The sequence below is a fragment of the Ictalurus punctatus genome, chromosome 25, assembly GCF_001660625.3.
Source record: "Ictalurus punctatus breed USDA103 chromosome 25, Coco_2.0, whole genome shotgun sequence".
Lineage (NCBI taxonomy): Eukaryota > Metazoa > Chordata > Actinopteri > Siluriformes > Ictaluridae > Ictalurus > Ictalurus punctatus.
The window spans coordinates 8,654,964-8,727,052 of NC_030440.2; the positions used below are offsets into that span (position 1 = coordinate 8,654,964).

Genomic DNA, 72,089 nt, shown 5'->3' on the forward strand with positions numbered 1-72,089 from the left:
TATATGGCACTTTATGCTGACTGCTAGAATAGGTTAGATAAATATACAAATATATATGTTAAAATATACAGGAGAGTCAAATCGATCTAGGTCTTTACGGGTTAAAGACACTCTGATTTAACCTGTTTCTCACTTAAATTCATCCAGCTTGCTTGCAGAATTTGTATGCTCAGGTTTCAGTCTTATAACTGCTTAATGCAACAATGCTACTAAAGTTCATAAACCAGTCAGATTGGCCTATGGGTTTTGACTAATGAAACTGCAGAAGCAAATTAACCAGGTATTACACATTCAGAGAGAATTCAAGATTGCATCCCCAAACGCATGCTGCACACTATGTATTATGCCTAAGTGATATTGACAGTAATTGGTGTACTGACTAACTATCTGGTATAGTAGTACGTGATTTGGTATACAGACCCAAGTATTTGAGCTTATTTTTGCTTACTCAGTGTTATAGAAGCTTTGTAAAATATATACAATATTTGTTGTAAAAACAGTCACAGTTACAGTAACTGAGTACCAGCTGAAAGAGGTTCTCTGTTTAGTTTATTAATTCCTTGAGTTATTTCTTGTTATTATTATTATTTATTTAAATGATGTATACTGCATAAAGGAGTTATTCTGGGTTTTACAACCCTGGACATTGAAGTGGCCAGCCTTGTATATAAATGCAAGAGAAAATGATTGAATGATTTTATGATTACTATTTTCATGGCTTCATTTCTGGCGGGTTATAATGATGTACGGGGACTAAATTCAGTCTATTGTCTCTCTCATTGCTGCTCTGCACAGCACTCTATATGTAATAGTCTACAGAGTAACTAATGTACACTGAGTAAGGGAACAATTTAGACAGTGCTTTAATGTACCACGGATGCATACAAAGCACTTTGGGAAGACTCGTGTCACCTTAACTCAAGTGTTACAACTGTTCAATTTATTTTCCAATTCTGCCTGACAAAATATCTCCAAGTTTACCATGTTGTACACAAGCTGGATAGGGTTAGTACTCTAGCCAAAACACAGAGTAATAAATATATGCACCCAGGTGAGCAAAAGTCTTGAATGTTTCAATGTCTGATAATATGACTGATTTCTTAATAAAAATTACAGAGAAATGCACAAACCTCCCATTAGTCACAAGCCAGCTAATCACTTTATCTATGTTAAACAACTTTACAACTGTGTAATTATACAAATTCTGCAATCAGAATAAACTGGTTGACATTGTTCAATAACGTCCCAACAAATTAAAAAACACTTCACCCATTTAGCAAGAAAAGTATTATTTCTGAATTCTACCTCCTATTACAGTATCATATTAACACTTTCACTCCAGTTTGGTTTGTTTACACTCTCACACTTTTACTCTTTCTCTCCCCTGATTTGCTGGCAACTCTTGCCTGTCAGAGCAGCATCTGACTTTTTACATGCCTAATTTTACATTGCGATCATATATGACAAATTTGAGCCGGTGTATGACCAATTCTGACCTAACCTCCGACACAATCTAAATGACAGACGAGCAGCAGAGGAACATCACATTTTCAAACGTTCAACTTAAGCTTGAGTGAGAAAAGCAAAACTGTGCATGAATGGGATGGATTTAAGTGAGGAAAACAAAAGAAGTCCATGTGAGAGCCAAAGTAATCTTGCTTAGTGATTAAACTGTTGTTGTTGTTCTTGATTTCTGGCAGTAAAATAATCTCCTGTCAACACACAAAAAAGTCCACTTTGAAATATGACATACAATGGCAGCATGAACAAAACATAATGAGTGGCATAGGTCATCTGTGGTTTTCTTGTATTTTTTTTCGGTGGATAGCTTTGACAGAAAAGCACGCCTAATACTGGTCATGTAGAGGAATGAATAAAGCATCAACTCTGGCTGTCCTCTGGGATTCTGAGAAACGAGAGAAGACAATGAATTCAGACTCCAGACTCTATCCCTAGCTTTTAAAGCTCCCAGTCAGATGATGAAAAAAAAATGTCAAGGGAGGTGGCAATAGATAGAGACAAAACAATGAAGGGCAAATGAAAAAGGGTGAATTCTATCGGCTCATGCTAATTAAAAGGGATATTTGACTGCATGGACAGTATTTAAGGTGTTCCATATTTTATATATACAGTATGGCACATTTGTGTTTTTCCCTACTTACTGTCTACTTGTTCTCTTTAAGGAAAGGGATTAAATAGTGGAACGCTGCTAGAGCAGAGATAACATGCCTGCGCTTCCACCAGATAGATATAGGAGGAGCATTAAACTGAGAATTCATGTCCTCACTTTAATATTACCTCCAACTGGAGGGGGTTGAAAGACACCACAGAGAAAGTGCCTGCTGAGAAAGCTCAGCTATGTAATGGTTTAAAGATCCAGAAGCAGACATTCAGTGAAGGGTGACAGGCAAACCAAGCACACGGGTAATGTTCCAGTCCTGCTATTTATGCATGACACACTCTGAGACCAGTGCAATGCAGAGAGACAGATAGCATGATATTATAGGATGATGAAGAGGGCAAGGCAGCTCATGTATGTATGAAACATTGAATTAGACTGAAATCTGTTACTGTGTTGCTCGCAGGCACATGTGCACATTTCCATGTAAAATGTATAAAATGTATACTTCAGCCTTCTTCATTTGCTGTAGCAGAAACATATCTCCATCAGCTTTCATTTAGTAAACCTTACAATTCAAAGCAGTGCTTTTAACTTTTTTCTTTTGCCGGAAATATTTAAAATCAGTCCTGTCTTCATGTGTGGCTCTAGTAGATGTCATCTACTTGTATAACATTTGGGTATCAGTATCATATTTGGGTATTTGGTTGGGCATGAGCCATATTTTTATGTTGTAACCCAGTTTCTATGTTTGTTTCTATATTATTTTATTCATTCATTCATCTTCAGTATTAGTTTTATCCTGTTCAGGGTTGTGGTGGATTTGGAGCCTAACCTGGGAATACTGGGTGTGAGGCAGGGACACTGAACGGGATGCCAATGCAGAGTTACATTAAAACATATATGTATATTAATTGGTACAAATTCTAACTAGATCCCTCTTGTGCACAAAAATGCTGAGTAAGTAGGAAATAAGTCATTAATTTCTGTGATTGGGGAAAAGTTAAGTAAATAGCTTTAATTCAGATGGGTACTTTGGTAGACTAGACATGAGCTCTACCAAATATAGTCCCATCCAGCTCAAATCAGAAATCAGAAATTTCTTAACTCGGTGGTAAATTCACCATAGATGCTATAGCTAATATTAAAAAGCTAAATTATTCAAATAAATTGACAGGAGTTTTCATACAACAGACTGCATAAGAAATAAGAATAAACAACTTAGAATATATGCTGGATATGCAAATAACATTATATAGTCCATCCATCCGTTCAATTTCTGTACTGTTTATCCTATACAGGGTCACAGGGGAGCCCAGAGCTTAGGGATCTCAGGGCACAAGGAAAGAACACCCTGTGTGGTGTGCCAATCCATTGCAGGGCACAATCACACACACGTTCACACACTACAGCCTACAACCCATGTCTTTGGACTGGGGGAGCAAACCAGAGTACCAGGAGGAAACCCTTAACCATAGTGAGAACGTGCAAAATTTGCACACACAGGGCAGAGGCAGGATTCGATCCCCTAACCTCATAGGTGCAAGGCAAATGTGCTGACTACTAAGACTCCCTCCCCCCATAATAGACATGAGGAATTAGGAAATATACACACTATGTCCTAGAGTCCTACAGTATCTGTCGCTACATTATTTTTGTCTTTGCATTATGATCACACAGTCAAACATATTGCTGAAAAAGTGTGCTGAGGAATTGTAATCAGGTAGAACTACTGTTCCATAAGAGATGCTCAGTTTATGTAGATGGGAAAAATCATATTCAGATAAAGCATTAAAGCTAACCATTTATTTACAGTGCTGTGAAAAGGTATTTGATTTCCTCTGTTTTTGTGTATATTGCATACTAAATAGTTTTAGATCTTCAAACGAAATACAACATAAAACAAAGGCAACCTGAGTAAACACACAATACAGTTTTTATTTATTTTTATTTTTTTTAATAGTAAAAAAAAAAAGTTTTCCAACACATATCATCAATATGAAAAACTAATTGCCACTTAAAATCTGGTTGTGCCACTTTTAACGGCAATAACTGCAACCAATTGCTTCCGATAACTTTCTTCTTTCACTCACTTCTAGGACTAGGATTTACGCCTATGCTTTGGATCATTTTCTTGCTGCATAATCCAGTTGCACTTGAGTTTCAATTTATGGATTGAAGACCGGACATTCTCCTTTAGGATTTTCTGGTAGAGAGCAGAATTCATGTTTCCCCCAATTATTGCAAGTTACCCAGGCCCTGAAGCCGCAAAGCATCCCCACACCATCACACCTCCACCACCATGCTTGACCGTAGGCATGATGTTCTTTTGTAGAATTTTGTGTTTGGTTTATGAAACGGGACTACTGTCTTCCAAACAGTTCCACTTCTTTTTGCCTCGCCACTCTTCCTTGGATGCCATTTTTGCCCAGTGTCTTTCTGATAGAGGAGTTATGACAGTGACCTTTATTGATGCAAGAGAGGCCTGTAGTTCCTTTGATGGTGTACTGGGTAAGGCCTTTTAACCTACTATGTGCTGTTGAAAAAATTCTATTTAAGTGTTGATTTGTTTGAACAGGATTTGCAGTAATCAGGCCTGGTTGCATCTAGTTCAGCTGAACTACATTTTGAATTCAGTTTCATAGATTTAGGGAATTAGTGACTGTGGGGGCAATACATTTTCACACAGGCCCAGTTGGTATTGGATAACTTTTTTGCTTCAAAAATAACATCATCATTTAAAAACTGTATTTTGTGTTTACACAGGTTGCCTTTGTTTTATGTTAGATTTTGTTTTAATTTCTGAAACTATTTAGTATGTGATATACACAAAAACAGAAGAAATCAGTATGGGTCAAATACCTTTTCACAGCACTGTATGTAAAACCCACTCTAAATCCCTCTGACATTGGTAACTACTGTCCGGTGTCACTTCTCTCTTTTCTTTCTAAAATCCTTGAATGCACTGTCTACAATCAACTGTCTCTCTACCTCTCACAGAACAACCTCCAAGATCCTAACCAGTCTGGCTTCAAAGCGGCACATTCCACAGAAACTGCCCTTTTGGCTGTCACTGAGAAGCTACATTCTGCCAGATCAGTCAAACTGTCATCAGTCCTCATCCTCCTTGACCTTTCAGCAGCGTTTGACACAGTCAACCATAAGACTCTCTTGTCCACACTCATGAGTCTTGGAAATCATGGTGCAGCATGGTAGTGGTTTGCTTCATACCGGGAAGGTCGCTCATACCAGGTGAAGTGGAGGGGATGCACATCTGCTCCCTGCAGGCTCACCTCTGGTGTCCCACAAGGCTCAGAGCTTGGTTTTCTTCTGTTCTCACTCTATACTCGATCTCTTGATGAGGTCATATCCTCACATGCCACTGCTATGTGGATGACACTCAACTCATCCTCTCCTTCAGATCCTCTTGTTTCTGCTCATATCTCAGCAAGTCTGGCAGACATCTCATCATGGATGGCAGCTCATCAGCTCATCATAGTTCAGCTGATTCATCACCATGTCAGGATCTTGTGATCTCCCTGGCAACTCTCTGATTCCACCCTCAATTACTGAATGCAACCTTGGGGTATCCATGGACAATTAACTGTCCTTTTCCTCTCACACTGCTAATCTGACATGCTCATGCCGATTTCATCTTTATAACATCAGAAGGATTTGTCCATTTCTATCCGTACAGGCCACTCAGGTGCTGGTTCAGTCTCTTGTCATTTCGAGACTGGACTACTGCAACTCACTCCTGGCAGGTCTGCCTCTAAGTAACATCGACCTCTGCAACTCATCTAGCTGCTCGAATTGTTTTCAGCCTTCCTAAGTTCTCCCACACCACCCCATTGCTACGCTCCCTCCATTGGCTTCCTGATGCTGCCTGTTTTAAAACTCTGATACTTGCCTACAAAGTCAAAAATGGACCAGCACCCACTTACCTCAAATCACTTTTCACACCCCACACTGCCCCTCCAAACCTCTAGCACTGCTAAACTAGTGCCACCATCTCTCAGGGTACAAGGAAGGCATGCATCAAGACTCTTCTCTGTTCTGACACCTAGGCTGTGGAATGAACGTCCCCAGATGTCCGAACAGCTGAGTCAGTGGTGGTCTTCAAACGACGCCTAAAGAACTACCTCTTCCTGAAGTACTTAAATGGGCACTTTTCACTTAAAAAAGTTCTGTTTTCTTACTATATTACCCCCCAACAGAATTTTAACACTGATGGTATTCTTAGTCCGTGACAAAGTGAACCAGCTTCGGGATGTATTTATTGATAGAGACTTCAAAGCAGTACTGTAAGTTGCTCTGGATAAGAGCTTCTACCAAATGCCATAAATGTACATGTAAATGTAAATGACTTAGGGTTAGCAAACACAAGTTTCAGACTATTGGGAAAATTCATGCTCAAATGACAACTGGTTGAGAAAGAGTGTTGATATCTGCAAAGAAAACTATTTGAAGATCTGCAGGACATTTAATGGCACTGCAATGCCCCAGTGTGTAGTCTCAAACTTTGCAGAATTAGTAGAAATTCTTCCATTTTAAATATAGTCATAAGTATAGAGATCTTGCACTAGGCAAAGAAATCCATCCCCCATTCCCCAGAGGCACAGTGAGATAGAAGACAAGGCCCTGGATTAAAGTCATTAGAGGTGCAATGGATGATTGTAATGGGGTGCTGTGAATGTGCTTTTTGTGTGTGCAGACATGCAGAGCATTTAGCTGTTAGCTTATAATACCGCCAGTACAACAGGGAAACACTGCGCAATCACTCATGTGTGAGATAGTGCTTGGATGAAAATCAGATTTGAGAGTCTTACATACACACCACAGTGGAGCTGTTGAAATCCGGTCTACATAACCAGGGCATGAGAATGTACTGGGGGGAGAGAGAGAGAGAGAGAGAGAAAGAGAGAGAGATATCTCCTATCGCTGTATCAGTTGATCAATGTCATCTCCATCCTCAAGCCAGCAGAGCATGGCTTATTTTTAGCCTCTGAGACTCCAACTGACTCACTCTCTTAACACGTACACTCACGGACACACTGCTCTCGCCTAACAAGGAGATGAGAGCACAACCAAACAGAGTGGTGAGATTTTAATGAAAACAAGCACAAAGAGAGAAGAGAGGAAGAAAGCGGCACAAATATGAAACAGCCTATAAAATATAGAAAATCTATAGAAGGTATGTCGCAGGCACAAGGGCAGAATGGCTGCAGAAGGAGAAGGAGAGCTACTCATTCTGCCTGATTTATATGAGCTGCAGCATCAAGCCTGGGACCATGCCTTTGCACACTGTCACTCGCTCAGTCTCACACAAGCACAGGGACAGAAGGAGACAGCACTTTGATGTTGGCACAATAATCCCAATTCCTGGAAAGGCAGAAAAGAAGAAGAGAGTGACAGACCAAGGACAGCTTCTAGAGGCGTGATTGGGAGTGTGTGTGTGTGTGTGTGTGTGTGTGTGTGTGTGTGTGTGTGTTTTAATTTCCCCACTGTATCACGAAGGATGCATGGACACCCACTCTCTAATTAAATAGCTACAGCCACCGGCATACACAAATTTGCCTAAATGACTAGATGGACAGTGAGTGGGTTCCAAACAGGAATAATTATAAATAATTAGGAATATTGGATGAAATGTGTTTTATTTTTCCTTTTTATGCTCAAGCTTAATATTGTCACTGTGTTTACATAAAATAAAACAAAATAAGAGGCAAATGCTGAAAAAAAAATATTAAAAGCACAAACTCACTAATTAAAAAAAAGCCAAGAGGACTGGCACTATTTCCAAAAATTAAACTTTTATTGGCCAGATGGGCAGCGATGGGTCATAACATCAACAAGTAACAGTAAACAAGCTCACTGAACTCTTCATAGCTGCCAATCACTCAGCAGCTGTTGATCAACTTCCTGCTGTCAGTCACCTGAGTGTGTGTTGAGCAACTACACACACAATGGGGCGGCTCTATGGAGTTTCCTGTCAAATAGTATTTAAATGCAATGATGAAACACAAATCCATAGTCACATCTATAAACCTGTAACTGTTTTGTGATTATGTTGCAATTATGAAATTATAATTAATGAAATCATTTACAAAAAAAAGCAAAAAAGCTTGTTATGCTGTTAAAGCATGTGATCTTTTGAAACTTGTGTGGTTGTAAATGAATTGTTTTAAACCAAGCGCATAGCTCCAGAGAGCTGACAGGATCTGAAACAAAACATGCTTTGAATGTAAAATAATACATTGTAGGAAATGGGTCGTAAAATACATGTGAAAAAAAACCAAAAAAAAAAACCGATTCTTAAATGGTACAAGTTATAGATTTACAAAAATTTACTGTAGACTTTCAATTCATATATATATATATATATATATATATATATATATATATATATATATATATATATATATATATATATATATATATATATAACTAATTTGGCACTGCATTTAGTTTTAATTACTTTTGACAGGTAATTACCTCCATACTGCTTGGCCCTTCTGTGACTACAGCTTGTAATCAACACACACACACACACACACACACACACACACACACACACACACACACACTCTCTCTCTCTCTGTAGTTTTTTTATGGAGAGACAGCAGCAGTGATTCCCAAAATGTCTCCATCTCCATCTATTACTCCAGCAGTAATCTCTGAAAATTTGACTCAAGCCATTTGATAGAAAACACCAGATTTCACCAATCTGTATAATCAGTGGACTGCTGGAATGAGAAAATTTTGAGCAAGTCAGCCAAAAACATTTAAAATAACCCTACATCTAATTAATTTACGCTGGCACATAAAGCCTGAACAGGCAGAGAACACGGTTGTACACGTATCAGGATATCAGGACTGCTGCCTCGCTGGTGCTGTATCACTCCAATGTAGTAGACATGTTTTTTTTTTTTTTGTGGGTAAATCAATTTTGGAAATACCTTTTTATAAAAGATAAAAACATGCAAAAAAAAGCCTTTTGTTTGTAGTCAAATTATACATATACAACTCTTTCATACTCCTTGTACTTCCTCATAGACTACAGCAACAAAAAAAGGAGAAAAAAAAACTATGTACACACCATTTAATTTACAGTGCAGTAAAAAAAAAGAAAGAATACCATAGGTTGACTAAGGCAGATGGACATGGAACAAAAATAACAGTTTTATTTGCGAAAGAAGATGCCACATAATAATAATAATAATAATAATAATAATAATAATAATAATAATAATAATAAAAAATGAGGTACATATTCTAACAAAAAAGTTCCGCTACCAAATGATGATGAGGGTTGCCCCTTTTGCACCAGCTGCATAAGTTAAACTTTTGGTGAAAAAAAATGTAAATAATAATAAAAAAAAAAGAAATAATAACATGTAACATGACATCTAATTTTTAGTGAACTGTACAATGCTGTTCTCTCAGTTTTCTCCTTCGGGGCGAGGCGTGATGGCATCTAACAGCACCATGCTGTGATGTACAAACAGAAGCGTGTTGAAGCATAACCATATTCTATAAACAGGCTCACAACAGAACTACTCCAAAACAGAGCCAATAAAGCCAATGAATGGAAACCAATCAATCAAAAAAAAAAATGTACAAAAAGGCACGTAATATCCCAGTGCTTCTGTACTGTGAGATTCAAGTGTAACTGAGCGTTCGGTTAAATGTTCTTTCAGCATTCCTTCAGCGTTCATTTTGTTTGCACCAACGATCCTGCAAACTCGGGCAACAAACTGGCCTGATCCAGAGATGGAGTCCAGATTCCATCACCCTGCGCTCTTTGGCTTTGGCACAAAGCCTGGAAGGAGCCAGTAATGTTGCCATGGTGATCATGATCTTCTTTCCCCTCTGTCTCATTCTCTCATGGGGGAAATACTCTTCTTTCAGATTTTACACACTGTCCCGTGTCCCAAGTTAAAAAAAAGTGCCACTTTTTTTTTTTTATTTTCTATTTAAATTTTTTTCTGTAACACCTGGACGCTTTAGTCGTCGTTTCCGCCATACATGTCGGCTAGTTTGCGAAACCGTGGTCCCCATTCATTGAGGTAATCGTAGTCCTGCTCGCCTCCAGAGCTGGATGAGTGCAGTGAGCTGAGTGAGCCGGCAGTGGAGCCGCTGCCCTCGTAGTCGAACACCAGCAAAGAGTCGTATGGAGGTGCCGTGGGATCTGTATCGGCCGCCTTCAGACCCTGAAGAAGAAAGACCAGAGACATGCAGGAGTTTTCCATAATATTAGAAAACGATCCTCTTACATGACAACGTTCTAAAATATTCATAGTGGAGAGCCAACCGGAAATATCTCATGTGCGGCACGAACATATTGCAGAGCAGTCAAGTGAAAATGAGAAACAGAACATGGTAAAGGACTGAAAAGGAGAGGCAAGTAGGATGGAAGGAGCAGTAGAAAGAATGGAGAGATGAGAAATTGAGATCAGTGAAGAGAGTAGAGAAGAGAATCAGGGAAAAATGCAGAAGTCAGGAGTTATAGAAAAGCAGCCAGAATAATCTAATAGGTGTTCTCACACTAGGCCTTGCAACTGCCTGAAGAGTATGAAGTGTTTCCTCTCCCTCTGTACAAGTCGTACAGAAACATTACCGTGTCTGTGAGACTACTTCTACTTTTACTGTGCAACTATGCCTGGTGTTAAATTCCCCGTGAAGTGCCTTGAAACACACAGCGTTATTTGATGTGTTGATGTAATTTCCACTGAAACAGGAAATCAGCATGGGACATATTGAGTGGACCCTGTTCCTGGAGATCTACCTTCCTACAGGATTCATCTCTAACCAAAATCTAACGCACTTGTTTTCAATGATCAACAACTTCATCAGCTAAAGATTAGATGGTCAGGCAGGCACGATTATGGTATAAGTCTTCAGGAAGGTAGATCGCCAGGAACAGGGTTGGTGATCACTGCTATAGGAAGTACCCTATACACCCAGCTCACATAATCTACAGTGCAAATAGAATATCACTATGTATAGCTCCAATCACAATACTGATTTAATACTACAACAGCGAGTGTGTATTAATGAAAGAGTAGTAGAGGAATACACTCTACAAAAATACCATAGCACGAGCCAGCGGATATATTTCTACTAGCTTAAACAGAGGAGTTAGTGTTTAAGTGCAGATACTTAAGATCATATCTGATATTTAATTCATTTCCAGTTTCAAAGATTTTCTCACTGTTCCCTACTGGGCTCCCAGTACAGTTTACTGTTTGAAAGGATCCCTTTCTCGCACTTCCCCTCCGTGTGTGTGTGTGTGTGTAGAACATGCTCATCCACAGACCACTGAGGATGATACTGAATACCTAAGCCAGGCTAATGTCCTTCTAAACTAATAGGATTGAGGTTCAATTAGCCAATCAATCACCATTAGCTCTTATCACTGGTGCCATCCTGCAGTTTATATGGCGAGACAGAACACATCCGCATGCACACACACACACACCTCGTGGATGAAGTCTCCGATGTCTCCGGGGTGTGGGGCGGCAGAGCGAATTGGGTAGTTGGGCTCTGGGTGCAGCGGTCTTTCATCCAGCCGGCGGATTCCAACTGGCTTCACCAGGTCGTGCTCCAGAGTGTCTGGCTGCTGCAGTTGACTCAGATCATAATCCTGCATGCACACACACACACACACACACACACACAGATGGTGAGGAAAAGACAAGGAAGAGAAAGTGACTGCTTTCTCTGGTAGTGCCACACTCATTCACTTTTTATACCTAAACTGTGTGTTTCCTAAAATCAGCACTGTGTTTGTACCTGGTCCTCCTCGCCTCCGCCTTCCTCGTCGTATTTGAGGATGTTGTCTCGCACGTCGTCCTCTGGGTCGATCAGCAGCTGCTTCGCCTGTCTCTCCTTATCTCTCCTCTTCATCCACATCACGAACATCAGCACCAGGACTACACAGAGAGTGCGTGGATAGGCAGATACAGAGAGAGAATGCGATACAAAATGAGTCACATTCATAGCCTTTAGCATAAAGAGAGTCTCACTGGTGATAAAACTTCCATTCTGTTTCCTCATTCCCTAAAGCATAAACACTTTAGGTGTATAAGATTTTATATATACAACAGGGAATAACTCACCCAGCAGGATGATGATGCAGATGAGGATAGCAATGATGGCTCCAGTACCCAAACCGGCAGCCATGATGCGCTCCATGTCCACACAGTCTCCATGGTGATCACACTGGCACACCTTCACACGCAAGTGTGAGGTGTTGGCCATCGGAAGGTTTCCAGAGTCCGTGATGATGATGGGGAGCTCGTAGATCCCACTCTGGAGATAACCGATTTTCAGGCTCAACTGGACATAGTCGCCTAAGTCAGGAACAGCCGCAAGCACCACATGAGTTTAAATAATAATGAAATCAAATTTATTTGTACATTTTCTTTGCATTACTATGCCACATATCTATTATAACATGTATTAAAGCATAAGTAAAACAAAGGAATGAAATTTGCACTGCTTGTTTAATTTATTTTCATTTATTTGTTGGTACCTCGAATAGTGAAGGCTACAGCAGGGGGGAGAGCTTTTGCTTAAAAAGCCCAACAGTTATGGAACAGCCTTCCAATTTGTGTTCAGGACTCAGATACAGTCTCTGTGTTTAAGACCAGGCTGAAAATATATTTGTTTAGTCAAGCCTTTTGTGAATAGTTTTTTCTTAGGTAAAGGGGCAGATCTAGAGGGCTCACAGGCACAGAATGTTGTGGTGAACTGGGATGTCTGGATGCTGTCCCACCTGATATGATGCTGTCATAGCTAGTCTTGCTGGAGTCCCTGCTTGCACTCACTCAAAGTATATTGTCCTTAACCATTACGGGACAATAAAAATACCTAATAACCTCTCCCTCTCTCTTTCTGTCAAGCTACACATGATACTCCTGAGATGCCAGTGATCCTGACCACTTCATCTCTCCGGACCTGCTTGATCCATCCTGTTTCCCTACTTCTGGTAGGGAGTTCTCATCAGTTGGAAGTCACTCACTACTGCTGAGGATGGCCCCACATGGTGCAGCGTGAGATCATTGCGATTACTGAGGATGGTACCACTTAAAAACCATAAGATGTCTTTGGACCGCAATTCATATGAACAGTTATGCTATAATGGCTAGGACTACAATTGCTATAATAGCTTTAGGACTGCAATTACCACATACAGTTTTGCACTCAAGTCTCCATCAGTGAACAGTGGAGAAGTTCAACAAAACGACATGGCCTCGATAATTTTTGCTGACCTCGATATCGCCCATTGTGTTTACATACGTGTTTGTTTGTTTACATAAAAGAATGAATGTCACCGACATTTTAGCCCTTTGTGCTCTTTCTGTCCTCTCGTCTGCTATAGTGCTGTCAAATAAAAATTCAAACTATGAATATTCGTCGAATTTAAGATAAAAATGCACATTTAAGATTTCAGATGTGTAGCAAGCACTAGCACCGATTTTAATTTTAAAAAAATTTACCAAAAAAAGACACAATTATTTTAACAATGCGTTAACAATGGTTTTTGAAGAGTAAGAATTTAGAAAGAATAGTTTTAGTGTTTCAAATAATCCAGTCATGGTCAATAATGTCGGGGATTGAGCCGCTTAAGCTTCATGAGCTGAAACTGAACAGTGAATGAACAGCAATAAAGTGAAGTGGGTTAATTAACTCACCCAAACGCTTCCTATACGCACATGAGATTAATTAGACATTTACACAACATAAACCTAATATTACAATTCGCTTCTGAACAAAATGACATGACTGCACAAGTGATCTTGAACTTAAGTAAGGCAGGCACTTGGTAGAAGAGTAAGTCACGTTGTGAATACGCTCTTTCCATAACAATGCACTAAAACAGGGTCAATGAAGAACTAACGCATAAAGAATTCACAACACTGTATTACAGTAGCGTACTCACTGTAATATTAATATATCTGGAAATCAAATTTTCACAAGGACAGTTTTCACATGTTTTTGTTGATACATGTTTAAGTGAATATATAAAATGTGTGAATATTTGGGTTAATTTTTGCATTTTCTTATCAACTGAAATGCTGTTGACTAATATTCGATGCCATTTTAGTCTGAGAAAAATTGACATTGACGATGAATTATTGTCTAAATTTAAAGGATATTTGTCAGAAGACATAGACATTGAATATTATTAAGCATTAAAAGTTCATTGCTTTTTGAAAGGGTGCACTTACATTATTATCCTATTATATTATCATTGGATCACTGGTATGAAATGGTCTTAAAATGACTATAATATCGTTTATCGCAATTATATCTGGCACAATATATCATCCAACAGAAGTAGTTATCGTGACAGGTCTAGTGACAAGTAATTACAAAACACTTCAAGCGGCAAGTGGGAAAATGCTTGATGAGTAAAACCTGGTTTAAAATCTCTTAATGTTAACATCACATGTGTGCAACAATAAAGACCAAGAACATGAATCTTAGCTTGCACCATATTAGCTATTGTTTGCAGAATGCTGAAATGGAGGATCTGTCATGCAGTCCTTCTGGTATTTTACATAATGATAACAGCTCTGGGAAGAGTAGTACTATGGGTAAGATGTCTGTGACACCATTCAGGTGTGTGTCATACCATTGAGACGGGTGAGTGTCCAGTTGCGGCGGATGTCAGAGGGTCGGTTGGCAAGCTCAAAAGCAAATGGCCCGGCATTGGGGTTCAGGTCTCCGTCCACAGCTGTTATGTTGATGGCGTTGGGCTGGGGTCTCTCACACATCTCGGTTTCTTGGGGAAAGACATGTGGCGCGTTATCATTAATATCCATAAGGTAGATCTGCAGTGTGCCTGTTCCACTCGCAGGAGGAATACCTGGTGAAAGAGTGAAAGCGGAAGATCAGAAAACAACCTGTTCTTCACTATGGCGGCTGTTGATTTGTCAGACCGCAAGAGCAAAACTCTTGAACCACTAAGCGATTGTATGAAATATTTATGACATGCGTATGTATGATATTGTCAATCATAGACAGTAGACACTGCCCACGAGCTATTCAGCATCTGCTGCCTCTTCTTCTGAACATTTCCAGTCACTTGGGGAGAGCTTGAAAAGAGAAGAGCACTAAGTGTCAGCCCTCTTTAGATGATCAGGGTGAATGAACGGAGCCTTGGGAGAGGAAGCGCCGCCGCTGGAGTGTTACAATCCAACACCATGAGTGGCCTACTGTGAGTGAGGCACTCTGGGACCACAGGTTAACAGAGTGTTTACAGAGATGGGATCACTCCTTCACAGAGCTATGAGTGTGTTTAAATGTGTGTGAGAGAAAGGTTTTTTTTTTATTTTTTTTATATACACTGGGCCGACTCAAGTAGAATGTCAATAACAGTGGAAGAGTCAAGCAAACGTCTGCAGTCTTCACACAAACAGGAGTGTGTTTAAATGTGAGAAAAAGACGGATTACACATAAGCAATTTTGCCGTTTTATGAGTGAACGTGTGCGCGCTTATTTGTGTATCTATGTATATGGGTGTTTCTATGTGTAAGCCTGTGGATATTAGTCATAATTGTTCCCCACAGCTCCGATCAATGGAGTTATTCATCCACTGTGTAACCTGTAATGGACTGAAACTGAGTTGCAACCCACCCACATACACACACACACACACACACATTACTCACCATTATCAGAGGCCATAAAGGTGGCGTTGTAGAGGTTGTTTCTGACGTACGGGGATTCGCGGTCAAGAAGGGCAATGGTGGAGATTCGCCCGTTATTTGGGTCAATCTCCAGCCAGTTAGCTGGGTCAAATAGCTTTGAGTATCTACAGCACAGAAACACATCACACACTGTTTAAAATTCTGATGTGTTAAAATGTTAACTAAAAATGACTATTCAATTAAAATACAATCTATCAGTATATACAGTATATGTGTATATATGTACTAATATCTAATGGGTAAACAAATCATACATTTATTAGCTAGCCCACTTGTCTATAAAAGCTTCAGTGTGTTGCCTAGTCCCATGTTTTGGTTTCCTGGAAACCTAAGAGACATGTCTAAAATGTGTTAGCGAACAATGTGATAACGTATGGTCACACCACCGTAAAAAATCACAATACGTTTAAACATACATACCAAATAAAAAAATATATATATATTTTGTGAAAGCCAATTGGGAGTAGGAGTTTGTCTTCATTTTCTGTTTATTGAATGGCTATGCAGCCCCATACACAGCAAGCTGTGATGCACTGTGTGTTCTGACACCTTTCTGTCATAGCCAGCATTAACCTTCCCAGCAATTTGTGCTACAGTAGCTCTTCTGTGGGATCGGACCAGACGGACTAACCTTCACTCCCCCACACGCATCAATGAGCCTTGGGTGCCCATGACTCTGTCGCCGGTTGACTGGTTGTCCTTCCTTGGACCACTTTGGGTAGGTACTAACCAGTGCATACGGGGAACACCCCACACTAACCAGTGGTTAGTGGTGAGGGGCAACGGTAACTTAATGGTTAAGACATTGGACTACTGATCGTGAATTCAAATGCCAGCGCTGTCACCAAAGGACCCTTGAGCAAGGCCTTTAACCCTCAACTGCTCAGATGTATAAATGAGATAAATGTAAGTCGCTCTGGATAAGTTCATCTGCCAAATACCATAAAATTTATAAAATGTAAATGTAACCATCACAATTTGGCCCTTGTCAAAGTTGCTCAGATCTTTACGCTTGCCCATTTTTCCTGCTTCCAACACGTCAACTTCGAGAACAGAATGTTCACTTGCTGCCTAATATATATTACCCCTTCACTGATGCCAAAAAAAAACACAATAACTCCACAAACTTTCTTTAACCCAGTGACTTATCTTGGTCTGAAAAATGTATTGCTGTCAATGCATTCAAACTTTGGCCTAACGTGCATGTGTACAGCTGATGAGTATAAAACTAGTAAGAGTCTGAAACTGGTAAGTATTGTGGTAAAACATTACTCAAAGCTTCAGTAGCACCTTCAAAGCTTCATACCTCAAAGCATCTGAGGCTGAGACTGCCTATAAGTGAGCGAGCATGTGGGCACATTTTTATGTGTAAAATAGTGCGTCTATCTCCGCCTGACACTCTTCTGTATGTGTATATGTGTCTATCATGCTGCAGTTATTTATGTAATTTTGTTGTAGCAAGTGAGTATGTGCGTGTGTGTGTGTGTGTGTGTGTGTGTGTGTGTGTGTGTATACCTGATACTCTGCTGCATATGTCTGTCAGGGTCGTGAGCTATAAATGTGGTGAGCATTGACCCTGCAGGAAGTCCCTCGTCCAGTTTGATCTGTTTGGGGTTGGGCTCAAAGTTGGGACTCTCGTTCACGTCGATGATGCGTATGGAAATGGTGGCTGTCGATTGGCGGCTGCGATGGATCCCTCCCGCCAGTGCCACTTCATTCTCGGCTACCACGGTTAACAAATAGGAACGAGTCATCTCATAGTCTATGGGCTGAGAAAACACACACAGACACACACACAACACAAAAACAAACCTAGTTATAGTGTTGGTATTAAATAGACTGAATGTCCTTTAAGATAAGAGGATATTAGTGTCAGAGAGAACTAATAATTAATGAATGGCTCCTACTGTGATTAAAACACTTATAATTGTTTATCGCTGATGAAGAGGGGGTCATGGCTATTGACCGGCTTTGTTTCTATGGGAACTGTTTTCGCTCTGTGACTGATTTGACTGTGCATGTGTGAAATCACTTTAGACAATGGCAAACAAATTGTGTATAACTAACCTTAACCACAGTGACAAGGCCCTCATTGGTGGTGGGGTCAGTGGGGATGGAGAAGCGTCCAGTCGGGTCTCCGGATGTGATGCGATACACCGCATTCCAGGCTGGTGTGCCTGGCTTGTCTTTGTCTGTTACTGTCAGATTAGACACAATCACATTCACACGGTTCTCCGGCACCTCTCCGTAGAACTAAGGTAAGAATAAACAATAGGGAATGAGAGAGAGAGAGATAGAGAGATAGATAAAGAGAGAGAGAGAACGAGCGAGAGATGCTCATAATTAATAGGGTGGTGAATTAAGATGGAAGTAAGTCAGTGTTCTCACACTGTGCAAACAACAGTGTTTTATGTTAAATGGTATAGATTTGCTTCACAGTAACATCACCGTCGTTAACATGATAATTTGGGTCTACTTTACCTCTCCACAGTGTACGCTTATATCTCCTACATGTTGTATTATTAAGATTCTGAGGGCAAATGTCTCTTACTGTGGACTGAATACCATTGCCAGAACTCTTTCTACTAACTGCAAACTGCCAGTATTAACTTCCAAATCTGTCAGCATTTCCCTATAGATTAGTATTGCTGACATCTGCCTTGCACCTCTGGGGTTGGGCGTTCAAATCCTGCTTCCGCCCGGTGTGTGCAGAGTTTGCATGTTCTCTCTTTGCTTCAGGGGTTTCCTCCGGGTACTCCGGTTTCCTCCCCCAGTCCAAAGACATGCGTTATAGGCTGATTGCCATTTCCAAATAGTGTCCACAGTGAGTGAATGTGTGTGCAATTTTGCCCTGCAATGGGTTGGCACCCTGTCCAGGGTGTCCCCCCGCCTTGTGCCCTGAGTTTCCTGGGATAGGCTCCAGGCTTCCCTGTGACCCTGTGTAGGATAAGCAGTGTGGAAAATGGACGGATGGATACTGTGATTCAGCAGTATCTATGACATTTGGAAGTTGTGGGAAAGGTACAATCCCTCGGGTTTTCATGGGAATATGTGCATTCTGGCAAAATTTGTTTAACAGGGTCAATAATGTCCTGGGTTTTGACCTTGGGTACACACCAGAGCCTGTGATGCTGAAATTATCTTTGATGTAACTTCCACTTATAATAATATCCCATCACTGATTTTGTAATTTCAACTCCAGAGAGTACAAAAAAAAAAGAAAGAAAAGTTTAAATGTTATGTACAATTGTCAAAATTCAACTGATTTCCAACTGGGACAAAGACAAAGACATTTTTGTGTGTTTCTGAATGAAGAGAAAACTCATTTCTGGCTTTCTCACTTTGTTTATAAGTAGGTATGCATTTACAATGAACTCACTGTCTCTCTGGTGAACTCTGGTGCGTTGTCATTGACGTCAAGCAGGCGTATGACAGCAGTAGCAGTGTTGGACAGGCCATATGTCGGATTTCCTTCCATATCAGTGGCCTGGATGATCAGAGTGTACTGGGACACTTTCTACTCACCACACACACACACACACACACACACACACACACACACACACACACACACAAAGACACATAGCGGGAAAATGTGTATAAAGATTAATGGTAGTGAAGGATGGCATCACAAGAAGCCTTCCCACACACAAAAACACACAGACGCCCACCTCTCTGTCGAGGCCTGCGGCTACAGTGATGATTTTGCCCGTCTTGTTATTGATGGTGAACATGTTGGTGGAGGGAGTCTCAGGACTCTGAGAGAGGATCTTGTATCTCAGCATGCCGTTGGCTGTGTTGGGGTCATCCTTATCTTGTGCTGTGACCGTCATCACAAATGTTCCTACATGAAATAGAGAGGAACAGTGATCTGTTTGGATTTCGTACAACAATGGCCATCTGTCAGACAAATAACTAGCAGGTGCAACAAACTCGCTCACCATATATGTGAGGATTAGAATGTCAGCTGTGCACTAAAGTGGGTGTGTGTGTGTCTAAGTACCTGGCTTGGCGCCCTCGTCCACCGTGCCATTCCAGATCTGATGGGAAAACTCTGGTCTGTTGTCGTTCATGTCGATGACATTGATGACAATATCAATGGGATTCTCCATCTGATTGCCGTTAATGTCCACAGCATGAGCACGCAGCTGGAGCAAGACACAAACACACTGTTAATTCACACAACTCAAAAATGGCTAGCGTCGTAGTAAGCAGAGTAATACAACACAATATAATGACTCAAGCGGTGAGAACAGGAAGCCCCGGCGCAAATCACAACCAGCACATCATGTAGACCGCAGTTCATATACAATCAGCGGTGGTGTGAGCCAAAAGAACCACTCTGTGCTTATATTATGAAACAGTAGCACACACTGCCATATAATGTAATATAATTTAATATAATATAATACAATATAATATAATGTAATGTAATATAATATAATATAATATAATATATAGTAACTGAATGAAAATAAACTGATAAATAAAATGCCTTGATGACAGTTATGCTATAATAATATGAAAGTACAAACTCTCTTTATTATCCAAGGTTTTTGTCACATAAGAGGAATTACACATTAAACACATTAAATAAAAACTTGCAGATGAATTAAAGATGTTTCATTAAACATTAAAGCTAACTGGCTTCATTTAATTTCCAAAAACAGTGCAAGAACCAGGCTATTTATTTAACTGAAGATGTGGCAAGCCTGGCTTCCTGTCCATTTTCATTAGGTGCACCACTTAGCCAATTACAAATGTTTCTGCCCCCATGTTTGCTTTGATTCGCTGCTGGAGCCAGTGAGCAAAACACAATAATGTATGCATTAATGCATGCAATCATGGCATAATGCATTTCTTTTAGCTTTATAATTTACTTGTCAGGATAGATACTGGACAACCTCATATAAAAATGTTGAGACACCATGAAAGCCAAGAGATACCTGTTATTGTTGTTGTATCTCATTTACCCCGCCCTATAATAATCTACATAACATATAGTCCCTGCTGAAAAAAACCCAATATAAACCATCGCAGAAATTCTAATGGTTTCCATTACAGACACCATTACAAACCATCAGCTAAGCACTAAAACCATTACCATTACCATTATTGGTCCTTAATGGTATCCGCTAGACATAACATGCCACCAGTAGAAGGCAACAAATTACCAGTAGAGGCACACAGGGACCATTACATTCTCCATTAAAACCAATACAATTCCCATTATAACCATTAAAACCATTACAAATTTTATGAGGGTTTCTATGGTTTTTTGTTCAGCAGGGGTAAAATATTAATTCTATGGGGGAGAGTGTACTGTATATGCACTGTCCTCATTATGCATGTTTGTGTGTGTGTGTGTGTGTGTGTGTGTGTGTGTGTGTGTGTGTGTGAGTGTGTGTTTGGATAAGCTCTTCTTTCTAAGCTAAAAAAAATCTGCCTACTCCCCTTTTTTCTCTAAGAGTGGATTAAACAGAGGTCAAAAGTTGCATTCTCAGATTGCCATGGTAACCAAGATAAGCAGTTTAATGGGAGTATTAGTGTCTCCTGAGTGGAATGCAGGATTGCGGGATGAGAACACACACATAACACACATACACGGAGCTGCCTCTAAAATACATAAATGCTCCTCACAGAAATGTACACAAACACACCCCTAATCTTAATCACAGTAACCAAAAACAAATATTTTGCCACAAGCTGCAGACCAGACAAATGTCCCACGGAAATGTCTCCATTATCCCCACAGATGTCCCCACAAGGTCAAGACTGTCACATACTCCTGTATCATAATTTGTTCCTCACAAAGACACAAAATCATGCATATGATTCGTTTGCACCTATGCCCCAACACTCCCTCCCACACACACATACACACACACACACTTACATGGAAGTTGGAAATCTGTTCTCGGTCCAGGGGCTTAGTGACGGACAGCTGTCCTGTGATGGGGTCGATGATAAAGAGGCCGGTAGGAGTCTGATCAGCTCCTGGTCCTGTCACACTATAGCGCAGTGTGTTAATCTTATCTCTGTCTGAACGGATCTGAAAAACACACACATTTTAGTCTGCTTATATCTCTTACTAATTTTTATGGTAGCTTTATAAGATATATAATCATTACATTGTAATGTGTGTTTGTGTGTGTGTGAGTGTATGTGTGTGTTTTCTGAAAATTAATAGATGTTTTTGTTGAAACATAACATCTGGAGGAAATCACATTATTTTCCATAAAACCATAATATAAAATACAAAAAAAAGTCTTGCTATATGTCTCGCAATACAGTAAAACTAATTTGTGAACCTGTAATGTGTGAATTAAAAATTGAGCCTGCAGAAGACTTATCTGGAACCTCTGTGACCATTCTGAATTCGGTCAATACAAACACTGTAGTGTGGTAGAGTAGAAGATTTATTGATACAAGGGTGTAATTATTATTATTTTTTTTACATTCCATACTGCAAATAGGTGTCACAGAAGTCTACCATTTATGTCACACTTTTAAGGCTTTCATTAGACTCACCCTTGTATATGATGATGGTAATAGGACAATGCCCAATGCTGTATATCAGTATTACAAAGACTAATACTGTGATAATGATCAGCAAAATAATACATTATAAGGCCAAATGTATGTGGACACCCATCACACCCATATCAGACACACTGTAAAAATTGTCATCTTAACAAGTGAAAATGTCTTGAATACAGTCAAATGTATCTAGTATTTCTTATTATAAGATTACAATAACACAAATAATAGATCATTAAACCAAGGTCTGGACATTATTATTCATTTCAAGCTTATAGTACTTTCAAACAGATAATTTTATTTCTTTCTAGAAATGAATGCTTAAAATGAGCAAAATGATCTGACAATAGAACAAGATTATTTCAAGCTTGAAATGAGTACAAATGACTTGAAATGGGTTTAATAATCATATATTTGGTTTATTGTAATCTTATAATAGGAAATACTAGATAGATTCGACTATATACAAGGTATTCAATTTGTTAAGATGTCATTTTTTTTTCAGTGCACCCATATCACCTATATCACATCCATATATGCTTGTTAAACATATCATTACAGAACCGTGGCCATGTAAAACCATGCTTTCCACTAGATTTTTTAGCATGGCTATGTGGATTTTGCTCAATCAGCCACAAGAGCATTAGTGAGGTCAGGCACTGGTTTTGGGAGAGGAGGCCTGGGGTGCAGACAGTGTTCCAGTTAATACAATAGGTGCTCCATGCAGGACACTTGAGTTATGGGCAAACCATGTATAACCATGCCTCTCAGTTCCAGTGGATAGAAATCATAATGCTATAGCATACAAAGACATTCAATACAAATGTGAGCTTCCAAATTGTGAGTGGAAACATTTCGGAGAGTGTCCTCATACTTTTGGCCATATAGTGTATAGTGCCTTTATGTACTATTTTGCATCACTATTATTAAGTAAACCATAGATCATAGACGATAATAAATACTAAAACCAATTCATAAAGACTTTGCACTATTTCTGCAGGGATTTTTATGCAGGCTTCTATGTTTCTGTGTGTGTGTGTGCGCGTGTGCCCTAACTTTGACAAGCTCCTCTGGGAACTGTCCTCGGGAGTTTTCAGGGACATTGATGGGAGGAATGACCCAGTCTCTCTTCACGCGGCTCACACTCCCGTTGCCCCCGACAACAACGCTGCGCCATGGAAACACGATCTCAGGCACCTGTGAACATGAACAACTCAGTTAGATCCTCATACACACCCCTGGGTACTGCACTTTCTGTGCTCTGCTCTCTCTCTCCCTCACTTTGCCTCCACACACACACACACACACACACACACACACACACACACCAAGGGCATTTATCTCTACTGTCTGTGGACCTAAGTATTTACAGCATTAAATCTACTCTCTTTAATGTGGTCATAAATTTCACACTACTGGCATAAAACTACTGGTATGTGCATGTGTCTACATGCTGCATGTGTATGTGAGTATATGTGTGTACGTGAGAATGCGTGTGTATATGAGTATGCATGTGTGTATAAGTGTGTAAGCATTTGTATAGGTGAAGCTTTTGTAGTAGAAAAGTATTCACAGAGATCACACTCTTAAAACAGATTAACTTTATATAGTGCATTCATTCTGTAGAGCTTACAGTACAGGTTTTCCATTATCTGTGTGTGTGTGTGTGTGTGTGTGAGAGAGAGAGAGAGCAAGCATGTGATTCTAGGCCAGACACACTAGCGTAGATGTTTGACTAGAATGGTACAATTGCAGTCAGGTTTCCGAGGGCAGCGGAATAAAAAAAAGCCCTCTAGGCACTAAGCGGTTATTAAGGTAGGAACACAGGCACTTTTACTTTGGCACTAAATCTGTGTGCATGGGAATGTATTTATTGTCAAGTATACCTATCATTACAGGCCCAAATGTTCTCATGATGATAGGAATATATGTGTGTTTGTGTGAGTATGTGTGCGTGTTCCTGTGCATTTTATTTCTATTCAGTATCGATTCTAAGTCCCTCTTGACACCATCTCTCTCTCACTCTGGTTAAATATTGATGGTAATGGCAGTGCAGTACTGTGGGCAGAAGAGTGCTGACAGAAAGGCAGACTCTCTGTCTGTCTCTCTCTCTCTCTCTCTCTCTCTCTCTCTCTCTCTCTCTCTCTCTCTGTCTCCAGTCTCTGGCTGGTGTAGATATGACTCGGGTGATGAGCGAGGCCATTACAATTACAAAGAGTGGAACAACATTAATATCAACAGCAACTACATGAAGATCAACAACAGGCTCATACAGCTCTTTCTCTCTCTCTGAACACATGCATTCTATTTTTGTTTGCTCTCTCTCACCTATTATCTCTCCTGTATCTTTTTCCCCTCTTTCAATCCATCTTTCCCAACACCCACTTGCTCTTTCTTACTGTTATCTGTTTCTACCCACCTTCTCTCCTGTCCCAGCTCATTTTCTGACCATCTCTGCCAAACACCCGCCATTAGGCTTGCTCTCTCTCTCTCTCTCTCTCTCTCTCTCTCTCTCTCTCTCTCTCTCCATCTCCTTTCTCTATCACTGCCACCTCTATCCTTTCCCCATCTCTCTTCTTCTGCCTGTGTATGTGCGCAGCAGCATTCTTCTCACTCTCTAAGCACATGATGGCCCTGAGAGAGTATGTAATGCTGTTGATGTCTAGCTGAGGGAGCAGATTTCCTCTACCATATCCCCCTCCACTGCCTCAACCACAAGACTTAATTAGAGCACTATTCTCAAGGTGCTAGGGCACCGGTAATGCTTTACTATAGAATGAGTATTGATGAAGATACATTGTGGATGTTGTAAATGAAACACAACACTACATGATGTGAATACGTTATTAGCTATTTGAATTTTCCTGATGAATGAAACTTTATGATATGTTTACATATTACATTGGGGGGAAAAAGATTCTTAGCCTAACATATTTTAAGGTAACTATTATACTTGGGGAAAAAATACATATATTGAATCAATTGTAGATATGTATTTAACAAGAAATATTTTAATAGCAATACAAGGATTTCACATATCATGAGAATTTACTTTGTTTCCATCACCACACCTACATTATTATACAGCTGAAATACTCTTTTTCTATTTCTTATGTCATATCTTCAATGGGACTTTCCATCTTTTAAAAGTTAAAGTTAAACAATAGCAGAGGTCTTATACATTTACCGAGAAAACAGCCTATTTTTGCTGTTTCTTATGTCAGGTGTGTGACACATCTCAGCTTGCAGAATCTGCAAAATGTTAATAATTTTTTTTAAAAAGAAGGATAATTAAAATAGCATTTTTTTTTGTCTAGTACTGCCCTGACTAAGCTATTTCACACAACAGATGTTTACATAAAGTCCACAAGACACAATAATAACTGAATTTACGAAAGTTTACATCTGTTATGTGAAATAGCGTATTTAGGGCAGTACTAAATAACAAACAAAATGCAGTTTTTATTATCTCTCTCTTTTTTTAAATTATTAACATTTTCAATATTCTGCAAGGTGTATGAAAATGTTGTCTTCAATTGTAATATGTTTACCACTAGATAGGAAATTTTAGCTTGAACTAGACGTTTCCCTTTTTTAAGGACAAGGGGTTTGGATTTAGAATTCCTAAACAAAAGATTTCTGAGATTGTAGTGAACCATTATCTATTAATCAATTTATTATAAAACATTTACACAATGGTAAGCGTGGCTGGTGGGTTTTAAATGATTAAAAATATGGAGCTTCAAGGCTTTCTTATGACTGAGATGGTATGGAAATGGCAATTTAAGCTTAGACTTACCTGTTTAGGTGTGTCTGGTAGTGCAAAGATGACTTGAGTTAGCCACACCTCCTGTGTCACCTTATCTTTTGCATGGATCTCTAGGCTCCATCCCTTCCTGTCTGATACCCGCAGAGTTCGTTTGGCGTACACCGTGCCGTCTTCTCCTATCCGAAAGTCCTCCGGGTAACCACTCTCAAAGCGCAGACTGGAACCTCTGCCACAGTCCATGAAGCTCACTGAGGACAGAGAAATGGGGATGGGGGGATATGAGCCAGCATATGTTTTCCTCATGACAACAAGCATCTTAAAAAAAAGATACACAAGCATACAACAAAATGACATCCTCACTAGACCATGAGGGAATTCTGGTTTCATTTGAGAGGAGAGGACACAGATCAAGGAAGTGGAGAGCATGCATACTGAGACAGGAAGGGTGAAGGAGAGAGGGATTGAGAGACAAAGAAGAAGAAAGGAAAGAATATCTGGTACCCTAACACTCTCCTGCAGTATTTATGCTGAGGCTTACACCTGCAGGCATCCAGGTGTGCTCAACAAGGGAAGAAGAGACAAAGAAACAGAGGTGGCACGAGACAGAGAAAGAAAGAGATGCAAAGAAAGGAGGAGTGGGGTGTAGGATGGAGCATAGCCTACAAGACCAGAGGGAATCATATTAGAAATACACAAAGAACAAATAAATGGCTGCGCGTTCGCTCATTATGCTGCTATTAAAGGCGAAACAATTACACAGTTAGTGGTGGAAGAGATGGAGTGGGAGTGTGCATCATTTGTTGAATGCGTGTATTGATGAATTAGTGTGCCATGCTGCCGTTGGATGTGGAGTGTGATTATTGACCAGTAGCTATTTACATTGATCAGTCTCATCATTCTCTCTACAGAGCACACACCACCACCAGACTGCTGCTTTTTCAAAAGAACGCCGCGGGATGCAGGGCAGAAATTATGCCTTCCCTTTTTCTTTCTCTTCACACACAAGCATACACATACATTTACACAAATGCTATACTTCACTGTATAAAACATAGCATGTTCAAATATCATGCTTTGTAGCAGTATAATTTGTACTATTTGAGGTGATCTGCATGGGGCTACCAATTTCCCCTTTGTATGCAGTTTCCTTAGAATTACCTCAGATTCTCAGGTACCTCTCTGTTTTCACAGTTAATGTGACCTAGAATGTGCTAAGCCAAAAATAAGCTAGAGGAAAAACAGATTTGACAGAAAAAAAAAGTTTACTTTTGGAACACATGTCCCAGCGTCTATTTATATACTAATGCCACAACTAACAAAACCAGCAAATTTTCTGTTCTGTGTCAAATAAGCTGTTTAATTTAGCTGTTGATAATAGTTGTGGGTTAGCAAGAGCTCAACAGTCTATGTAGCTGTTGATAATAGTTGTGGGTTAGCATTAGCTCAACAGTCTATTTAGCTGTTGATAATAGTTGTGGGTTAGCATTAGCTCAAATGTCTATTTAGCTGTTGATAATAGTTGTGGGTTAGCATTAGCTCAACAGTCAATTAACTGTTGATACTAGTTGTAGGTTAGCATTAGCCCAACAGTCTATTTAGCTGTTGATACTAGTTGTGTTTTAGCATTAGCTCAACAGTCTAGTTAGCTGTTGATAATAGTTGGTTACCCTTAGCTTGTTCCCAGAAGCAATGAACTAGCTCAGGTAGAGAGAATGTTTTTTTGCTTCTCTGCAACATTTAATGAAAATATATTACAGTGTAAACATGATCTTTATGTGTATACTGTTCTTCGTTGTTTTCTTTCAGCCTGAGTGTGTCCATTACATTTCCTTCTCTTCTTTATTGTCCTCTGCTCTTCTTTCCTATTAGGACTAAACACGAGCCCTCAGGAAAGGTCCAAGATGTTGCTATAGACCCTTTTCACATGACGTCATGCAACTTCCGTTCTGACTGAAAGCAGTGTATGGTTACTTCCACCATCATAGTGGAACGCTATGGAGTTTACTCAGTCCCTTCTACATCTGCCAGAAATACATCTAGATGATGTACAGTGACTTGCAGACAAATTTTTCACTTACGAAACGTTCTAAACTTGATAAATGATAGAAATTCTTCATTGAGCAGTACCTGTTTGATTAAGAAGGTAAGCATTTTTTTATTGTCCAGCCCAGCTAATGTTAGTGGAGGAGTTAGGATAACGGTAGATGTTAGCTTTCTCTTCTGCAAATAGAAAGTCTTTAAGTCCTTATTCTTGATTAATTTGCTGTAATACAGACCATGACTCTTGTTGTAATCATGTAATTATAAATTAATATAACAAGTAAACGCTTGTTTGTAAACTTGTGGCAACAATGGCTGAGAGCGATGCATATTTTTCTTGTTGCTGCTAGCTAGCCTTTCCCATTCAAGGCAGTTACATGTTAAAGAATGTTGAAGTTATCATTAACGTTATCATAAGAATATAATAACCCGTATATACATAAACATTATTATTCTAAACTTTATCTTTCGTTTTGTTAGTTCCTGCATTTTCCTGACGTATCCAGCGTGCGTAAGGTAAAACGGAAGTATACACTGCTTTTCAGAAAGGCGGAAGGTTTCTGACATCATTGTGAAAAGGGACTATTGTCTGGGTTTTGGTTTTTATGCGCATGTGCTAATTACTCTGCTAATTAAGAACACATGTTGGAAAAATTCCACTTACCACTCATATTAATCAACGGTTATTATATGAAGACCTTTAAGGATAATAAACTAGGCTCCGAAAATCAGTTATCGTAATGTGCCACTCCAAGCAATGAGTGCTCATTAGTGATTATTAGATAAAGATTTGCTGCAGGCGATATGGGGGATTGTGTTTATTGGATTGTGAATATGTGTTCTCTCTCCATGCTACTGGACCAGAATGATTTCTGTAAACTATTATTTGCACTGGGCTGCCTCTGATGAACAAAAATGCTCCTGTCATTTCCATCACCTCGGGGTCTGTTTTTACACACCGGAGATTCATAAAGAAAATGGGCTCCATGATATCCATGGCCCCTGGTGGCTCCGTTACCCAGGAAGCATCTAAGAAGTGTGTGCATGTGTGTTGATCGAGTGGTGGGTTTAATGTAGCCATGTCTCCTCGTGCAGTTTTCATGGGAAAGGAGGTTTGTGTGTGTGTGTGTGTGTGTGTGTGTGTGTGTGTGAGCTGAGTTCTGCACCCACAGAGATAACCGTGAGTCGCCCTCTGGACTAACGTCTATCTTCCTGGACTCACTCTCTCTCACACACACACACACACACACACACACACACACACACACACACTGAGAGGGACACACTACTGTTTATCGGCATGCTGATCCCTCTGCCTGATGAGCAAATGGTCTGAATGAGGTGAAAATAAACAGACAGAATGGAACCGAACTTAATTACATGGTTTAACAGCTTAATAATGGCAGGATTTATATGCACCTGCAGCCAGAATGGGTGACAAGGTGGGACAGGGACAGAGAGAGGCACGTCTTTTCCACTAACAAGGTTTCTACACAGGTTTGATAAAACCAGCAAAACTTTTTACAAACCAGATAGCAAATCCGCTGGTTTAAGAACGAAACTATAGTCAAACATGGGTGTTTCCTAATGCAAAAAAATAAAAGATTTTAACACGTTTTGCCTTTAATTTAAATTTAGTGTGAAATCATTTAGCATGTATATCCTGTATAGCAGTAATCACCAAACCTGTTCCGGGAGATCTACCTTCCTGAAGACGGGAGGTGTGTCTCAATCAGTTCCCTCATTCAATAGTCGGGGCACTGATCAGGGAGTCGGCCATTTTAAGTGCTATCTCAATCGCTCAATCAGTGCACCCTTGCTCCCTAAAAACTCCCACAATGCCCCGCAAAAACCAGGGAACATCAATGCTCACTATGTTCCCTTACTGGAAATGACATGTCTTCTGAAACATCTCAGATCGAGAAAAAATGATGGGCGATCTCTCAGCCAACCTCCGACTACAAATGCAAGTAGCTTGTTATCGTTGTAGCTCTCAAATGATTACTTACGTTAGCGATTTTTAACTTCATTTGACATTTATACTATATATGGTTTGTTTGTGTCTAAAGACTTTTAAGTGTTTAATGATTTTTAAAAAAAATGCACTAGCTAGCCTACGATCCTGCTTGAAGTACTATGACAGAAATGCGTGTGATTAAGCATACACATTTATATGACATAAAAAACTGTAAATGTTTTTCTGCTAATTTAAGTATTAAATGGAATTTGAGTTGTCCCAATGTGTGGTGAGCCAGGCTCCTTACCAGTGCCCGAACTCATGTACACGCTATACTGATTCACCACCTAGGGAGCTGATTGAGTGGATGATGACGTAGAACGAGTTCACAAGGACAGAAGTTGGCATAAGAACACGTATTTAGAAATGGCCACCATTTATCTCCAACCATAACCGTGCTCATCTGACTATCTGATTGTTGCCTTAAGAAGTTCTTGATCAACTAAAACAGGTGTGTTAGATTTTGGTTGGACATGAAACCTGCAGGAAGGTAGATCTAGAGGAAGAGTGTATACCCTGAATAGCATGTATATCATATAACAACATAGCTCATTGCAGATTTCACGTCTTGTTTACGTCTTATTTCAGTGGTGGTCATTAAAATAGCATGCTCAAGTGATGTCATAACAGCTAACAAATTTAGGTTCGCTAACATTTTCTAAACATCGCACTGATCCCAAGGACAAAGAGTTCTTGACGCGCTTCTGAGAGAGGTCTGGTATCACAGCTATGCAAATCCTTTCTCTAGATAGAAGATGTACGCAGGAAGAATTTGAATGCATTGGTTTATAATATTTGTGTATTGCGTCATATAACTTAACCAGCTTAATATTAACCCCGTGATTTGCCTTTCAGTCAGCAGAGAATTTATAGAAACTATATCAACACCTTATGAACAGGTATGATTTAAGAACTGCTGTGGTCTTACTGAATGGTCTAATAATGTTGTAGGTTACCTGGGGAAGGTGACCTGCAAGCCCCTGAAGTCTACCATTCATGTTTTTGATGACTAAATCAAGAACCAGCTTTTGTGTGGTGGGAAAGTGCAGAAGGGTTCTAGATTAGGCACTAGATTAGGGTTCTAGATTAGGCACAAGCACAATATTGTTGGAAGTGGGTTAAAGGTGGGGAAAGGGGGAGCAAAAGCATGTGAATTTTTTTTTTTTTTTTGGAAAGCTACTTGTGATGCAGACTTTAAACAGAACTAAAATGTTAAGGACTTACCACTTCAGAGTAAACTGTTTACAACTAGGAGAATCACAACTAACAGGAGAATTGTGAACACAACTAAGCGACCTTTGCTTCAAACAATGCTCAAATGAGGACACACACACGCAATGCAGGAAGGGATGATTTGTTAAGTGATTTGATGAGTAGGTCTTCGCTGCTTGCTGATGAGAATAGCTGATGAAGAACACTAAGGCTGCTCATATTAGCATTAAGCAGTAATGCAGTGTAACAATCAGCTCTCGCTATCTTTATCTCTTCAAAGCTTAAAATGCTCCAGTATGCTGCCCTGGGCCACAGTATAAAGATATAAAGCTCTTACATCTGCCATATATTCAACATTATATTATATTTGTAAAGCAATTGGAACATAAGCTAGTATCACATTGCATATTTCAAATTATGTTGTTTTCTGTTCATGAGGCACAAATGCAAAATTGTCTATTTGCTGTTAAGCTGATTCAAGTTTAATAGCTCTAAACTAATAACCTGAACTCTACAACCTGGCAAGATGAAAATGGAAACAAATATGGGAACAGAAAACAGTAATGGCGTACTGTGATGCTGTGATCTAGTTTATTTCTATAGTATATGGTTTCTCATACCAACATAATCATAGTGCTGTAACACCACTGTGTCTCAGATCATTAGGCTAACATAGAATGAAAATATGTTATTACGGTGCATTATGTTTTATAGTGAAATATTTCCCCTTTGTACACTTGATTCACGTAATAACACTTACTTCATATAACCCAATCACGTTCTGTTCTGCTGTTTAACGATTTACTCTATAAAAACAGTAGTTATTTTTACCTTGCAAGCACTTGAGAAGGCATGGGCAGATGGGACACAGCAATGGAAAAACAGAACCGAATGGAAGTCTGTCCAGGGGAACATATTACTGCCCAAATTACTGTACAATAGTTATATAACTACAGTATAGTTACCCTAAAATAGGATGAGGACAGGCTAAAATACACTATATATAACAAAAGATTCTGGAAAATTCTTAACCATAACACCCACATGTGCTTGTTGAACATCCTATTCCAGGTTTGCTCCCCCTTTGCTGTTATTATAACCTCCACTCTTCTGGGAAGATTTTGGAGCATGGCTGTGGGGATTTGTGCTCATTCAGACACATGAGTATTAGTGAGTTTAGACACTGATGTTGGGTGAGGAGGCCTGGGGTGCAGTCGGTGTTCCAGTTCATCTACTCCAGCTTTGGCAAACCATGTCATCATGGAGCTCACTTTGTGCACAGGGGCATTGTCATGCTGGAACAGGTATGCGCTTCTTAGTTCCAGTGAAGGGAAATTGTAAGGTTACAGAATACAAAGACATCCAACTTTGTGTGATGGTCAGGTGTCCACAAACTTTTGGTCTTATAGTGTAGCTAATGGGAAATAGATTTAGCCATGGATTATCTCACTACTGCTTACACTTTACTATCATTAACTGTAGACTGTTACTATTATGTACTTAAACCTGATCTATAGTGTCGGTTAACTTATTCCCGCCTCACACCCAGTGTTCCAAGGATAGACTCTGGATCCATCACATCCCTTCTCGGAATAAATCAGTTATTGAAAATGAATGAGTCAATAATTAGTGCTGCATTCAAATCACATCATAAGTGACCTTATTCACTGGTCAGAATTATGTCATTTTCAACCTTGGCATGTTCGACAAACGAAATGGGGAAAGAAGGATATGTATGGCTAGACAGGTAAACTGTGATGAGTGATATTTTCTACCTCAAACAGCAAACTGTATAGTCAGTGTTTTAGATTTAACAAGTAAATATGTCTTTATTTCTGTGGCATGGTGGCTTAGTGGTTAGCACCGTTGTCTTGCACCTACAGAGTTGGGGGTTCGATACCTTCCTCCACCCCGTGTGAATGGAGTTTTTATGTTCTCCCTGTGCATTGGGGGTTTCCTTCCCCAGTCCAAAGACATGCGTTGTAGGCTGACTGGCATTCCAAATTGTCCGTAGTGTGCCCTGCGATGGGTTGGCACCCTGTCAAGGGTGTGAATTTTTTAAAGTTGTAACCTTCAGTTGAACATAGCATAAGTTCACTATTCCCGCTGCCATTTTTCAGAGTAGTAATACCTCAGAATCTTGGAAGCAGAGTCCATGTATTGACCCTTTTCATTTAGAAGAACCCCTCCAAGTAATTGTTTCAGTAAATGTTCATCACTTCAGTTTGGAATGACCCCAGAAATGGCTTCCGGGAGCCCTGCACAGGCTTCATCACTTTAATATGTACCTCTGTAGACTACGATGAGCTGGTTAGGGCCTCACTTTACACTGCACAGGGCTGACCAGAGCACTGCCTGTCTGTAATGGCTTTTTTTTTTTTTAGATGTAAAGGTCAGTTTGCTGTAATGGTCCCCATTCTTCAAGCTGTCCCTCAGAGTGTTTGCAATCTGAATCTGAACTTCACACAACACACACATACACATAAGCATTCCCTCTGGTGCACTCTTCAGTTCAATAGTGACGGGAAAGTGCACATTAAGGTATAAAAGCTAACATCAGAAAACAGCAGGTCATAAAGAGACTCATTATCTCTTTTGAAAAACAGAACAATGTGTAAAGCCCTTAACAAGCTGCTAGTCATTGATTAGTTGCCAAAGTGTTATAGTGTTTAGTATTGGCATCTGCTGATTCACATATTTCTCTGTTAATGGAAATTAGCACGGCCTTTGATCCAAAATGGCTGCTAACAACCGTACATATTTATCTACTCAGCTCATAGTGTATTTCAGTGCTCAGAAGCAATGCGCAGAGAGACATAACAAACAAGAAAGAGAGAAAGAGAGAGAGAGAAAATAGACATTCCCCAGGTATCACCTCTTTTCCTTGTCTTCCTCTCCCTCACTTCACCCCTCATTTGTGCAGATTTTAATTTAGATCCCAAGAACATGGTGCACATCACACCTGATTAAATTCAAATTGTTAAACGACTCCATTACACACACACACACACACACACACACACACACACACACACACACACACACACACACACACACAGAGGGAGAGGACCATTATTACACTCATCTTCTTGTGGTGAACTTTTCTGGCTGCGCTATAATTAGTTTTAGCCGAGAGGAGGAAGAAACAGTGCAGTTTTGATTCACTCCCGGAAATGTGCACGCTCTACAGGAGCTTTATTAAAACACTGGGTGGTCTGTTAATATAAACTTTGCCATAACATTCATTGGTTATGCTAAGACAGGGGTGTCACACTCCAGACCTGTAGTCCACAGCGCTGCAGAGCACCAAACACCAGTTAACTGCCAATGCCTTTATGGGCTGAATGTGGCATGTTAAAAAAGTGAAAAGACATTTAACTGTAGAGCTGTGCCCCTACAGAATCTGGGCTAGCATGATGGAAGTGTGCCTAAGTGTGTTTTGGAACAAGGCTGGGTAAACATATAAAAGGGCTTTTTTTTCCATATTAAAAGTGCAGCTGGTGTGTGTTGATTGTATATATTAGGGGAAGAAGTAAATGCCAGGACATAGTAAGGCTGAATGATGTGAACATATGACAGTCAGTACAGCAGTGGTCACCAACCCTGTTCCTGGAGATCTACCTTCCTGACCCATCTGACCATATAATTATTGCCTTAAGGAGTTCTTGATAAACCAAAAGAGATTTGAAAACATGAAACCTGCAGGAAGCAGATCTCAAGGAAGAGGGTTGGTGACCACTGCTGTACAGGATTTCACTGTGATTGTGATTTTTCTGGACAAAAACGTGATTTTGCTGTGGCTTTCTTTTTCTTTCAAAATTTGTGATACAAATTTTTTTGTGTTTTTTTTTTAGGGTTTTTTTCCCCCAGAAAACTGCTCGAATTGGCGAAATTGCAGTCGCACTAAAATGTTTTGCACGGTCTTTCTCAGTGATGTTCACTTGTAAATAAGACCTTTCAGCTGTACGTTTATTGAAGAGAGCTTTGGCTGTATGCGTGCTGTGATGATGACGCATGACACGTCTTGTCCCAAATCTATGAAAATCTGCTGCAATTTTGAAAAACTGCAAGCTCCTCTGAATATTGCAGAGTTTGCTTGATTTCGCATTCATTTCTTTGATTGCAAAATCGCAAAATCCTGGAGGGACTGATATGACTTCATCAAAATACACTTTTGTAAGAATATCATGGGGAGCTTACACAATGTCTTTTAAAACTGACTCAGTTGTCATTCATAGATGTTTAGATTTATTCACAAACATATATTGAAACATATATTGAAACATATATTGAAACATATATTATTCATTTGTAGGTAGAGAATACTTTTGGAAGGTTTAGATGAAACTAGTTTTCCAGAACAACTGGCATTCTATTAGAAGACCTGAACATATCTTTTGCACTCAAAAGCACCTCCGGGACATTTAGTTATTCTTTCAAAAAATCTTTCATTTGAACTCTTTTTACCAGTGGCCAAAAGAAAAAAAAGGAATTTCCACCTGTTTTGGGGGTACTCATGTTCATTTATTTATTTATTAATTTATTTGTGATATCAGACACCACAGTAGTGATTAATGACTCATGTGAAAATAGACACTCAGGGCTTTAAGAATGGCTCGCCTAGCCTACTAGTTTTACATATTATAATTTTACCGTGGCTGTTGTATACAGTGTTTTACTATCAAAAAAAGCTTTAGTGTTGTCTGTATTATCTCTGTACCAATGTTATTGTGAAGAGGTGTGAACTCTTTGGCCAGCAGGTGGCTCACACCCCTCCCGTTTCCCATCACCCTGCTTACCTGCAGCTAAACACAGGGTCACAATACTCTACACACAGAAACCTGATGTCCTGATTAGTGTCCTGACTAATCTTATAACAGACTTGCGGCGATAAAATAATTAATTTGTTTACCCTGATTGAAAATGTCTGATACATTGCTTTCCATTCCGCCACAGGAATGAAACGCCAGCGTACTGTGAGAAAGGGTTAAAAACAATGACACCCGTATGCGTCTGTGTGCACACCCAACTTTAACATTTGACCTTGTTTGTTTGAACTCTGTGAGGACTTAAGATATATCACCCCCTACACACACTCACACAACATAAGGCAAAGCCGTCACGCTGATTTTCTCTGTGAACCGGGCCGAATGCATTCCACCGCTGTGCTCAACTATCTCCATGCACACACACCATATGTGATTATTTACCCTCACGCACATAAACATATAGTTGCTCACTCGCTACTTGTCTCTCAGGAAACGCAGTGTTAAAAGCTGCAGTAACCGCAGATTGAATGGTGACGGGAGAAGGAGGGGATTACGAAAGCTGTCACTAAATCAAATCAGTGAGTGGTGCTGGTATGTGGCTGTATTCATGTATGCCACGTATTATGCATGCAGAGGTATGCAAATGCGCACGTGTCAAAAAAGTGATGGATTGGAAGCGCATTAAGGTTAATGTCATTGATCACTAGACTTGCACTCTGGGTGTACAAAGAAATACGGAGTCGCTTAAAGAAACGGTTTGTTAGTGCTCCATTTTTTTCCCCCTCACTCTGGCATAACTACATACAGTATGCCACATGAGTTGCTTTTTAGGGAAAAAGATCCTGAGGGTGAAACACGATCTGCTGTATGATAACAATGCAAATCACTGGAGAATCTTTCGAATATGATGGGATTTTTTTTTTTACAGGTCTGGAGGCACTTTTTAATGTAACAAACTGCAGCCTTAAAATGTGCAAAAACATGCTGCAGAACAAACAAGCTTTACTAAGAGGTGATGGTAAACACCATGTTGTGAATTAACACCAGTAAAATGGTGCAATTTGTGAACCACAGTAGCAAATTTCTGTGTCGCAAATGATCTTTCAAACAACAATCTCAGCAGTATCCTGACAGCCTGGGTTGTCATTATCTCCTTCCAAAATATCCCTGTGCATGTGTGAGTGTGTGTGCGAGTTTGTGCGTCTTCATTATGTTTAACATCTTAATCTCTATCCAGACGACTGATAATAAAAATATGACAAAGACAGGGATTATAATTTCAATCCTGGATTTTCAAGGAATAATACTGAGTGCTGTCTCAAGACGACTAGACAAACCTGGATCAACATTTTCTACACAAAAGTGTGTGTGTGTGTGTGTGTGTGTGTGTGTGTGTGTGTACAAAGGACAGTGAAGCAAAAAAAAAAAAAAAAAAAAAAAAAAAACTATTATCTGGCAGCTTCTCTCTCCCCAGAGACTCTCGGCAAGAATGATAACATGGTCATATATCATAAGTGTTTGATGGTGCACTCGACTATTGCAGATGAAAGAGGTGTCAAGACAGGTGTGTCCACACTGAGACGAGATAGAAGCTCCAAAACAAACAGATGCATTACGCCAAACGGGATATGGAAGGAGATCAGTGATACTCGAATATTGCGAGGATGCAGCAGGATCCATCAGAAGGAGAATGCAAATATCCTGCACAATTTTGACAGAAATGATGAATGCTATATTCCTAAGTGATACTGATACTGGACTGAGATTATTAATTGCAGCCGTGTGTACATTTTAATAAATGCTTACGGAGCACTCTGGAGAAATCTGATCGGTGAGCAATTTAAATGGAATGTATCAACTTTAATATTTCAAGCTGAAGGAATGTAGAAGCAAAAAAAAAAAAAGCTGTTAACTGTCTCAACTAAATATTCGCTCAGGGAATGAACAAGATACTTTTGAAAACACACACCTTAAAGTGCACTTACTACGGTTTGGGTCCGTGCTAAATTTGGTTTTAAAGGTCTCATGCAATAGATTTACATGCATCTAAGATCAAAAAACACTTTAATGTGCTCATAATTTAAATTGCCTAAACCTTTTTTCCTCCAGTGTCACAAACGACTCGTTCAATGATCCGTTCTAAAGGATTCATTCTAAACTCCTCCTTTCAGACAGCATACTCTGCTCTGATTGGTCAGATGTCCCAGTCTGTTGTGATTGGTCTTACAGCACATGTCAAAAAGGAAATGCCCACTACCTGGTTAGCAGAGGCTACCAGCTAACAGGCTAAGGGCTGTGCACTGGCTGTATACGCATACAACAATATCAATTTGAGCCCGGGTCCGGTAATGATACATCGGAAGATCAACCCGAACCACCATTGCAAGCACTGTGAAAACAGTACATTTCTCAGTGGTAAGTTTATATGTAGTTTGACAATAACATCGGTTAGCAGAGGCTAACAGCTTACAGACTAACAGCTGTGCACTGGCGAAGGTCGGAGTTGAACTACTGTGGTATTGTATTTCTAACCACTGACGCTTTTGCAGTGCAGAAAACAACGTTCTCTAGACATGAACCCAAGTCTTTCAGGACACAACCTCAACTGTAGTGCTTGAGGGCGGGTGAAAGCTGTTCCCGAGCAGCCAATGAAGAGGCGGGTTTTTTGTTACCGAGTCATGTAGGTATGTACAGGAAATAAGTTTGGAATTACTAACGACTCATTTCAGCTGTTCAGAATCGGTTCCTTCTTTTGGGAACTCCATTTGTCATGTGGTTTGATTTTTGAAACTTTGCATTTTTACATTCACAAACAGCTCTATTACACACTACATGAAAGGTAATATTTGAAAAACCATAATAGGTGCACTTTAACATTTATGTTCCTCACTCAGTACTGAACAACGCATCTGAACACAAAATAGCAGAATATCACACATACTCATTCAAACGTGCAGGTGATTATGCAAAAGAGATTTTTTTTCATATGAAAACATTGTGGTGTGCAAAGTGCTACACAATACAGAACAATTCTCTGGCCAAATCATCTTCCTCCTACTCCCGGTGTTGGTGCTACACACCAATTACATCACTTGCCCACCGCGACACCGCCCCCACTGTCGTTTTGCCTTTTTATAGTAATAAAGACCATTTAGTTCAGTTAGAGAACAGACGCTACAGTTAAAAACTGAACGCGTCTACTCGATTCAACGTGAGCCGAATGTGTCAGAGTCGCAGCACAGATCAGCAAAAGTCAGATTTCATTTATCACGTGACGAGAGTGAGGCGAGCTGACTGACAACACGATGGCAGAAGATTTGGTTTTAAAAGTTCTATGTTTAAAATAAGTGAGTTTGTCATTGTACTGTTTTGAAGTTGTTGTGTTTTTCATTAAGAATATTAAGGAACCCACCATTCAAGCAATTGCCACCACTGATCTGCTGCTAATTGCAAAGCGAAAGTGAAATGCGCAGGGCATATGCAGCATTTCGATAACTGTTGATCACCTGGCATTTTCATGCACATCAGTCTCAAGAAATTACTCAGAATGGTGCAATAAATTTAAAACAACCAGTGAGCGGCAGTTCTGCACATGAAAACAACTTGTTGTTGAGAGAGATCAACGGAGAATGGCCAGATCGGTTTGAGCTGACAGGAAGGCTACAGTAACTCAGATAACCACTCTGTACAACTGTGGTGAGCAGAAAAGCATCTCAGAATGTACAACAGCAGAAGACCTTGTTGGGTTCCTCTTCTGTCAGCCAAGAACAGAAATCTGAGGCTGCAGTGGGCACAGACTCACCAAAACCGGACAGTTTAAGACTGGAAATATGCAGCCTGGTCTGATGAATCTCAAATGCTGCTGAGATCTCAGATGGTAGGATCAGAATTTAGTGCCAACAGCACGAATGGAGGCTGGTGGAGGTGGTGTGATGATGTGGGGAATGTTTTCTTGGCACACTCTGGGCCCGTTAATACAAATCAATCATCGCTTGACTACCACAGCCTATTTGAGTATTGCTGCTGACCATGTGCATCCCTTTATGGCCACAATTTACCATATTCTAATGGCTACTTCCAGCGTGATAATGCACCATATCACAAAGCAAAATAATCAAACTGGCAAGACAATGAGTTTGACAATCAGTGTGCTTCAGTGCTTCAGTGGCGTTCCCAGTCACCAGATCTGAATCCAGTAGAACACTTTTGGAATGTGGTGGGACGGGAGATTCACAGCATGAAAGTGCAGCTGAAAAATCTGCTGGGACTACATGATGCAATCATGTCAACATGGACCAGAATTTCAAATGAATGTTTCCAACATCTTGTGGAATCCATGCCATGAAGAATTGAGGCTGTTTTGAGAGAAAAGGGAGGTATTAGTATATGTTCCTAATTAAGTGAACATGAGTGTCAGTGTATAGTGAGGACCAAAAAGGACCAAACACCCTCACAATCTCCTGTTCCTCACAGAAATACAGATTTTATTTGAAAAACAAAAAAAGACTAAATATTTCATTCTGTTTGTTGTGGTTAAGGTTACAGTTAGGGATAGGTGTAGCATTGCAATAATTATCTCTAATTATCTCTATCAAAGGTCCACACAAACAGAAAAACAAGCATGTGTGTTTGTGTGTATGTGATTAAATAAAAACTTCAGGAAGGAGTGCAGGTTCTCAGGTGTAACAGCAATTTAATGCAGTCAAGTGAAAGATGACACCTGCTAATAGACGAGGATGCATACAGTGTACAGTACAACTCGGAGAGCAACATCCTCACACCTCAGCGAAATGAGCAGAGCGTGTGGGCTTACACATTATTGAAGTTGTTGGACTATTGACTATTACCTCCTTCGACAGAAACTTAACACCAGGCATTAACATTAAACAGATAGAGGTATTGAGAGCTCGGGTGAACCTTCCTTTAGTTTAACTCGGTTAAAAATCTACACTTATGCCTGAGGTCTAGTCTGAAGTATTATGTTACCACTACAGTACCCATGGTGCATTTAGGGAGGCACGTTGATGTGTAATGAGATTGCAGAGCCTGACCCAGTTACTCCTGCCTACAGCGGCATGTGTGTGAATGTGTGTGTGTGTGCGTGTGTGTGTGTGTGTGTGAGTGTGAAAGAGAGAGAGAAAGGGTGTGTGGGTAGGCAAATCAGAGGAAAGTTGCATACAGTATTTGGCTGGAGCTTTGCAGAATGTACCAGTTGTAGAGAGAGAGTTTGAACCCTGCTGACAAAAACAATATAAACCATCCACTACAAATTCCATTACAAACCATCAGCTATCCATTAAAACCATTACCATTATTGGTCCTTAATGGTATCAAGTAGACATAACATGCCACCAATAGAAGGCAACAAATTACCAGTACAGACCCCCAGGGACAATTACAACCATTAAAACCATTTGAAATTCTATGAGGGTTTCTACTGTTTTTCAGGGATAGCTGGGGTGAAAGCAGAAGCACAGGCAAGAATAGGAGAACGTACAGTATGGGAAAAATTGAGAGAGAAAAGTAACAAGAGAGTGAGAGAGAGAGAGAGAGAGAGAGAGAGAGAGAGTTCAACATTTCCAATCTACAATGAACCGCGGCTTATATTCACATCACTGCACTCAAAGCGGCGACCAAACAAGATTGTGCCAAGTGCAGCCGAGCGCACAGGTTACACAGACACACAATGTGCCCCTCTGTTGCGCGTACACACAAAAGTATGTGCTGTGCAACCCGAGTGGATGTGTGCGTGAATCAGATCGGTGGAACAGCACTGTCTTTGTGCACGTCAACTACACAACAATACGCTCAGCTTCTTCCCCACACAATCCCAAAGCGCCGAAGTAGGCCAGGTTGCCTAGCTTCTACAACGGTCACCCCTGACAACCTACGAGTTGCTATGGATGCCTCGGGTGGGGGAGGGTGTGGTTGGAGAAGGAGAGGGAGGGGCCTGGCATTATCCACGGTTTTCCTGCAGAAGCTACTCCTGAACTCCCAGCACAGTTTTTTTTCAACTAAAGGTCATTTTGCATAAATTAGTTTAAGTCAAATTGTTTAAAAAAAATGGAGTCAATGCGTAGACTATTACACACGCAAGCTATTGTGCTTTCTGTGGTTTAAAGTACATGAGCGGAAGTATCAGAAGTAATGTACTGTAACTAGGGTAAATCATATAAAGTACAAATGTATGAAAATATCAGTTATATATTATTTATGACAGTATATAAAATAAAAAGTCTGTTTGTAATATTGCTTCATTTAAAAGTGTTATGATGTCACTCTGTAAATATCATCAGGAAGTTTTAGAGAGGCACATTTCAAGGTTTGGCACTGTGCTGCTTCTATTGTGACACAGACTTGGCAACCCTGGCTAGGCACACACACACACACACACACACACACACACACGCACACACACACGCACACACACACACACACACACACCCCCACACACACTGCACTTCCCCCAATCTCACAGTGCAAAAAGTCAGCTGTGTCAAATCGATCAGCAACGCCCAAGGACATCAATATGGGCCCAATAAATCTGGTTCCAAGGAAGCATGACCTCTGACCTCTCTGCTGACACAAGAAATATTCTTTCATCTTACTAATACAAACAAAAACAACACCAAGCCTTAATACCAAATCCATGAACCTAAATGTTAAGGTGAGCCTGGGTTATATGAGCTGAGGAACGCATTGCTTGTGTGAAAGAAAGCGCCGAGGGTGTTGGAAAGAGGTAGAGCGAGAGGGAAGGAGGGAGGAGGATGAGTTATGAGTGAAAAACAAAGAAGAAGGCAGCAGGTTTGCTTTGAGCCATGGAGGTGTGTGAAAGTATACACCAGCGAAGCGCTTCAAAGAGCAGACTCAAAAGACAGCATATCAGAGGGAAGGAACAAAGGACAGAGGAGTGAGAAGCACAAGTGAGGCCCAATAGGATGACGTCACCTCTGTGTATTCTAGTGCTGTGTGTGTGAGTGAGTGACTGCATACTCCGATCGTGCCACTGGCTGTATTTAGCTCTCTAACAGTGGCGGTCACATGACTCACTCCAATTATCACCTTCTGCACCCACTAACTTCTGCACAAGCTATTGCCTGCTCTCATTAAACACCAGAGAAAACATCTTCATTATAGCAGCTCTATAAAAAATTGTGTGTGTGTGTGCACTCAGATCTAGCACAGCAGGGCTCCATTGCACTAGGCTGAGGTCATCTTAGTTTTAAGTTATTCCAAATGTCTCCTGCACAGGAGGTATTTTAGCAAGTCAAACAGTGAGAGCCAAACTACTCCTGCTTACCTGGACCATTAGCTCTTTCTATTAAACCAAACACCAAAGTGATGTTTATGTTCCAAACATGACTCAAAACACAATTTTGAATCCAGAATCGACTTACATACAATAAATGACTCATCGTCAGTGAACTTAGTGGCTGCAACAAAGTTTGTAATGTTAAAAGGTGCTTCTATACCTAGAATAATCATATCTTTTTAATGACTTTAACTAACTTTGAGTCACAATTTTGCAATGCATTCGGCAGGTTTCAGCCTTTTTCCAGCATATTTCCATCCTGGAAATTAGTTCAGCCTCCAGTCCTAACAGTGCTCATGCTGCGTTTGACTTACCTCAGAAGTGGGAAGTCAGAGTTCAGAATGACGTCGTTTTGGACGACAGTGCGTTTGAGCTACAAAGTGGAAAAACACATGCACACCACCATGTTCGTCTTTTGTTTGAACAAGCTAGCCAACGAAATGTCGTGCATATTTTTCTCCTCAAAATGCTGAACTGTATAGTCAATATTATACATTTTAAAAAGCTATTATGTCTGTTTGTTGATTGATCCAAAGACTTGTATATACAACATAACTCATTTAAAGCTAAGAATGGCTACCTTTTCTTTTTAATTTACTGCTGATGCTGTAAATAAGCAGTCATGCTGATTCGACGTCACTTGCTGAACTCAAGATTTGAGGAGACTATCCCAAGTTCCCAAGCTGAGGGAGCGTTTTCTTTGGTTTTTCCTAGTCGGGAGTTGGAAATTACAAGTTAAAACCTTTTATTTTTTGATGCATGGTGGATTAGTAGTTGGCAGGTTTGCAGTTTTGCCTCACAGCCCCGGGGTTGGGATTCCCACCTCCACCCTGTGTGAACAGACTTCGCATTTTCTCCCGGTGCTTTGGGGGTTTTCCTCCAGGTACCCTGGTTTTCTCCCCCAGTCCAAAGACATGTGTTGTAGGCTGCCATTTCCAGAGTGTCTCTAGAGTGTAAATTTGTGTGATTGTGTCCTTTGATCGGTTGGCACCCTGTCCAGGGTGTGGACATCTGGGTATCCCCCGTGATAGGCTCCAGGCTCCCTGCAACATTGTATAGGATAAGCTGCCCAGAAAATGGATGAATGGAAACCTTTAGACGAACGCTGCATACGCTCAAACGTTTCTTGCTAAAGGGCAACTCTTTAGTGATACCTAGAAAACTCCAGCTAGCTACCGTACACTACAAACTACATAGCAATAAATACTCAACTGCTCCTTAACACTATAAGAAACAGTTCCATTGTCATGACTTAAAGGAAAAATGTCTCAAACTGACAAGAAATAGTGTATATTGTTTATACATTGTGTATATATACAACTTGGTAATCCTACTTTACAAACTGTTTCTTTTACAATCTACTGTATTTTACACACCAAAGCACTTTGACTCATCTTCTGCTACTACGGGTGGTCCTACATGGATACCCGAAAGATTTACGCCTAAGAAGTTTATGTCCTTTGCTTCAATGGATAATCTACTCTAGCTTTGTATCTTCTAGGACCTGTAGCTGTTATCATAAAGACTGTCCAGTGCTCATCCCAGGACTCTTATTCACAATGCTCTCAACATGAACTCTGTTTGCCTTTACTCTTCGACACGGTGATGATTTATAATCACACTACCCCGTGTCACTAATAAGAGGATGGCTCATATAAAGATTTCTTCCTCTTGTCTCAAGGGTTTTTCCTTTGCCAGTGCCGCCTCTGGCTTGCTCATTAGAGATCTAAATCTTCATCCGGATTTCGACAAAGCTGCTTTGTGACAATGCCTATTGTTATTTTAACAAATAAAATTTAACTGAATTAAAATGTAGTTACATTAAGTGCTCAGCAGCACTACGTCTGGAAATTTCCAATTTTTATTCATGAACACTGGCCAAATATTGCCAAGGTGCACATTCCAATGTTTCATATAGTGAATGTTCCCCCTCTTTTATATGCTCTTACTGCCTTCTGAATGCTTCATTGGCTTGTTCTGAAGCGAACATAAACCAGACTTAAGCCTCAGATTAAGTTTGGGGAAGGTAGGAGTGTTGTGTCTGCTGGGGGAGATACCAACAGCACTGTGCTCTTTAGGTCTGCTTCAGTGATACACACATCTCAAGAGTTCAACATAAACAGTAATACTCCGACAGCAAAGAGCTCCTGGAGAGCAACCTAAATCCCTCACACACACACACACACACACACACACACACAACTAAAAGTGTGCAGCCTTCACAAAAGGGCACTCAGAGATTTGGTAGAGCTTAAAATAAGCCACGAACATAGCAGACTGCACCAACACATTACACACACAATACCCACTCCTCGCTCCTCTCCTCCAGCCGTTACGCTCCTCTATCCTCTCTTTACCTTTTCTCTTCTCTTCACTCTCTCACTGAATTCCTGCCTTTGCTTGTGGACTCGGACTCAGAGTTCACCTCCCCTGCAGTAACCCTCTCTGGCAGTCTAGGACACTCTGCTTTATCTGTCTCCATAGCTACCCCCCCCCCTCCACACACACACACACACACACACACACACACACACACACACACACACACACACACCCCTCCCCCCACAATCCCATCAACTGCAATGATTGAAACCAGGCTCTGCTGTTGCAACCCACCCCCGCATTCTTATACACACACACACACACACACACACACACACACACACACACACACACACACACACACAAAGTCTGACCTCTGGGTGCCTGAGCTTTACTGACAGCCATTCGAGTGTGTGCGCTATGCATAAGAGTTTGCTTTCTGACCACGGGCTCTCTTTTCCAACAGTCACAGTGTTCAGTACCAGCGAGAGCAAACACAAAAATGCCTTCATTCAGCCAGAACAGAGAGATGCAGGGGGTGGGGGGAGGAGAGAGATAAACGGATATGAGATAGCCCCCTTTGTAGTTTTAGGCGTTGAATAGAAAACAACCAGGCACACAAAGCAGGCATATAAGTTTCCTGTAATTAAATGCTATTACTGCATTAATTATGGTTGAAATTACTTCATAATATTTGTTTATGGCTGCTCAACAGCTATTAAATGCTCCTTGACTTAATACTTACCACACCCATCTCTCTCTCTCTCTCTCTCTCTCTCTCTCGCTCTCTCTCTCTCCCTTTCTCTCAAGATTCAAGTAGCTTTATTGGATGGTAAAAGGCTTTACATTGCCAAGGCATCGGTAACATTAAATTGCAGACATACACTTTTACACACATTCGCACGCAATTAAAAAAATCTCTCTCTCTCTCTCTCTCTTTCTAAGATACATACAGTACATACAGCACAGTCCAGCGCACTAAGCAGTGATCCATCATACTCTGGAAACCAGGGCAATCACATACAAATGAATTTAAGGGCTGGCCTTATGAGGGTGTGTGTTATTTCAAAAATGCAAGCTGTGCAGAAATATTTACCCAAGGTGCTGTCTAAAAGTCCAACATTCACTGCGTTTTTCTCCGTCAAACACTCTCTTGTCCTCAATTCAAGACAGGGTTATTAGCAACACTGCATGTAGGGGCAGTGTCAGGATACTCGATTGATTATTACGTGCAAAGTCATTTTTTATACATACACTGCCCTGCCAGTCAGTTTATCCACTGTTCGTAATTAAATAAGAACAAAACAACAACAAATGTTCCATCAAATTGATAAATCTTTGTTTTTAAGAACCTCATTGTTCACGCTCAAGACTCTAAATGAGTGCTTCATTAGGCAAGTGTGCATGTTTGGTGGCCTTGTTAGTGTACAAATGCAAGCTACTATAAATCTAATTGTCTGAGACCAGACAGTGTTAGTATTGTGTGTTACACATGAATAGTTAGAGTGATCCAGATAGGATTTTTTTTTTCAAACAAAATTAAATGGCACAAGCATTTCTCAGTACACATTTGTTCACTCTTTCCTGACATTTAACCAAAAATGTTACCATACATGTTCAAAAGCTACATGAATACCGCATTTCTCCTTTAATCCCTTTCAAAGTATTCTCCTTGTTATGTGATACACTTGATGTGATTCCTGGAAACATTTCCTGTAGTCATCTTTTGCCATCATGTCTAGAGCCTCCTCTGTTTTTTTGCTGTATTTCTTCCACTGTGGCAAATCTTTTCCCCTTCAGTCTCATTTTTCATTTCGGGAACGAAAAGAAGTCGCAAGGAGTGAGATCTGGTGAATACGGTGGATGTGAAGCGATAACTGCATTGTATCTGGTTAAAAACTAATTGGTTGACAACTCTGTCTGCAGGTGCATTGTGGGTGCAAGATCCATTTTCTGGGTACACCACTTCTCCAGATGTTTGTTCCTGATGCTTTCCCATAGAGGCCTAAGCACTTCAATGTAAAATTGCTTAGGTGCACGCATCACATTTGAACAAACCTTTATATTAAAATAAATAAAGTATTTAATCACAGCTTATTAACATGTATTATATGTTTTGACTTATTCTATGAGTCAGAAATCTTGACTCTTTAACAGGTCCTGGGAGTTTAATCACTTAATGTGGAAAAGCAGGGAACATGAAGCAATTTAATACAAAATATTAAGGTCCAAAAATACAGTTTAAAGACAAACTTCATACATTCTTTCAGAAATCCACACTAAAAATAAGAGGAGAAATCAGTGTGACCTCTAACAGTAAGCTTGAAAGAACAGAATCCATGACAACAGGGCATCCTGTAATAATCTTTTAACACTCAAAAGAGGCTTATGAAAGGAGGGGGGAGAGAGAGAGAGAGAGAGAGAGAGAGAGAGAGAGAGAGAGAGACAGATAGACTGTTGTTTGTATGGTGCATTACTGGGTCAGTCTCCCCGTCTCCTCTGTAGAAATGCCAGAACCTCAGCAGCCCTGTGTCTAAAAGCATCCATAAGTGCCAGCTCTCACGGCTTTGTTCGAGTCTAATATAATTCAGTACTAAGTGCAAACACAGCTTCACCGTTTGATCTTGAGCAAAGCACTTATCTAAAAAAGAAAAACATATCCTGTAGCTAAAGCCAACTACATACTTTTCCAAATATATAACGCTGCTCCATCAGCTCAGGATGAGAACCAGCTGGAGCTCACAGATGAGCGATGTTAGGCAGGGCTCAGACCTGCTGCACCTTTACACACACACACACACACACATACACACTATACTTGTTGTGTTCAAAACTGAGCTTCCCCAAGGCACTGTCTGCTGTAGATCAACTCAAACAGCCTCAAACTCCGCCGAGTCCACACATCTCTTAGCCTGGGTCAGACCGGGCTATGTGCTATGACTGACACGGCCATGACACCTGAATAAGATGTGACGCCCACACAGACAGTTAAGGTGAGAATAAGGATTTCTAGCCAGATGATTATTTTGGGGCTATTCAACGTGCCTTAGCTTTGAGCTGATGGAGAAATGTGGAGGGGGAGAGGCTTTACACTGTCACTGTCAAGTTTTACATTCATTTCCAACAAATCTTCCAAGCAGCCATTACCTTTATTGGTATGGTATTGAATTTTATATTGAAATTTTTATATTGATAATATGTATTTAGATATAAAATAGTTAAGAATTGCATCTTGAACTGATATACAACTTAACGTCTTAGAATTACGCATATATACACAACTCAATTATGGCAATGCATAGATGTCATCAGTGTGCGCATTGACATACTAGACATGGTAGAATTCATTAATTTCCCATACCCCTGATCCTATAGGGTAGCCTGGAGCCTATCCAAGGGGACTCGGGGCACAAGGCAGGGGACACCATGGACAGGGTGCCAACCTATCACAAGGCACAATCACACACACTATGGTAAATCTGGAAATGCCAATCAGCCTACAACGCATGTTTTAGGACTGTGGTAGGAAACTGGATTTGGGGGAGGTTCCTGGGGGGGATGGGGCACAGGGCAGAGGCATTATTTGAACCCCCAACCCTGGAGGTGCAAGTGCTAACCACTAAGCCACCATGCCACCATACCCATTGGCATAGTAGAATATCAATATTAAATTACATTTTCCTATGGTTTGCTGCCATCACGGCTGAAATTATATTATGGCTTTGATTAGCTTTTATGTTGCTCAATAAGCTTAGATTTAGACTAATCTGCATTATCTCCAATCCCTGATTTCATCAGATTTTTTTAATTCGTTTATTATTATTTTTTTTTTGTTTGTTTTCTTGCACGTATTATATTGTATTATCCCATCCTGATGTGCCTGCCAATACCTCCTCATGTTGATGCTTTAAAAATATTGCAAAATTCTCTTGCATATTTCATCCATAATTATTTCATTGGCTCTTCCTCTCTCTCTCTCTCTCTCTCTCTCTCTCTCTCTCTCTGACACGCAGACTTCATTATGTTATATTGATCTAGCAAAATAAGGACCCTGGAAACATCGGTCACGACATCAATGTGTGTACATGTTTGCTTGTGTGTGTGTGTGTGTGTGTGTGAGAGAGAGAGAGAGAGAGAGAGAGAGAGAGAGAGAGAGAGAGAGAGAGATTTAGCAGTGTGAAGCTGAGCTCTGAACCAGTTCATGGAACATAAATGAAAACCAGAAACGAATGGTATTTTGCTACAAACAAAAGCACAACCCATAAGCATCTGTAAATGTTTAGAGATTTAGGAATTTGCTCGCTCTATTTACAAACTTTTAACATTGCATTGGGACTTCTTTTGATAACAACAACCTGTGGTAAATTGTATTGGGCTATTTCACTGCTAGATGGAGCATAAGCACTTAAATTCCACATTCCATGTGAATGCATGCACAGCTGCCAGGTCTAATAGCTTTCCATGCTTACTATTTTATTGTATGAGCTCAACATACATCCTGTGTAAAAATAAATAAATAAATAAATAAATAAATAAAGGCAAAACAAAGCAATGGAATTAAACAGTTTAATAAAATAGTTCGAACCAGTTTAGGAATGTTATGTTGGGTCTGGAACACATGATTGGAAATGTGAGAATACTGGTTCTGCTCAAATGAATTTATTTTTGTTGTTTCTGAGCCGTGGCATGAAGACGCCAGAGTAAAGGTTTTTGCTTACGACTTTTTTGTTTCAGCTTCTTTATCCCCGTTTAATGCAGGCGTCCTTTCTACAAAACGCTTAATTATTCATGACTGCTGCAATTCAATAATTCAGTAATTAAGGGGATGAGTGCATGAGCTTGTCTGCGTGCTCTGTTCAGATAGAGCCACCAGCGATCTGATGTATGAACAATGTGCATGCTTTTTGCAGCACACAGCAGCTCTACTCAGCCAATCATACACACACACATACACACACACACACACACACACACATGCACACACCCAGATAATGATTTATAAAATGATGTCATCAGCTATCCTACTACATTGGGATGCGATGCATAGTTTCTCAACGTATACTTGACATTTTGTTCTTAAATGTACACTAAGCAATGGACTTCCATGCCACTTACACATTTTACTACGATTTAATAGTTTCATTTTAAATTCACATGAGTGGATCTTACCTGCTGTGATAGAAAATAATTTAATCATTTAACCCAGTAAAGGTTTTTTATCATGCAAAGTATTAGTCTGACTGAATAAATGAACTACACCAAATAGAAATAAATCACAATCAGCTGTGCACTATAGCATGAAGTTCAAGGACAACTGCCCATTTATTCATCCGGTCCAAACCTGTTAATTAGGGGCTGGACTTCATATTATATTGGAGATCATATTATCATTTAAGAACACCACAAAAGCAAGTTCCCAAAATACCCCTTTTCTTTCTCTCTCTCTCTCTCTCTCTCTCTCTCTCTCTCTCTCTCTCTCTCTCTCTCTCTCTCTCTCTCACTCACACACACACACACACACACACACACACACACACACACACACACACACACACAGTCTATTCTTCCTTTCATTCCAGTTCAGTCAGCCCATAGAGGAGCACTGACCTGCATGCTGATGACCTCACTGCTGCACTCTGATTGGACAAACTTACTGCAAGAAAATCCCCATGTCCCAGGCCAAAAATGGCCTTCTGTTTCTTTATCTCTCTCTCTCTCTCTCTCTCTCGGTTTGTGTAAGTTTTGAAACACAAAAAACTTGAAGCTCGATGTTCTCTCATGTCCTTTCATCAGAAATGATCAAACACACACCTTTGGAGCAGCACTCTGTGTGTATGTTTGTGGGGTTCTGATCAGTAATGTAATCACCTCACAAACTCTGCATCTCCTTGTGATCACGTTCTCTCATCTAACAAGCAAAGTGAGTTCCTTCTGTGTTATCTTCCTCCGACGCAGAAAAAAACAAAAAAGATAACACAGAAAAGTTAGAAGCAAATCCGGCATTTGTATTCGGTGCTCAAAAGATGAACAGAGGAGAGAAAGATTATCAAAGCACATGACAAACATAAAGGTTAAAATACTGTCATAATTTTCAGGCTGCATCGCTTTGAAAGACAAGTTTAGAAATGAGAAATGTAAAAAAGAAATAATAACAAAGTGATGTAGAGGTGTGCAATATGGCAGCCCTATACTCGAAGACACAATTTTGATGATACAACTACGGCTGAGCGATATGACAAAAATATCACATCACGATACTTGAGGACATTTCTACAATATACGGTGAATATCACAATATATAATTTAGCTAACAAACTGTCCGCAAAACAGTAGCGAAATAAACAAAACAAAAAAACGTTAAAGGCCTGCAATCAATGGGATCCATTCAGTACCATTTGAATTTTAATTAAAAACATTTTTAAAATCCTCACAATACTAACGATATCCCAGAAAAGTGTAATCTTTCACAATATTACAATATCTATATTATATCGATATATCGCCCAGCTCTAGATACAACATATCTATCAGGATATTTGCGTGTTGCTAATAAAATTGAGTACTACATTTAAAAACACATAACTGTGATTTCAGTGATTTGTAATTACCACGCAAAAATGAATTTGTACACAACTTCGAATCAGCTACTACTTACTGTATTTAAAATGTTATTAAAACATTACTGAGCGAGCTGTGACAGTGGAAAAAATATAGACGAAAGGGGGAACATGAATAAGGATGAAACAGGTGATTCACAGGAAGTTCTTGTGTCTGCATCCTCTCTCATGGGGTAGTAGTGCTGCTTCATGAGATCGTTTTATCAGTGTGGATCACTGAAGGAAGTCAGTGAGACATCTCTAACTGTATACTCCTCAGTTGAATAAAGGAGAGAAAGGGGGAGTGGTGAAAGTATTCTTTCCTGAGTCATTTGCTTTAAAAAGGAGGTGATGAATGAGTGTTACTGAAACAAAACATCCTCCTCATGTTAGACAAGAGACTCCCACTAATCCGCATACAGGGGTCAAACCCCCTGAGGCACACACACACTGGCCAAGAAAGAGAGAGAGATAAATGAAAAGGATGAGGTTTTCACGCTTGCATTAGAAAAAGATACTGTGAGTAAAGGTATTAACTGAGCAGAGGAGTCCAGAGACAAGGGATGAGATTGCAGTACAGGACAGGCTTTAGTCACTGTGTGCGTGTGTGTGTGCGTGTGCGTGTGTGTGTGTGTGTGTGTGTGTGTGTGTGTGTGTGTAAGAATGTCATGCTACTCCATCTTTCAACTTGAAAGAACACATGAAGCAAATCTGTGAGTCAATCCGGCTATCAGCTGGCTCTTCTTTGTAAGTGTATAACTTACCAAGGGCAGTTTTACTAGACACTCACACTCACATGTAAAATGAATACTGGAAACTCCCCCCAGGCTGTGAAATGTAAACTCCCTGTGTGAAATCTAAAGCCATGGTTGTCACTTCTGTTTTAATTGCTCTAGGTCCGTGTAGGTGTGTGTGTGTGTGTGTGTGAGAGAGAGAGAGAGAGAGAGAGAGAGAGAGAGAGAGCTGTGCGTTCCCACAGATCAAAAGTAAAGACAAGCTAACAGCTTGCAAATGTGTTTTTGTATTTCAAAAAGGTACAGCACAAGTGTTACAAATTGTTCAAGAAATAAATAATAAATACATATATGTGTTGAATGGTTAAAGAAATCCAGTTTTCACGGAGGTTTATCTATTTCACCAAAGAAAATGCCTCTCTAATGAAGGTCTGGAGTATTAATTTTCAGTTAGTAACACACTGCTCACTGTGAGTAAATGTGACCTTTAACAGTCATGTAGATGAAATATTTTCAGAGAGGATTGTGAATTAAACAATGGAGGAGCTGAGGAGAGTTATGTTTATTTTTTACCTCAGGATTATCTTAGCTATCGAGCCCCCCCCATTCAAATCAAACAAACAAACAAACAAACAAACAAACAAAAAACATTAAATTGATCTGTAAATGCCCTACCACACATCTTAGAGTAAGAAAGGCAAACTTATCTTACCCTAAAAGATGTCATAAGTTTTGTGATGCATTGTGAATTAAAAGAGTTGAGGAAAGATATGTTTTAAATACTTATGCTTTACCTCAGGATTATCCTAGGTAGCAAGTTTCCTCCATTCAGAACAAACAACAAAAAAAACACATTAAATTGATACTAAAAATGCCCTAATACTCATCTTAAATGAAAAATGAAATACAAAGGAAAATGAAATATGCAAACATTCCAGATTAATTCAAATTAAACACTTATTAGAAGATTACGATTTTTATCTGTTTTTTTGTTGTGTTATCTCAGGGCATGTTTTTACTTGTAAGTTACTCGCTAGTTATCTTTACTTTTTAACTTCTTTTAAGGGCAGTTAACATGATCTTAACATCTTAATTGATGTCAAGCACAAACAAAAAATTGTAAAGGAGAAGGAAAGGGATGATAGATATTTTACAATAGGGATGGTTTTGTCATTTTGTTAGCCTCTGAATAGCATCCTCTTTCAAATCAAGCCCCGAACAAAAGGCATCAAGGGTAATTCCAAGTGCAACATATACACATTCACATTTCCTCCCTGCTGAAGTCAGCTCCTGTGGTTCTTTGAACTGTGATTAAATGACCATATGAGTACGGGTGAGTAGGCATCGTGCTATTGATGGCCTCCTCGGATGGGTCTGGCTAATCAATGCTATTGATCAGTGGATGTTTCAGCCGTGTGTGCAAACCAAGCAATTTGATATTAAACTGCAAATATCTCGCGCTCACAACAAACATACTCCTACCAAAGGAAAACCATCACTCTTACTTCATACACAAACGTATACACACACACACACACACACACACACACACACACACACACACACACACACACACACACACAGGTACTCTAGCCTATAAACACCCCACTGATTAAGCACAGCCCTCCCCCTTCTCTGCCTTCACATAAACACACAAACACAGGCATACAAACTGCGCATCCTCCCCCACCCGACACAAAAACACACGCTATTTTCTCATCAGCCGACTGTACAGAGGCAGACAGAAAGATAGAGAGAATCCTGCTGCAATCCGCCACAGTTGCCTCAGCCATCTGTAACATCAAGCAGCAAATGCTGGAAGAACTGAATCCACAGATTACAAAGGGCTTCCACACTCACCTTTTAGCAGGGCCTGTCCCTCGGTAATGATGTCATTGACGACAACGCTGTACTCTTGCTGGGTGAAGGCTGGCTGGCATGGCATATCCCCCGCAGCCTGCAAAACCACCTGCCAAAACAACCAAACAACTTCGCTTAGTAATCATTAACTACATACTTAATGAACACTAGCCAGAACTATATGGTGAGAGCCTACCAGACAGAATGATCATTAGCAGTAGTGCTGAACTATGCATTGATATCAAAATATATTTACCCAGGTACCAAACCGTGTTGCAAAGAGAAGTCCAAGGAAGCAATATCCTAATTTTAACAGAAAGTTATTCATATAATTATAAAATTTTATTTTTATTAATAGTGTTTGTAGTCCTGACATTTAGCTTGATTTTTACATCTTGTATGCTACCCAGGTTTAGTCTTCGCTATATACGGTCACTACATACTCCACTACGGGCCTTAACAAACACCATTTCATTTTCAGACACAGAAAAAAAGGAACTCACTTAAGTGCCTGCTTACATTGTTAAATATTTACATGTAATATAACATATAAAATTAATGTGTTTTAATTTAAAAATGGCATATATTTAATAATATATATGTGACATGCTTTCATTCAGAGCTCTTTGTCTTACGTCAAACAACAAACATCATTTGGCCATAAATTTGGGAATTGCATATGTCGGTATATTAGAAATATAACATATGGTTTAAAACATACTGATGTGGATTATAATTTTCAAAATATATAAGTATTATGAAATGATTATGATTAATATTGGAGCATTTTGACAGCCCCAGTGTAACAGTCTGACGATTTCCACTGATCGATGGTCAGTCTCGCAGTATAAAACAAAATGCTTTTGAATTGACCTATATCACAGCAAAGCGCAACTCGGTTCTGCTCATGATGACTTCCTGGCATACTGGGTACATTTAATTGTGTAGTGCCACTGGGCATCGATCAATTGATTTAGCAGCTCCAGGTGAAAAAACATTAATAACCTTCTTCTCTTCTGTCTGCTAAATTATTCAGAGTATCTCATGAGTGTCGTATTCCCCGGGGGCTTGCCATGCGCACTCTTCTCTTTTCCTCTCTCTTCCTCCCCCACCTCTACTGCTCTTTCCTTACCCCCCAATGGCTCTGAAGCATCTGTTGTTTTGGAGTGGGGTGTAATTAGACTGATGAGGTCACGAGGGCGAGACGTTGCCAAGCGGGGCTGACTGTCCAACACATGGTCCAGCTTTACAAGCCAGGTCTAGAGGCACACGCGCACACACTCAAAGCTTTGCAAGTCCTCTTTTAAGTCCTATATGCACTGCACATAACTGGTATGTGTCGTTTTTTTTTTTATCTGCTACGATATAGTGCATCATCAAGTTTTGTTTTTTTTAATTAAAGTATAGTCACTACTGCTGATAAGCAGCTTGAATTAGGCTGCCTAGGTAGACAGCATTTTGGGCAGCCTTTGTGTGTGATAAATGCCCGCTGAGCCTCTTTGTCAGTTTAATTGCAGCTTGATTAGCCAGGTTGTAGTAAATGTGTAATCTTTCTTTTAAATACAACATTGTGGCATTGTTATATACTGTGATAAAACGTTTGGCAATTACTATATGAAAATTTCATATCGGCACACGCCTAGTGCTTGACAAAGCAACACTCAAACGAAGGACTAACAGCCGAAGCTTCTCTTCACTTTACACAGCAAAAAAAACTACTAAAGCCACACGGCAAGATCTAGTTCAGATGCTGAACGACATATCCTCTGTACCCCCGGTGTGGGTAAACGTCTATTCTGGCTCTTGGAGGTGAATTTAAAGATCAAAGACAGGCAGTATTTGGTTCCTGATGTCCACTGTGAACTGCCCTCTTTGTTTTGGAGTGAGATCAGAGGAGGAGAAGAGACGGCTGCCTTGTTTGTTAATGAGACGGCTGATTCACCAAACATGTTAATTACTTGTTACCTCAAAGTGGGCTTGAGTGACCTGTTACTTGCTTTCACACACAATGCCTGATAAGACACTTTGCACCGATTTCCATAGAAACGGCCTGGTGGTCAGATTGTGTGTGAGATGTTTGTTCTTCAACGTATACTTATTGCCAGTGGATTGAAATCTGAGTTTAAACATGAATGTCAGCATCTGCACAACACTATGCATATCAAATATCCGTACAGATGGATAGGAATGGCAGAGATGCTGCTGACACTAAGATTCATAGAAAGAGGAAGAAGGAAAGGAGTGACATAGGAGAGCAGAGTGAGACATCGGCGCATACTCCTTTAATCACATCTCCCCTTAATCAAGACCTTCCAGAGTCATAACCTGGAGCCAGGCTGCATGGTGCGTAACACACCCCCACCCTAGGTCCCTATCAGCAGGATTTAAACACATGGAGCTGTTAAACATAATCATTTACTGTACATAGAAGAAGACACATAGTATAATACATCAACAAAACTAATAACAAACAAAACCACTGACAAGATGACTCACAACTAAGAACACTGTGACGGTGTTTCTGAGTGGGATCTTTCAACAGTCAACATCTCCAGCTTTCTAAAGCGGTTGTTCTTGGAACATTTTCCGAAGGGAAACCCTGGAAGAAGCTTTAAGGGATCCCCAAAGGAGCAAAGAGAAGAAAGCTTTAGGGTGCTATTCGTATTATTTCGTCAAGTGTGGCTCTTTTCGATACATTAAAGGATAAATGTACCTTTCTAATCATGTAAATGTATATATTTTCTTAAAATAATGACGTAGAAATGTTGCTTTAGAATAGTGCTCGTGCTGTGTGCATTTCATGTTCCATCTCTGTACAGGATGCTTGGACCCTGATCACAAAAGTAGACTACTCTATCATATTATGCATTTAACCACTGTTTCTCCTGAATATCCTGACACTAAATAACTAAATAACAAATGCAATACCCAACCGAGAAATCTCATTTGCAGGACTGAGTTGCTCTCAGCATGGAGCCCATTCAGGGAACGGCATTAACGCCCTGCGGCGACTTCAACGAGCTCTTCATTACATGCTTATTGAAACCTTCATAGTATCGTTCTTCATAACAAGCACAACAGTAACCAAGTGCTTTCTCTGCAAAACTTTCACGTCCAGGAGGGAACGTACGTAGGTGCTTCCCTTCACATTCCGCACGGGACGTTTAATCCGTTAGCACGAGCGCACACCGGCATTACTCCAGCAGTGTTATAACAAAAGCTGCAGAGCAGGTGAATGAACAACTATACATGCACTCAAACTGCAAATCACCAAGCTGCATTACTGCTAGCCTGAGTATAATAGCTTTATATGTTTAGCATAACTGCATGCGCCATAATCTATAACCGGGGCATCTCTTCTGGCACGAGAGAAATCCGCTATAGCAAATGCACGAGCACGGGAGCAGCGCCCTGTCTGTGTTCTCAACATGCGAAAGCTTCCGACTTCAAAGCGGAAAACAAGTAGATAGAAACATACAAATTGCCTACAAAAAGGCTGCTACAGCATCGTTGATTTGATCGACCATCACATCCTCCTGCGCGCGCACACCATGCATGCGGATATTGCAATTAATTTACCTGCAAAGCAGCGACGAGCGTCAGCACCACACCTCCCTTATGGTACATGGTATGATTTTCTGTAATTTCTCCCTCGTTTGCTGTTTTAGATGGTTATAGTGTTTGGTCCAGCAGCTGCAGTGTAGGCGGCATGAAGCGACAGCGTTGATCCGCTCGGTGCTCTGTTCGTTTGAGTGTGTGTGTATGTTTCTGTGTGTGTGTGTGTGTCACTGTGTTCTCTGCGCTCGTGCGCTTTCCTCTGCTGCTCCGCCTGCTCCCCTGCTCCACTATTACTCAGTGTCTCCACCTAGCGGCGCACGATCCACTCTCAGACACTCACCAACCACTCTCAGCACAGTGTCCTCCAGGAATCGGCCCCTCCGGAAGTTCATTTGATGAGCGACAGCTCCAAACAGACTGCACACTATACCATACTAAAAGGAATACAAGGTAGACAGTATGACAGGTAAGACTGATAGGGTTAAGTACCTTGCTCAAGGGTCCAACTCTATCTCCTATCTCCAGAGACTCTGTATCATGTCTGACCCTGCGCTCTGACCCCAACAAGCTGGAGTTTGCAAAGAAAAGAATTTCACTGTATTGTAATGTATATGTGACAAATATTTATTTATTTATTTATTTATTTATTTATTTACCTAGTTCAATTCAATTTAATTACATTTTTATTTGTATAGCGCTTTTATGTGACAATGGGCATTGTCACAAAACAGCTTTACAGAAGCATATAAATATATTAAATGTATATATTGATCCCTAATGAGTAATCCAAAGTTGTTGGTGGCAAGGGAAAACTCCCTGAGACGATATGAGGAAGAAACCTTGAGAGGAACCAGACTCAATAGGGAACCCATCCTCATCTAGGTGACACCGGATAGTGCGATTATTAATAATTCCCTTCTATAAGTGTGTACTACATGGACGAAAATTGTCATTGGGTAACCAGGAAACTCATTACAGTTGTCACCTGAAGTCTGTTTTGTTGAAGTTATCAACTGTTCACTGTTGGAGAGTTGAGTGTAAAACTGTTCATGGCAATGGCAGCTCTAAAGCTATTATAGCAACTGCAATGCAAAGCCATCTTGGTGGTTTCTAACTTGTACCGTCCACAATATCGTTCCAAGAGGAACTATAATTTGATGGCATTACGAACACTACAGTTTCACACTGCTTTATAAATTGTAAAATATTCCTCCAGCCAAGGCAATACTGTGTAGAAACATCTTATTATTATAGCAAAATATCAGAATTCATTTTGCTAGTTTAAATGGTTTTCTGTATCATGAATCTTTGCCAGGAAATAATCACAGTGTATCAAACTGGATATGAAATAAACTGCTTGGTAGAAGGTTTGCAGAAGCATTTACACCACAGATTCCCAACCCTGGTCCTGGAGTACCAACCTGTTCATATCTAACCCATATTTTAGTATTTCATATTTACATTTACATTTATGGCATTTGCCAGACGCCTTTAATCAGAGTGACTTACAGAAGCGCTCTGCAGGTTCTAAGTCACACATCCTCATATTGGTTCACTAGGTCTGGGACTAAGAACTATCAGTCTAAAAACTACAACTCTTTTATTTATTCATTTATTCATTTCTTTATTTTTTTACAAATAACAAAGTGCAACTTTAACTCCTTCATGAAGAGGTAGTTGTCATTGTCTTTAGTTGTCATTGTTGCTTATATGCTAAGAGGTGGTGGGTCTGACTGAGCAGTGCTAGATTTTCACTGAAACCTGCAGGACAGATGGTACTCCAGGATCAGGGTTGGTAACCTGTGATCATGAGTTTGTTTTTTCATTTTGTCATTTATAGCTCTCTGTGAGCTTTGCCTTTTTTGAAGTACAGCAAGTGTCACTAAGTGTCACTAATGTGCTTTACACATTAGATGATTGACACTTAATCAAAATATACACAGAAGTATAAAGAAAATCAGCAGTACTGAGCTTTTGTAAATATGACAGAAGATATTTTTGTTTGTTTTTGCCTGCGAAAACATTTACATACAACTAGATAAAGACTGATAAATTATACCCATTGTTTTAAAGACATTTCCATGATATCAGTGTTATCAGTGTTAACATTGTTGTGGATGAAACCTGGAAGTGATGTGGATGATAATGTAGTTACACTTTGAAGTGTATATTGATTACATGAAGTCACCAATTAAAGCATGTTTACATTTTTATTGTTACTAGTGGCAAGTGTGACTGAATTTAAGTAACGTACTATAAATATTCAAATATTTAGCACAAGTGTGTAAAATCATGTTTCTTTGACAGAGTAATTTCTGTCAAAGTGTATTTCTACACTTGCCACCCAGAATAACCCAAATCAGTTATGCTGTTTTAAATATGTTTTCAATTACTGATGTTTGGATTAAAGCCAATCTACTGAAATGGCCAATTAGGCTTGTGTCTATACAAAATTAAGAATGACTCTAATAGTTGTTGATCATGACCTACAATCATGCAACATCATTAAAAACATGAAGAATCAAAACAGGGACTGCTTGGCTAGTCTTCACTGTCCCCTGGACCTTAGTTTGAGGTAGATAACTTTAAAGCATATTGACAGGAAACATATGCTTTAGAAACATTCTACCAATTCTAACAATTAACTCAAAATATTGAACTAAACAATTAGTACAGGTTATTTTTTTGTGGACAATCATTATGAATATAATCCCATAATGTAATAATTAAATAAATATAGGGTAAATAATAATAATAATAATAATAATAATAATAGGGTAAATTAATAGTTGTAATAGTGGGTTGGGTTATTTTGTGCAGTAACATGACTGAAGGACAAGGAGAGAAAGCAAATATTGCTTGAGAAGTGACCACGACTGTCATGCATGTGTGTCTATGCAGCAGATGTCCCCCACGTGCTCTGAGAGTATGTCCGGTCATCGGCTTGCTCCCACCATCTGCTCATCATTAATGGCCAGCCAACACACACACACACATACACACACGTGACCCACAACACGCAGCTGCACACGCACATGAAACACACATAGACACAAAGTTACACACAGTCCACAGAGCCTGTGTCTGAATGAATCACTGGCTCAGACAGAGTGAAGAGTGAGTGAGACAGAGAGTGGGGTCTTTACCTGGTCACATATTGAAATCACAGTGCCTTAATGAACATGAGGAAATAATAAAGCATATACATTAACAGCCTCTGAGACATATATGAAAAGGCATTAATGAAGGTGACTCATGAAGGTAACTTGTTAACTCATGATGTTAATTAACATTAATATGATTTGCAGTAGTGATAAAGATCATTTGTATAATGCAGGATGTGTTTGAAAACAATGTCAGTATATGCTTATTTGTTGACCATATAGTAAAATGTTACCCTTTTAACATACTGTACATATTTTTGTGTTAATGAAATGGTGATCCTGGTATACCATGTAGAAAATTTGAATGTCATTATTTAATTTGAATGTTCATCTAAAGCTCAAAAAAGAGCATAAAATTGAAAATTCTACAGTACTGATTTGCATTTCTTCAGTGACGAGTGATTTGAATTCCTATGGGTCCCCCCCGAACAGCAATAGTGCAGTTATGCTAAATATCAGCATGATTTTGTAATTACAGCTGTGCTGATATTCAGCACGGCAGCATCATTGCGAGTGATATTGGTTTTAATACAAACATTCTATAAACAAGAAATTAATATTGAGTAACTGATATTTCAAACACAATACAGCCAAATATGTCATTTGTTTTCGCTCTGCCAGTGAAAATAGTTCCAAAAGAAGGCACAGCTGCATAGAGTGTTGCATTTTGCCATGCCAGTGAACAGTTGGAAATGTAGTAAAGGTTTCAGTGTAACAAACTTTTGCTAAAGTTGGAATTTCATTTAGTGAACACAGAAAAGTGAAGTGATACATTGAACAGTGAACAGTGAAGTTACACTAAATATCAGCACTCTTGGAACACCACTTGTCCAATCAAATTAGTGGACTGGAACTGACTGTTTTATAATACTTGTATAAATGTATAAAAATGAACGCCAATGTGGCAGGTAGCCAAGATGGCGACGGTTCAGATGATAGCATAAAGCTCAATTCCAGATTATGGTACTAGGCAATAGACCCTAGTTAAGGGGACCATTCATTTTCAACGACAGCTGGCGACTTCCAGCGACAATGAGCGTTAGCAACTAGATATGGTCGTGTCCAGTGATGCAAGAAAGTTGAGAAAATTGTAATTTATGCAAATGTGGGGTAATTTTGTGCAGCGAGTACCAATGGGAGTGAAAAGAGTATAGTGTAGGTGATGCATGATCCGCCATGCTGCTTGTGAGTCCAAACTGTTTTGTGGATCCAGACAGTCTGGCACTTGTGCTTTCGACACAGGTAGATGGCTGCAATGGCAAAGAGCACACACTGCTTCTCCTTTATCTTATAGGATACTATGTATATACAGTATACATTGGGTGAATTTTCTATACGAACGCGTTCCCTCCAGAATGTTTCATTTTAGTGACAAGAAAACTGGTTTGTTGCTAAAAGTGGACTGCTAGTTGCGCCACCCTTTGATAAATGTAACTATGGCAACGAGTAGTAGGAACACCTAATGGTGTCTTCATAGTACAGCAACTGACGACTATGTGTGAACATACCTGAAGTCAACATGATAAGCACTATTATTTGCTGATGAGTTTAATCATGTGTGTCTCTGGTACTAACTAGACAAGATTAGCAAGCTAACCTAACCAGCTAGCACAAGAAAATGTTTTGTAGCTAGTTACTTTAGTTTGTCTTCAGTAACCTTTTTTACAAATCCCAGTCAGGGTCATGGTGGACCCAGAGCCAATCCCAGTAACACTGGGAGCAACGTGGGAGAATTCACCCTGGATGGGACGTTACACAGACATAGCCAGAGCTCAGGATTGAACCGAGGATCCTGGCCTGTACTGCCAACTGCGCCATTGTGCCGCCCCTGTAGACAGAGTTAATGAATTTATTTACGTAGACAGACAGAAGAAGACAGAATCATTCCAAACAAAGTAATATCAGAAAGAAACACCAAGCTGCCTGAATATGTTCATATTTTAGGTAACACTGATCAAATTACTGCCATATACATTATTTGGTTCTTTATGCTTTAAGATTAATATATATATTCGCTAAAAAGTTTTGATTAAAACATTTTATTTACATGCATGTGCAAGCCTATATTTTAACAAGGTACTATTATTTTAATTAATAAATACTGTAAAATTCCAGATAAACATTTTCATTTAATATTTGTTTTCATTTAATATTATTGATAATTATCTGTAATTTAAAGGATAGTTATTATTAGAATTATTGAATGTGTAAACATTTTTTTGGAAAAAGTGTGAATTTCTTTTTACAGTGGAGATGGTATGCTCATTTGAGTTTCTAAACCTTAAGCTTTTATCCAATAAGTCCATGAAAAGCAATTTAAAACCATTAAGCTATTATTATATTCTAAGAATGAGGAGTGAAAGTGTGTAAACATCCAGAGTCTCTTTGAGTTGAGGAAGTTATGCAGCTCTTTGGTACTGCTGCAAAACTCTAGAGTAAATGGTCAGTTCTCCTGTCCTGCTCCTCCTAAATTGGGCAGCAGAGCAGCTCATCTTCTCAACCGAGCTCCAGACTCTCTTCAGACACTCACAGAAATGATTTTGTTTTTGCTCAGGTCATATTTCCTGTATGTGAATCGCAGTGTTCATTCCACAGTCATATTTTCCACTGTGCCCAAGATGCCTTTAGACTTATGAGTCACGGCGAATTATAGGATCTGCTAAATGAATTAAAAGAAAATGCAAATGTTACACGCTCACATAGGGAAAGCATTTGGAGCCATTACTCACTCTTAATACTGGGGATGTGGCTGGATCCAAATCGTAATCATATTAAGGCCTTGTTTTAAACCAGATGGAATAACCTGGAGATTATCCTCCTTCATTTAATTCATAATGATAGATGGAGTTTAGAAAGGAACACAGGGAAGTGTGTGAATGCAACATTGATTGATGACTTGTCGACTGGTACACTAGACTTTTGTAATGGTAGGTGCTAAAGTATTTTGTGCATCGTGTATGTATGTAATTTGGGATGTGCAGTTAGGATTTAGGTCTCTGTTTTACACTTAAACAGTTTTAGTTAATAAGTTAAATGGGGCCATTCTGACTACAACTCTCTCTCTCTCTGTCTCTCTGTCTCTCTGTCTCTCTCTCTCTCTCTCCTTCCAATTGCTATTGTCTCTGAGGGAGGAGCAACTTATGAGTAAGCCCGTCTCTTATCTTTTATACTTATCTCATTAGCATGCCACTGTGCATTTTGCACTGAGACTTTGAGAAGCACCACATGCTGTGTGTGTGTGTGTGTGTGTGTGTGTGTGTGTGTGTGTGTGTGTGTGTGTGTGTGTGTGTGTGTGTGCTGAGCTAAGCTAAGTGAGATCATATGATTCTGTGTAGAATGTCCTATAGCCCTCCACTGTCTTTCTCATCCCTCTCCACTTTCTCCAGTGTGGAAGGCGAATGAGCTTCACTAAGTTAAATGAAAATAACCAGGAATGCATGCACTATTTTACCTGTTCACACGTCTACATCTCCTTGTGTTCCCGATTATAAATATTGTGGTCTTGAAAGGCAGAGCCACAATTTAAATTTTAGTTTGAATGTGTTAAAAGCTTTAAAACATGTCTGTTATGCCCCTCCAATTTTACCCACATTTACTATCTCCTCCCCTGCTCTCTCTCTCTCTCTCTCTCTCTCTCTCTCTCTCTCTCTCTCTCTCTCTCTCTCATACTCTCTCTTTCTTTTAGCACTTGTTGAGACTAATTACTCTTGTGTAACAGAGCTTGACTCATTATAGAGGTGACTTGTCTTTTGGAGGGGGAGATTGGGTGATAGAAGAAGAGCTTGTTTTAACCATAGGGGGGTGTAGGCAGACAAGCGTGCACACACACACACACACACACACACACACACACACACACACACACACACACAGACACACACACACACACACACACACACACACACACACACACACACACACACACACACACAACCTTTTTCAGAAGTACTTCAGACAAGAACTGTCTGCATTTTATTACATTACTGGTGGATTGAGTACTCAATGACCATGTTGAGCAGATGAGCAGACGACAATAAATGCAGTGATATGATGAAGATATTGTATGTTTATGAAATTCAGGACTTGAACTCAATTTCTTTGTTTTTCTCTGTGACTGAATGGTTCTTCATAGAGATGACACAATACCACTTTTACCATTTCCCCCAGATAGCCTTTAAGAATGCCTTTGACAAAAGAAGAACGTATTGAATTCATTTTCATGGCTGGATTGGGAAGCTGTCGCAAGGTTGCAATGGATTTTAACAGGAAACATTCCAAGCACATCACATGAGACACTGCTGCCAAACTTATTAACAAATTAAAAAAAAACTGGAAGTGCTGCTGACCAATGGAGAACGTCCATAAACATCCACTGACGAAGGCACAATGATCTCAAGCAGGGTTCAAAAAGGTCATTGCATATTTTTCTCCAGAGAGTTAGTGTTATACTGTTGTGAACTTTATATACCATTACTACTTTGACATCTATCACCGATAGGATAACAGCAACAGTTGTTCTGAGAAATGTTAAAAGCAAGAAGTCACACATGACACACATGAGATAATGCACACATTAGATAATGATTACAATACAACTTGTATCTGCTACCACCAAATGAAAACACTAAGCACACTTACCTACCTATTGTTTGTTTTGCAATTGATCCACTGAAAAACATGAATATGAGTGGAAATAGACTCTGGGCTGCTGTGAAATCGGAGCTATAATAAATGAAAAAAAAAGTTATATAGTTTGCAGCAGCTTTCTATTGGGAAAACGCATCATGTCATCATGCTCACTACAGCGAGCAGTTTTGCACCCCAGCCTAGAAAACTGAAAATTTCCATTTCTACCTTTAGTTTTTTTATTCATTGTTGCTTTGATTTGAATAATAATGCACTCAATTCATTGCAACGTTGTTTTTCTTTTATAAATAATCAGAGAACTAGATAAATAACCAAATGATAAACTGAGACTTTAATAGCTTGAATGGTGGTGACAATGTTACCTAATGAAACCATTATAGGTAAACACCATTTCATACCATCCATCCATCCATCCATCCATCCATCCAACTTCTATACCACTTATCCTTCTGGGTCACTGGGAAACTGGAGCCTATCCCTGGGGGCATGGGACACAAGGCAGGGTACACCCTGTACAGGGTGCCAATCCATCGCAGGGCACAACCACATACACACTCACACACCGATTCAGACACTACAGACACTTTGGACATGCCAATCAGCCTACCATGCATGTCTTTGGACTGGGGGAGGAAACCAGAGAACCCAGGGGAAACCCCCGCAGCACAAGGAGAACATGCAAACTCCGCACACACAGGGCCGTGGCATTAATCGAACCCCCAATAATGGAGATCTGAAACGAACCACTAAGCCACCGTGCCCCCATTTCATACCACTAAATCCTAATATTAAATCCCTAATGGAAACTGTCTGTAATTTAATAGATGCAATTCATAAACAAATTTCTATTAAGGGTCATGACATGAAAGCCATCACAGATTTTCCTAATAATTTATAGTATTTTTCAGCAGGGTATTACTGTAACGTATATACAACACACATCAGCTAAAAAGACACGGTGGCACTGTGACCAGTTGTGTTTGTGTTTACTGTTGTTAGTTACAGTTTGTTTGCCAGTTTACAGTGGTTTATAGAAGTTTCTATATTTCTGCATAAATATGACCTAAAACATCATTTCTACACAAGTAATACAAGTAGATAAAGAGAATCCAATTAAACAAATGAGATAAAAATAATATACTTGGTCATTTATTTATTGAGGAAAATGATCCAATATTACATTACAATAATACCAGTGAGTGGCTTTACTTCCAGTATCTGGTGTGAGCCTCTTGTGCAGCAATGACTGCAACTAAACGTTTCCAGTAACTGTTGATCAGTCTTGCAAATAGGCTTGGAGGAATTTGAGCCCATTCCTCAGTAAAGAACAGCTTCAACTCTGGGATGTTGGTGGGTTTCCTCACATGAACTGCTTGCTTCAGGTCTTTCCACAACATTTCTATTGGATTAAGGTCAGGACTTTGACTTGGCCATTCCATTGACTTGGATATTAACTTTATTCTTCTTTAACCGTTCTTTGGTAGAACGACTCGTGTGTTTAGGGTTGTTGTCTAGCTGCATGACCCACTTTCTCTTGAGATTCAGTTATGGACAGATGTCCTGACATTTTCCTTTAGAATTTGCTGATATAATTCAGGATTCATTGTTCTATAAATGATGGCAAGTCGTCCTGCTCCAGATACAGAAAAAAGAGGCCCAAACCATGATACTACCACTACCATGTTTCACAGATGGGATACGTTTCTTAGGTGGGAATGCAGTGTTTTCCTTTTTCCAAACATCTAATTTAAACCAAAAACTTCTATTTTGGTCTCAAAACAAAAAACATTTTTCCAGTAGCCTTCTGGCTTGTCCACATGATTGCTGAGCATCTGCAGTTTGCAACAATGTTCTTTTTGGAGAGCAATAAATAAAGCCCATTAGGGCATCTCTCTTCCTGCTCTGTCGCTGCATGGCTTGAAGCTTTGATGCTGCTGTTTTGCTTCTGCTCTGTTTCCGTTTTACTTTGTGTTTACTTTGTTTTGGGCATTTTGGCACTGTGGTTGCTTAACTATTTCTGTTTGGTTTCCTTCTTGCCGGCTTCCAAGCTTGCTTGTTGTTTGTTTGTTTGTTTGTTTTGTGTTTTTCATTTATATAATTTGTTCTTACTGCGGCTTTTGATGTTTGTTTACTTGTGGATTTAGCTGCTTTGTCGGTTATCTTATTTGTTATTTGTTTTATTACCATTATTGTTGGTTTTTCCTTTAAGCCTGGGGGGTGGGGTCTGTGGGTCACTTTTTGCACTCGGCCAGGCTGAGTTTTTGGTATCTGAGTGGATTGAATTTATTGCTGTGGTGCCACTAACTATTGGTCGTTGATATCCTCAGGTTTGAGTGTCAGTTTCTCTTGTATTCTATGTTGTTTCCTTCTGTATCTTAACAATGGTAACAATGGTCTTGAATTTCCTCCATCTGTATACAATCTGTCTGACTGTGGATTGGTGAAGTCCACACACTTTGAGATGGTTTCATAACGTCATTCAGCCTAATGAGCATTATCACTTTTTTTTCTGAGGTCCTCAGAAATCTCCTTTGTGCCATGAGACACTTCTACAAACAAGAGTTGTGAAGATCAGACTCTGATAGATCCTTGTTCTTTAAATAAAACAGGGCGCTCACTCGCACCTGATTATCATCCCATTGATTGAAGACACCTGACTCTAATTTCACCTTCAAATTAAAGTGCTAATCCTAGAGGTTCACATACTCTTGCCACTCACAGATATGTGATATTGGATCATTTTCCTCAACAAATAAATGACCCAAGTATAATATTTTTGTCTCATTTGATAATTGCATTCTGTTTGTCTACTTTTAGGACTTGTGTGAAAATCTGGGATGTTTTAGGTCATATTTATGCAGATATATAGAAAATTCACAAACTTTCAAGCACCACTGTAGTTACCAGGAAGCATGACAGGGAGGATCTATTACAGTGCTGCTTGTTGAAGATATATTGTACGTAGTCAAGTATATTAGGGCAGTCGATTCAGTATAAATGAAAATGAATCTTCTTAATGAAGCATCGACTAAATAACATTGATGCAGTGAATCATTTATTCGGTCCTCAAAATGGCAGCATTTATACAGTGTGGCCTGAAACTACAACTATCACAATATTAGCAAATAATCAAATCTTTTATTAAAAAAGACCTTTTATTGAGTGGCCAACTGAAGCAACCCATGATTCACATTTATGTCTTTATGTCAATTATTATGTAATAAAGTATCAGTGGTGTTTCAGCACATTGCATGTGCACTAGCTTTGCCATGATATCCTTGCACATTTGAGCTGAATAGGTCCTGAGATGACTGAAAACACTTTTCGGCCTTATCTTATTGACATTTGTATTAAGTATTTGGACACTTTTCTGTTGCAAGATATTATATAATTGATTTTTCAACATACTACACTTTCAAAAAATGGTGGGAATGTTACCCAAGTATCCCCAATGTAAATTATGCCTTTGCACTTGTAAGTAAGATGACATTGACGGGGAATATACAGTTAAAGACCCAGATGGGACCAGATATGATCAATGAAGGCCAGGAGTCAAGAGATGCAATCAATTGAAGAAAATTTTTCTAAAGAATAGTTTGCAGTTTCATCAGAAAAAGTCAGCTTCAACACTCAGCAAGGAGTTCGTAGGCTGCTCTGCGTACACACTCTTTACATCATCAATTATATTTTCACACAATCACTAAGCTAGTCATTGCATCAGGTTGAATGATTCTGATTGGTTAAGGCATAGATACGTTTAGAAAATTTGCACATATGGCTGTGCATCAGAAGAATATCTCCATCTATTATCTGGCTGAACTGAACTGCTCAGTTCCTTCACACTCTGACACATAGAGCCCATGATGCCCAGATCATCAAGTGCAGACAAAGTGATCGACTGCTGTAACTAGTACCCTGAGATGTGACACTTAAGTAATAGCTTCAGGCAATCCTAACAAGTGTTTCAACACACACACACACACACACACACACACACACACACACACACACACACACACACACACACACACACACACACAGGTGACCTTGGACAGATATGGAGCTTTGAGAGAGTAATTACACCTGGGGCTGTAAAGAGCAGAAATTAGGAACAGATCTGCTTTTCTCCTCACATGTTCTTTTCCTTTGTCCTAATTACCAGTGTTACTGTGAGGTTATGCAGAAGACATCTCCGTCCCTATAGATATCAACTCTATCAAATGGTTCACAAGACGCCTGATCTGAAACACAGAGAAAATGTAAGCTGCAATGACTGATCGCTGCAACTACCTAGATTTGTCTATTCAACAACCTGCAACTACTCTATACATGTTAGAAATGTATGCTGATATACAAAAAAGATCATTGTAGCAGCACCAATAAAAAGTAACTGCGTGCGTGTGTGTGTGGTGCACATATCTTCATCCAAATATCATTTCTTGTTCTAGTGCTCATGGCAATTGTAGTCAATTATGTAACTCGTAAACTATTCTGACTACTTGTTGTGTTGAAAATTGGACACAATTTTCCATCTGCCTGAGCTGTTTCCTCAAGTGTAGTTGTGAGAAATGCAATGAGGGCTAAGTAGGAAATCAAATTCAGTGTCAGTGCTTGTAATAATAACAAAATGATTAGTTATTTTTCTGTGATATCCAGGCATACATAAATAAATGAATGAATAAATAAATAAATAAGCAGGCACTGTGTCTTAGTGGTCAGTGGCATTTCCAAATTGTCTGTAGTGTGTGAATGGGTATGGGAATGTGTGTGCGATTGTGCCCTGTGATGGGTTGGCACCCTGTCCAGGGTGTCCCGTGTTTTTGCCCCAAATTCCCTGGCTCCAGGCTCCCTGCGTAGGTTAAGCAGTATGGAAAATGGATGGATGATAAGTAAATAACAGGAAATCTTGTACATGTCAAGAATCCTCTGTCTCACAAATAAAAAAAAAACAACAAAAAACTACATAATACAAATAGCATTACTAATAGCATTGTCATTAGTAATGCTAACATTATACTAGTACTATCATACTAATATATAGTAATACACTTATTAGGGCGGTACCTTATGTGTGATTGGGAATGTGTGTGTGTGTGTGTGTTAGCTTCCATAGAGTTATTATTGCACCTAGTGGACGAAATGGGAGCTGCAACAAGGACTAATAGAGGCCCAGTGGCGGAAAGATTCACATTTCCCCTTAGTCACTCTATGAAGATTTTCAGGCTTGCTGGATTAGGCAGTTTAAATGCTTTGTGGCCTCCAAAATATTGTTTCATTACAAATAATTGGAATTAAATCTAATGTATTTTCCCCAAAAGTGGAGACAGTGTGTATGTGGTGTAAAGAAGTATTTATAATGCAAAATATTTTGCATAGATTCGGAGGGGGAAAGAGGGATTATGGAGTGGATGATTTCCAAAATGCATTTCTGATGCACACTATGTGTCCCTAGTAATTATTTATAACTGGCTTATTTGTAAATATGAACTGGTTATCCATGAAGCAGTTAATGTTAATTATATGATTCTAACCAGATAACCAAAGACTTTTTTTTACTTCACTTCATTTCAATTTATTTCCTTTCATTTGAATTCTTTAAATCTATCAAATAATATAAGACAAAAACAGAAACAAATAGATAACGCTAAACATTACAAAATAAAACATTCCTCAGTGCACTCAATCGATGCCAGATCGTTTCATAATTAA

The 72,089-nt window shown here is 39.7% G+C and overlaps 1 protein-coding gene across 1 annotated transcript; it reads right to left on the reverse strand.

Annotated features, from left to right (window-relative positions):
* Positions 1-7,759: 7,759 nt before the first annotated feature.
* cdh2 (cadherin 2, type 1, N-cadherin (neuronal)) lies at positions 7,760-58,820 on the reverse strand. Its single transcript, XM_017456632.3, has 16 exons — positions 58,591-58,820; positions 55,012-55,120; positions 26,180-26,397; positions 23,437-23,577; positions 21,737-21,892; positions 19,844-19,988; positions 19,512-19,684; positions 19,220-19,357; positions 17,908-18,093; positions 17,356-17,609; positions 15,802-15,944; positions 14,763-14,996; positions 12,241-12,474; positions 11,915-12,054; positions 11,601-11,765; positions 7,760-10,332 (listed from the first exon to the last, which is right to left on the reverse strand). Exons 1-16 carry the CDS (start codon positions 58,636-58,638, stop codon positions 10,126-10,128), a joined length of 2,691 nt encoding a protein of 896 aa, XP_017312121.1. The 5' UTR covers positions 58,639-58,820; the 3' UTR covers positions 7,760-10,125.
* Between the last annotated feature and the right edge of the window lie 13,269 nt (positions 58,821-72,089).

Bases quoted from the DNA above. Each gene is read 5' to 3' on its own strand.
- cdh2 (XM_017456632.3), bottom strand. From the start codon at position 58,638: ATGTACCATAAGGGAGGTGTGGTGCTGACGCTCGTCGCTGCTTTGCAG. The intron at 26,398-55,011 runs GTGAGTGTGGAA...CTCTGTCCTCAG, and splicing joins GGGACAGGCCCTGCTAAAAG to TGAGCTTCATGGACTGTGGC. The intron at 12,055-12,240 runs GTGAGTTATTCC...CTCTCTGTGTAG, and splicing joins CTGCATCATCATCCTGCTGG to TCCTGGTGCTGATGTTCGTG.